This window comes from Hordeum vulgare, chromosome 4H (genome assembly GCF_904849725.1).
Source record: "Hordeum vulgare subsp. vulgare chromosome 4H, MorexV3_pseudomolecules_assembly, whole genome shotgun sequence".
NCBI classification, from domain to species: Eukaryota; Viridiplantae; Streptophyta; class Magnoliopsida; order Poales; family Poaceae; genus Hordeum; species Hordeum vulgare.
In genome coordinates, this window is record NC_058521.1 from 596,020,378 (window position 1) to 596,092,309 (window position 71,932).

At 44.6% G+C, this 71,932-nt stretch overlaps 3 protein-coding genes across 6 annotated transcripts; 1 reads left to right on the top strand and 2 right to left on the bottom strand.

Annotated features, from left to right (window-relative positions):
• Positions 1-19,468: 19,468 nt before the first annotated feature.
• Positions 19,469-22,746, top strand: LOC123449898 (ALA-interacting subunit 1-like). 3 transcript variants are annotated; one of them, XM_045127259.1, is made up of 9 exons: positions 19,469-19,595; positions 20,242-20,299; positions 20,437-20,495; positions 20,610-20,684; positions 20,779-20,886; positions 21,033-21,103; positions 21,421-21,721; positions 21,879-22,168; positions 22,419-22,746. In XM_045127259.1, exons 2-9 carry the CDS (start codon positions 20,242-20,244, stop codon positions 22,456-22,458), a joined length of 1,002 nt encoding a protein of 333 aa, XP_044983194.1. In that variant the 5' UTR covers positions 19,469-19,595; the 3' UTR covers positions 22,459-22,746. The 3 variants fall into 3 exon arrangements, with proteins under 3 accessions (XP_044983194.1, XP_044983197.1, XP_044983195.1); XM_045127260.1 differs by lacking the exon at positions 19,469-19,595 and adding an exon at positions 20,054-20,078; XM_045127262.1 differs by lacking the exon at positions 20,610-20,684.
• On the bottom strand, positions 20,382-26,482 carry LOC123449897. 2 transcript variants are annotated; one of them, XM_045127258.1, is made up of 11 exons: positions 25,772-26,482; positions 25,593-25,695; positions 25,470-25,483; positions 25,024-25,239; positions 24,846-24,917; positions 24,584-24,673; positions 24,430-24,468; positions 24,236-24,340; positions 23,877-24,042; positions 23,593-23,702; positions 20,382-20,546 (listed from the first exon to the last, which is right to left on the bottom strand). In XM_045127258.1, exons 1-11 carry the CDS (start codon positions 25,967-25,969, stop codon positions 20,508-20,510), a joined length of 1,152 nt encoding a protein of 383 aa, XP_044983193.1. In that variant the 5' UTR covers positions 25,970-26,482; the 3' UTR covers positions 20,382-20,507. The 2 variants fall into 2 exon arrangements, with proteins under 2 accessions (XP_044983193.1, XP_044983192.1); XM_045127257.1 differs by lacking the exon at positions 20,382-20,546 and adding an exon at positions 23,168-23,492 and having other exon boundaries at positions 25,772-25,984.
• A 30,736-nt stretch (positions 26,483-57,218) lies between these two features.
• On the bottom strand, positions 57,219-61,851 carry LOC123447411. The gene is made up of 7 exons (XM_045124006.1): positions 61,793-61,851; positions 61,345-61,669; positions 59,576-59,853; positions 59,070-59,450; positions 58,443-58,919; positions 58,282-58,354; positions 57,219-58,163 (listed from the first exon to the last, which is right to left on the bottom strand). Exons 2-7 carry the CDS (start codon positions 61,499-61,501, stop codon positions 57,460-57,462), a joined length of 2,070 nt encoding a protein of 689 aa, XP_044979941.1. The 5' UTR covers positions 61,502-61,669; positions 61,793-61,851; the 3' UTR covers positions 57,219-57,459.
• Between the last annotated feature and the right edge of the window lie 10,081 nt (positions 61,852-71,932).

Here is a 71,932-nt window from a genome sequence, read left to right on the forward strand (position 1 = left end):
CCTGCTTAGTATAGGTGGAGCAGTCATCCCCTCTGACCCCGTAGTTCAGTTGCCCCGCTTGCTTTTCAATCTCGATCTCCGATCGACGAGCCAGACCCGACACAGCACGTTCACCCCCTTCGTTGTACGACGCTACAGGGATACTGTCGGGTACCGAGGGTGACACCTCGCTAAGTACTCCTGATGATATCTCTGTAGTATAGCTAGTCGGTCGTGGTTATCGAGGGTGATTCCTCTTTCACCATTCCCGATGACGTCTCTGTCGTGCCACCCCGCGAGTGTGGGACCTCCGAGGGTGATTCCTCTAAGCCCACCTTGACGGGTACATCGTTCGGAATCCAACGAGGGTGATACCTCGGATTCCCCCGATGATACAACCACACAGTTACTCGACCATGTTACTGGGATCTTCGGTGTTTAGTTGTAAGACGGGTGGATTTCCCGCGAGACTGTGTTGCTGGCCTAATTAAGATGCTAATGGATTTGGGTATTTGATCTGGGTTGGTCGGAGACCTTTTCGCACTAACCGGCTACGCGGGAAGAATTATGGGTACTCGGCGTCGCGGTATCAGCCGAAGCTTTTCAGATGCCAGCAGTGTAGCGGCGCGCGCCCGAGTGGTCCCGAGATGCATCGCGCTTGTGATTAAGGGATGCTAGGACTGACGTCGGCCGCCCACGCCACGTGCAGGAGCGTGAAGGGGAACTGGGCCCATGAACCCTTTGTGCTTAGGATTTAGACCGGCGGGCTGGCCTCTCTGATTAGTCTTAGGTGGGGCTGCGACGTGTCGATATTCCGAGGCCGGGCAGGACCCAGAAAAGTATGTCCGGCCAGAGTGTTATCGAGCGTGACGGGACATGTGGTGCACCCCTGCAGGGATGAAAATTAACTATTCGGATAGCCGTGTCCACGGTTACAGGACGACTTGGAGTTGTGCCCCGATCTTATACAACTACAATTGTTACTTAACTGGAATTAGTTTGCCTCGGGAATTGCTTCCTCGCAGGGAGTCGAGGGAGGATCTTCAGGCGTGACCTCACTTTAATATTGCTGCAACAATATGACTATTAATGTGTTACCCCCCTGTTCTACTCTCGTCTATTGCTGCAAGACCCTGAAGATGCTAGTCTTCGATAGGACTAGGCATTCTCTCTCTTTTCTCGCATTGCTGCAGTCAGTCCACATATAACCCCCTTCTTTGATACTGATGCATTATTAGAATAGTTCTGATGTAAGACTTGCGAGTACTTTGGATGAGTACTCACCGCTGCTTTGCTCCCCCCTTGTTCCCTTGGTCCGTTTGCTGCGACCAGATGATGAAGCCCAGGAGATGGAGGTCCCCGTCGCCGACGACTGCTACCCCGACGGTGCCTACTACTACGTGGAGGCCGCTGATGATCAGGAGTAGTTAGGAGGTTCCCAGGCAGGAGGCCTCGCCTCGTTCGATCGTTGTATCTTTTGTGCTAGCCTTCTCTAAGGCACCCCATGTTTTATGTCTGTACTCAGATATTTGTTGCTTCCACTGACTCGTGTGTTTATCGAGCTTTCGTATTCTAGCCCTCGAGGCCCCTGGCTTGTAATATGAAGCTGATGTTATTTTATTTGTGTCTAGAGTTGTGTTGTGATATCTCCCCGTGAGTCCTTGGGTTTGATCGTACGCATTTGCGTGTATGATTAGCGTACGATTAAGCCGAGGGCGTCACACTTATACCCACGACAAATTGTCTAAATGTCATTTAAAACAATAAAAAATAAAAAATAAGATATTTATCAAACTAATTTGAAAATATAAAGATATTTTTTTGTTTCCTTTTTCTTTTTCCTGTTTCTTCTTTTATTTTTCTTTTTTGTTTCCCTTTTCTGTTTTCTTTTACATTTATTTACAAATTGTCTAAATGTCATTTTAACACTTAAAAAATAAAAATGATATTTATCAAAATGGTCAAATTTAGTGGAAACTGGTCAAATTTTTGATATTTATCAAAATGGTCAACACAATTACATAAAAGGTTTAATACATTATTACACATCACCAACAACACCCCCTATCTATTTTTCTTATTGCCTTTCTTCTGATTGCGCCGTAACCATGGAGTATCTTCATCATTTAACGAGATGCTTGGATCATCTTTGACTTTGAAGGGAGGAATTTCATCAAATTTATTGTAATCTTCTGACATGTCTGTCTTGTCCTCGACTCCCACGATGTTTCTCTATGTGGCGCCTTGGCTCATCGTCTGATGTATTCGCTTCCTTATCTTTTCTTTTTCTCGGTCTGCTAGACATGTCCTTCACATAGAAAACCTGAGCCACATCATTGGCTAGGACGAATTGATCATTGCCGTACCCAAGATTCTTCTGATCCACTGTTGTCATTCCGTACTTCGGGTCTACCTTCACGCCTGACAGGTTGAACCATTTGCACCAGAACAAAGGGACCTTAAAGGAAGGTCCGTAGTCAAGTTTCCATATCTGCTCTATGTAACCATAGTATGTGACCCTTTGCCCGTTGTCGTCTTTTGCATCAAACCGGACGCCACTGTTTTGGTTGGTGCTCTTTTTATCTTGGTCTGCCGTGTAAAATGTGTTACCATTTATCTCGTACCCTTTAAAGGTTAATACAGTCGAAGATGGTTGCTTGGCCAACAAGTATAGCTCATCTTCAACAATGTTGTCATTAATGAGACGTCTTTGCAACCAACCGCCGAAAGTCTTCGTGTGTTCTTTAGCAATGAAATCTTCAGGTTGCTCCGGGTATTCCGAGCGTAAAATATCCTTGTGTTCCTGGATATATGGAGCCGCCAAGCTGGAATTAACTAGAACTGTGTAGTGTGCTTGAGTGAAAGATTGCTCGTCCATACATGTTGTTGATTTCTTTCCTAGCGTGCCTTTTCCACGCAGTCTCCCCTCATAGCGCGACTGAGGAACACCGATCGGGTTCAGGTCAGGAATAAAGTCAACACAAAACTCAATGACCTCCTCTGTTCCATAGCCCTTGACTATGCTTCCTTCTGGCCTAGAACGGTTTTTAACATAATTCTTCAAGACTCCCGTGAACCTCTCAAAGGGGAACATATTGTGTAAGAATACAGGACCGAGAACGGAAATCTCTTGGACTAGGTGAACTATGAGGTGCGTCATAATATTGAAGAAGGTTGGTGGGAACACCAACTCGAAGCTGACAAGACATTGGACCACGTCCTTCTGTAAACTTGGTAGAGTTGCTGGATCGATTGCCTTCTGAGAAATTGCGTTGAGGAATGCACATAGCTTCACAATGGGTACTCGCACGTTTTCTGGCAGAAGCCCCCTCAATGCAATCGGAAGTAACTGGGTCATGATCACGTGGCAGTCATGAGACTTTAGGTTTTGGAACTTTTTCTCTTCCAGGTTTAGTATTCCTTTTATGTTCGACGAGTAGCCAGACGGGACCTTGATACTGCTCAGGACTTGGAAAAAGATCTCCTTCTCTTCCTTGGTAAGAGCGTAGCTGGCAGGACCTTTGAAATTCTCTGGATTCATCAGGTCGTCTCGTTCGTGCATACGTTGGTGGTGCAGCCGTGCTTTTGGTGTATCTCTCGACTTCTTCCCATGCACGCCCAATAAGTTTAGCAGGTTCACGCAAATATTTTTCGTCACGTGCATCACGTCGATTGCAGAGCGAACCTCTAGGAATTTCCAATAGGGTAGTTCCCAGAATATAGATTTCTTCTTCCACATGGCTACGTGGTTGTCGGCGTCATTCGGAACAGATTGTGCGCCAGGACCCTTACCAAAGATTACTTTTATATCTTTGACCATGTCATATATATCAGTACCTTTAGGGAGGGTTGTCTTCCTCCATGTATCTGCCTCGCCTTTGAAATGCTTTCCTTTCTTTCTTACGGGGTGCCTGTCTGGAAGAAATCGACGATGCCCCGGGTACACATTCTTGCCTATATGTATACTTTCAGTCTCGCCTAAACAGTGTGTGCATGCGCTGTATCCCTTGTTTGACTGTCCTGAGATGTTACTAAGAGCGGGCCAATCATTGATGGTTACAAACAGCAACCCTCGTAGGTCAAATTCCTCCTGTTTGTACTCGTCCCACACACGTACACCTTCATCAGCCCACAACTCTAAAAGTTCATCAACCGGTGGCCTCAGGTACACATAAATGTTGTTGCCGGGTTGCGACGGGCCTAGGATAAGCACTGGCATCATAATGAACTTACGCTTCATGCATAACCAAGGAGGAAGGTTATAGATACATAGAGTCACGGGCCAGGTGCTATGACTGCTACTCTGCTCCCCAAACGGATTCAGGCCATCTGTACTTAGACCAAACCTTAAGTTTCTTGGGTCACGTGCAAAGTCCTCGTACTTATCGTCGATGTTTCTCCACTGCGACCCATCAGCGGGTTGTCTCAGCATATCGTCTTCCTTACGGTCTTCTTTGTGCCATCGCAGCAACTTGGCATGCTCTTTGTTTCGGAACAAACGTTTCAACCGTGGTATTATAGGAGCATGCCACATCACCTTGGCAGGAACCCTCTTCCTGGGGCGATCATCGCCCTCAACATCACCAGGGTCATCTCGCCTGATCTTATACCGAAATGCACCGCATACCGGGCAGGCATTTAAATTCTCGTGCTGACCACGGTAGAGGATGCAGTCATTGATGCATGCATGTATCTTATGCACTTCCAATCCTAGAGGGCAGACAACCTTCTTTGCTTCGTACGTACTGCAGGGCAGCACGTTATCTCTTGGAAGCATCTTCTTCATTATTTTCAGCAGCTTTTCAAATCCCTTGTCAGATATTCCATTCTCTACCTTCCATTGCAGCAATTCCAGGGTGGTGCCCAGCTTTTTCTGGCCATCTTCGCAATTTGGGTACAACAATTTTTTGTGATCTTCTAACATGCGCTCCAACTTCAACCTCTCGTTTTCACTTCCGCAGTTTATCTGTTCTTCACGAATGACCTGACGAAGATCATCATCAGACACATCAACAATGTCCTCAAGTTCAGGCTCGTCTTCCCCCATTTCAGTATCACCGTGTTCACCGAACATAGGATAGTTATCATTATCCTCTTCTTCTTCATTGTCTTCCATTACAACCCCTCTTTCTCCGTGCTTGGTCCAACAAAAATAACTGGGCATGAAGCCTTCTTGCAACAGGTGGGTGTGTATGGTTCTTGAGTTAGGGAAATTCCTTTTATTCTGGCATTTTTTACATGGACAAAAAATAAATCCATTCTGCCTATTTTTCTCAGCCACATTGAGAAAACTATGCATGCCATTAAGGAATTCGGGACGACGTCGATCACTGTACATCCATTGCCGGTTCATCTGCATTATATAAATTTATCAAAAACCACTATGCTAAATCATCATGACTAAATTAATTAATTAATACAAAAAGTTCATCACACGTTAAAACCAAAGTAGCGTAGTGACCATACACATATAGTTCTCATAAAAATACACACTGAAACCAACCATAAAAACTCTCTCTAATTAATGCATTTAAAAACAACAACAAATGCGAATCGCAACAAAGGTAACAATTGACCCGACGGCATAATGATACCAAGCCTCTTTACTAATTGCATATTTTCTAATCTTTCTAATCTTCAGGCGCATTGCGTCCATCTCGCTTTTGTGACAATCGACGACACCGGCAAGAACCTTTTCCAAGGTCATCTTCTCTCTTTCAGTTTTTTCCAACCTTTTCCAAGGTCATCTTCTCTCTTTCAGTTTTTTCCAACCTTTCTTCAGTTTTTTTCAATCTTTCTTTCAGGCCAACATTTTCTTGTTCAACTAAGTGTAACTTCTCAACAATAGGGTCGATTGGCATTTCTGGTTCCACTACCTCCTAGATAAAAATATCTATGTCAAGTTGGTCGGCGTAATTAATTGTCATATAATCAGGAAATGAAAATATGTAGTTATAAAAGATAATATACCACATCCTAATCATAGACTGGACGAGGGCCAACGGGGACGGATATCAAAACCATGGCGCTATACATATAAAAAAAATCTTACACAATAAGAAAATTATATACAAGTAAATATGTAAATCATACAAATCAAAATTTGTTTTGGTAAATAAAAACAATAGGCTCACCAAGGTTGTGTCGGTGACGGGGCGATCGACGACGGTGAGGAAGGGGACAAGGCGCGCGACACTAAAAAAAAACCACAAATCATAATTAAATTTGAGCTCAAATTGCATATGTATACATAACAAATGATGAACTCTCTCTAGCTTAGGCATTTCATCAAACACCTAGGTAGCACAACAAAAATGAAATGAGCAAGAAAACGAGCAAAACTTGCAATGCCGGAAGAGGGAATGTTGATGCTAACCGTAGGACCGATGGGTGCCAACAATCTTGACAAATGGTGGAGAAAAATGGGGATGGATTAGAGCTCCCAAGAGGAAGGAGAGAGCAAAAATGGAGTTGAGCTCGAGCTGGAAAAAATGGAGCTGAGCTCGGAGTGGAATATAGGGGAGGGCTTTAGGACCGGTTTGTGTTAAAAAACGGTGCTAAAGGGTCTGACAGCGGGGCCCCGCAGTTGCTGCAAAAATGAGAAAAACTTTAGCACCGGTTTGTGATACAAACCGGTTCTAAAGGGTCGGTCCACTGGGCCCCCCTCCCTGCAGCAAACGGTCCAAAACCTTTTAGGACCGGTTTGTGTTACAAACCGGTCCTAAAGGCCTTGCGGCCATTTGCTGCAGGGAGGGGGCCCAGCGGACAGACTCTTTAGAACCGGTTTATATCCAATCTGGGTCCAATGTGGTTGGCTCAATGCCCTGTTTTCTACTAGTGAGTCCGGTCCATCAGGGAGCAGGGGTTGCGCCTTTGTGAATTTTTTCAAAAAAAAAAAAAGGAGTCCGGTACATCAGGGACTAGGGGGTTGTGCTCTTTGCGATTTTTCATAAACAAAAAGTAACTTAAACGGGCGGGCCTAGCGGGAAGCAGGTGTGCGGCCCTTGCGAAATGCCGCTAATCCCGGTTATCCCGACAATCCCTGTTTGGAAGATGATCTGAAGGTTTGATTTAGATCGGGATTGCATAGTTCAGGGTACAAACGACCGGGATTTCGATTTAAGGATTTATTTCGTCGAACCTCTACAATTTCAGGGTTTAGAATGGACTTTTTCCTTTAGATAAAAATTAGCAGCAAATTACTCTTGGCATATTCCCCACGGCTAGCTACAAGTGACAAGCAAACCTGGTGATCCCTAGCGAGCTACCCCGGGGATAAAACTCAAGGTGGATGGTGGCTTCTCTTTGAATGCCACAATCAGCCAGGGACCATGGATCCTGCAGACATTTGCCACCGTACACTAACACACAATCAGCCATTAGCTTCCCCTTCATCTGGATCTTACTCCTGACGGCACCGACCGTATCCGAGCTTGCCACGTCAAGGGTGATGGTCTCGCCTGTGAAGATCTTGACAAAGATCTGCATCTTCTCCGTCGATGGTGAACCTGTTCTTCTTTTTGGAGGTGGCAATTGTTGTGCTTCCTGCATAAACCTCCCCTTGAACGCATCCGTCAGCGCGGTCTCTGAATTGATCACCGCACGTAGTAGCGCAACCGCCTGCAAGAGTTTGATCCACACAAGAAACTTATAAAATCTAAATTTATCGGCTGCCATGATTCATTTCTAAGAAAACATGTATATGTATAATCTTGCCTCTTGTTTGTTGATTGCAATGTTCATCTCCACCACATTGTCCCGGTTTCTCTTGCACCAGTGCTTCAGCACCGACACCGCCGAAGCTTGATGTATACGCAGCTCGTCGTCAACCACATAGGTGTGATCGTTGAGACAAACCCCGGATTGCATAAATGGCATGGCCTTTTATCCTTTGCGCATGAGCAATGCCGCTTCCCGGTCCGGCAGAGATAAAACCGCTCCGCAATTGCCTGATCCGACCCATGGATGCCATGGGTCTTCAACGGAGCAAGGCTAGGATCCAGGAGAACCCTCTTGTCACCGAAGCAGGGTCCTGTCAGGAAGTCAGACGTGTTGAGACCGTCGGCACTGCTGTAAAGATTGTTGAAGCCGCGGAACCGGTGAGAGGTGCCGGCTAAGTTCTTGATGATGCATCCCATGGGGTAGGTCAGGAAACTGAGGAGCAGGTCCACGAAGTCGTGCTTGCACTCGGCATACATGACCTTTCTCTCCTCCCTGTCGAAGAAAAGCTTGATGCCCATCTGCGGACCGGGGTCTTCGTCAGCTTCTTGACGACGAGGCTTCTGAATTGCGAGCACCAATGTGTTCATCAAATAAGCATCGGTTCTTTTCGCGATCAGGAACACATCGGTGAATATGGTGGTGGACGAGGCACATGCCTTGAGCAAGCAAACCACCTGAAATTTACGCAAATTCAGTTTTGCAGATACAGTCTACAGATAGTATCATCACAGTATGATTCAGGCCAGGCCAAGGAAATGTAGTAGACATGTGGATGTGGTTCACCTGACCTGTGTCCATCCGACGTCCACCTCCACCTCGTAGGCGTCTCCGACGTAGAACCCCCGAAGAAAAGACAGCACGGTGCTCGTCGCCGCCGGCTTGATCACCAGATCGTCGCTGATGACGAACCTCTCTTTCCACTTGGAGAACACCTCTGTGCGCGGTGTTCGGTTGTAGACATGCACCAGCCTAGCCATGGCTACCTCCCAGCACCTGCAGCCACACTGCTGGAGTGGTTGTCCCTGTGGAATCAGATGCTCCTCCATGAACGGGGTGCACCGAGGGCATGACGAACGGCTGTACCTGCGCGCGCGAGCATGTAGAAATTCCTCATGCATACGGCCAACGCACTGACAACGACAAGATCTAGAGTCTAGAGGAATCCATGGGGTACGGACGGACCCGAATTCATGGGCGTGCGTAGGGCTGAGAAGCGTGCCATGGCAGGCCTCGCCCTTGAGCAGCTGGGCGCCGCGGAGGCCGACGACGCTGGCGCAGAGGCTTGTGAGGCAGCCGGGAGAGGACGCGCCCGCGGCGAGCTGGACGGCGGAGAGGGGCAGCGTGAGGAAGGCGAGGAGGACGTCGACGAAGTCGGAGCCGGCGTCGGCGAAGAGCACGCGGTTCCGCGGCCTGTCGACGACGAGCTTGATCTTGATTGCGGCGGCCATAGCCGACTGAGGTTTGGGTTGGGTAGGAGCGACCGAGCGAGCGACCGCAGCGCAGGCGCAGATTTATGTTGTCGAGGGAGGAAGGCAAGGAGATGGAGACGAACACGGGACGGTCTCGGTCTCGGTCTCGCTGCTGCACCCCGTTCAAATCCCCCCGCGATGCCGCAATTCCTGCCTTTTCTCTGGGGCGTCTAATTATGAGCTGACTGATTTGTTTTGGTATATTATAATGAGAACGGTCGTTTGGAGGCCGAGCTCTCCATGGAGCTCGGAATTTTTGAAAAATTTAAATTTTAAACTTTATGGTTTCAAGAAATCTGAAAAAAATATGCAAGTAAAGAAGGATGTTACGTGTATGTGTGTAAACTTTTTAGATTGAAAAACCTTGAAATACGATCTGTAAAATAAAAAATCATGGCCTGAAACGATGAATAGTATCTTGTGTTAAAAAGTTTCAGATTTGTTTTTTTTATACATGCCTTATTTCAACGTATTTTTTTCCTAAAAATTTACACACATGTATGTTATGCCTTCACATATCTCTGTATTTTTTTTATTTTTTTAAAACGTAAAAATATGAATTTTCATAAATTTTGGATTTTAAATATAAATGCCATCATGAAGGTCGAGCTTCAAAAGCTATTTCCGATATTATTATAGCATAACAAATTGTATAGGGTAGAGCTACAACGATTATAAAATAAAATCTAAAATAAACGAGTAAATCTTTGAGATCTTCAAACTCTTTCTTCTTTCATGTCGCATAGAAATCCTCAATCACGACACTCGCGATTTCATCGGATTCCTTAGTGAAAAACCTTAACTCTGAGATTACCCAGAGCATCACCGGAATCCCGATGCACAAGATATCTCGTCAAAGGTAAAACTAATCCAACAAGGTCACCCGGTGTGTCGACGAACCCGATAGTAGCCGTGTATCTCGTTCTCATGACACACCGTCTATGCATAGTGGACGGTAGCCAAACCTCGAGTTGCCCCGAGGTGGCACGGCCGACTGCTAGGTGAGTGGACCAACACTCATGCGGAGCACTGGCCCGGGGGTTGATTAAATTATCCTCGGGGTCCGGAAAGTCCCTATGCAATTTTATTAGGTTATTAGGCAAATGTAGTATCAAAGTTGGGCCTTGCCAGACTAGATTTAATCTAAAACGAATTATCAAGGAGGGTCCCCATAACAACCCCGATCGTGTTAGGAGCGCTCAATTATGGAACATAACACCGGTAGCCGAAACTAAGGGGGCAAAGGTGGAACAAAACACCAGACTAGAAAGGCCGAGCCTTTCATCTTTTACCAAGTATATAGGTGCATTAAATTAAATAGCATTTAATAGGATGATATGGCAAGGGACCCATGTTGTCACATGGAAGCAACTGCACCTGCAACTAGCAACGCTAACACAGGGTTAAGCAAGCGGTAACATAGCCAATCAGTGGTTTGCTAGGTTGTGAACAGGTTGAAGGTTTCATGACATTGTTGAAAGACTGGTATTTAACAAGTGGTAGGCAACGAGACATAATCGATAGCATCGAAATAACTAGCATGACAATGATAGTAATGGTATCTGGGGAAATTGTCATCTTGTCTGAGATCCCGCTTGGGAGAAGAATGACTCCGTGAAGCAGACGACCCGATGTAGTCGAACGAGTCCTCACTTTCCGACACGCTTGCGGAACTCTATCGAGACGAACCAAACCGGAAACAAGAATCAACACACGATATTCACCACACAATGCACAACACACATGATGCATGAGCAGTTGAATGCATGCAAGTCACGGCATGTCAATTCACGACAAACAAACACTACACATTAAGTGAAGTTCAATATGCAACGAGTTGCATATTGACGAAACTCCACATACGGATTATTTAGTTCTATCTCGATTAGGTACACGACAATATTAAACGTGGTTACACATGGCAAGAGGTGAAGCGTAATTAATCTACCTATCTAGGCATTTTAAATGAGGTCGGCAATGACATATAGCATCTCCGAAACGACCTCACATGTTAATTTATAATTCTGTTCAGATCTGAACTAACACATTTAATTAGTTGTTAAACAACAAAATAAATAGGTTCACGTGATTCTACCCGTCGTTACAAGCAATTTACACATAGAGAACATCTCCAACGCAGCTACGGATCAAAAGATACGGACACCGCAAGATATGATGGCATGAATGCAAAATGTGTGCAACGACAGACACGAGCATTTCAAAACATACAACCAGCAAGACAAAATGAAACTACACGAGATTCTAAGCAAGTTTCATGTAGGACACGATCAAAACGGAGCTACGGTTCAACAACTACGAGCAAAACAAGAAATCACTACATTCTGCCAAAATCAGCCACATAACATTTTCTACATCCCACAACTATGAGCTACACAATCCCAATATGCTCAACCAAGTTATGACACGATAGAGACCAAGAAGCACTACAACAAACAACTAACAACATCTAGCATGGGAGCATGGAACACTAGGAAAAGAAGTCTCAAAATGGCTTCTCACACACAGTTTCGAACTTAGTGAAAATAGCAGTTTATGAAGCTGCAGTTTTCGATCTGAGGGCATATTGACAACAGCAAAACCATAAGCTACATGACTCCAAATGGCATGAAAATTGACAACATGCTAGAGAATCCCAAAGTCTACAACTAACTCCATTGCACCAACCTCAAAAGAGCCACAGATCACAAGATAGAAGCAAGACAAGACAACGACAAAATATAACAGATTTCAGACTTAGAAATATTTCAGCATCTCTAGAACAACACTATTTCCTAGCAAGTAAAGAACAACCAAAGCACACCTAAACATGGAATTCTATTGCAACCAAAAATACCAGGGGCTAGACTAAATATCAAAGGGCAAATCTCTAGTTGACAACTCCTTCAAACGAAGCACGGAATAAATCCTACGAAATAGACAAGAGGGCAACATAGCAAAATATCGCGCGAACTAACTTGCTCAAAAGCTAAAACTAATTGCACAGATAAATCCTATGGATTTTTCTACCCCGAAAACATATAAAACATGTGGGATTGCAACACAAAAATATTGCCACACGTAAATGCGAGATTATGTCCTAAACACGAAAAATAAACCAGCGGCTAAACCTACATGCAAAAATACCAACGACCACTCTAAAATGCTTGGCAAAGGGGTTCCTAAAACATGAACATTTCTACTACGGCATTCGAGCAAACCGGACACGCACGAGAAATAAATACGGGACTAATCCTATTGAGATAGCACGTAAAACTATGCATTTGGCACGTTAAACTACATCAAACAATTATGCAAGTTGCAAAATCGTATTCCACGCGCAAAACTACAGAAAAACCATATGCTACACGTCGCGATCCGACTTACGGTTAAAAAAATGCGAACGTTTTAATATCGTCTATTTTTCTGGAATTTAATTAATTCCAAAAAATTCCTAAATAACTAACGGGCCGAAACCATGGGCGTAATATACTAAGAAGCGCCTAGGACGCGAGATAGAGAGGCTGGGGGGTCTCTCACCTGGGCCTAAAGGCTCTGTAGCTGGGCCTCGAGGCCGAAGCGGTGGTGCTGGGCCGAGGGGGAAGTCGCCAGCTGGGCCTGGAGGGGCGCCCTGGCCTGGGCCGAGGCGGCCTGCGCGGGAGGCCGGCCCACGCGGGCGCTGGCGAGCGCTGCGCCGTCCCGTGCTCGATCCCGAGCAGGACGAGCGAGCGGCGGACGGCGACAGGGCTTCCGGCGAGGGGGGGCGCCACGGGGGCGCAGCGAGGGGGGCTGGCCGGAGGGGACCGGATCCGGGGGTTGCCGACCCGGATCTGGCGACGGGAGCTGGCGGCAGCTGGGAACCGGCGAGGCAGGAAGACGGGGAGGCGCGGACACTCCGGCGGCCGACGGAACTCCGGCGGGCGGTGGGGAGCAGGGCGGCGCGTCGCAGGTGGCGGAGGGAGCTGCTCGGGGCAGGGAGGAGCTCGGGCTAGGACGCGCGGATCGACGGGGGCAGCCATGGGAGGCTCGGGCTGCTTACTTGGCCCTGTGGACGCCGGACGTGTCCGGTTGGAGGCGCGGACATGTCCGGTAGGTGGGAAACTGGGCGAACCTGAGCCCCAGATCTTAGATCCGACGGCTGAGGATGGCTATGGAGCTTAGGGCTGCGGGGTTTGAAGGGTGTGGGCTAGCAGGTGGAGTTTTTGAGGGGGGTGGCTGCAAAAATGACTAGGGGAAACCCTAGTGAAGTGAGAGGGGTCTCTCTTGTGGGTGTTACTTATATAGGGTTGGTCTCTGGAGGGGTGGACCTCATCCGTCCGATCGTGATCCGATGACCACAAATGGAGCAAGTGGCTAGGTGACACTAATGGGCTGTGTAGATGGGCTAAGTAGGGATGAGAGGGAAAAAGTGCGGCGCGGAAACACGATTTGAAACACCGATAACCGTCCGACGGTAGACCGAATACGGTGCCGCTATGGTCGACCGTTCGGGTACCAGACGGACTCCGATTGCGACGAAACTTGACAGGCGGCCTAGCTATATTATAATAAGACCGCACGTAAAATTCCAACTCAATCAGAGAAAGTTTTCAACACACTTTTAAAAACAAGATTCGAACGATGCCGCGGGCGCGGGCGTGTGTGGTCGGGCTCAGAACGGACACGACGAGAACCAGCAACTAACAATGGATGCAAGTTTTGAAAACTAGCGGCAACGGGGTGCCGATGCAATGTTGATGATGCGCATGATGCGATGATGATGCGACAAAAGAAAAATAGACACACGACGAAAACGGAATAGAAGGGGAATCTTCTGGAACGTCGGCATCGGACTGTCACACCTCTCCTACACTACAAGAGGATCTCGCCCCGAGATCCAAGAATGAAAGGGGGAGAGGATGAGAAAGAACAAGAGGTAAAAACTTAATCGCTGCTTTGACAAACGAGTGAAACCCACGATCCTTGAAGGTTGCAAAGAGATGAGGAATGATATGAGAAGCAAGCAAGAATTCATGGAAAATTTCGGCAACACTTCGGTAGGAAAATGGGACAATTTGTTTTGATAAGGTAGGAGAATTAGACAATATTCACAACAAACAACTAAATATAACAAAGGAACACCATGATCTTGATAGAACAAGATGGTAGACCGAAAAGAGCAACATCACAATGCCTTCGGAACAATAGAATAGGAACTAGCTCATACGGAAGAAGAGAATGAAGAAAAGAATGACAAATATATCGCAAATGAACTTGGCAAGCATCCTTGCAAGAAGAATTGAACGGAGTTTTTGGAAAAAACAATAACGAAAAGAACAAGATAGTAGTGGGCTTATGGAAACCTTTTCAGACTAATGAAGTGACAACCATCCACTAACAGAAACAAGGATTGATTGGGAGAAACAAGATATGAACAATTTCTTACACCAAGAGGATACATTGAGAACTTGGATTAATGACAAGCACCATGATAGCAACAATCCATAGGAAAAGCTTTAGGTGAAATCCAAACCAAGATAGCTCAATGAAGAAATCATGGCTTGAAAATATCTCATGATCATAGAATTGGTGGGTTTAATTATCTCATTCTTGAAAGGAAATCTTTTCGAGACTCCTACACTAACAAGAATGCTATAATACCACCTCAACGGATAAGGAAAAACAAATGCACTTGGAAATGCAAGAGAAGAAAAACTTGAAGTTCTCCAATAAGAATCTTGAAGAACACTTGAGAACGAACTGAAACCTAAATGAACCACCATGAAGGACCACCGTATACAAATGAATGATGCAAAGATATGAAGGTAGAAAGAATAAGATTATGACCTTACCAAGATTTAGATGAAGCCTCACAAAGAGATACTTACAAAGAACTTGGAACACCGGAAAAGAAAGATAAGCACACGGGGAAGAATTGATATCACGAGCCACTCTGGAAGAAGAATTGAAACCACTATGGAGAAGAGTAAGAATTATGTTATGCCTATCCTTCATCAAGTTAAATTGATGACAAGCAACGGATTTAGCATACAACTTATTATTCTAGAAATGATTGAGGAGATATATGAGCACAAACTAGAAGAAATCTTGAAGGAAACACTGGTGAGAATTGAAATGAATGAGGCAACCACGAATGAATGGAGATACATGAGAATGAAGAGATCAAGAGCCACCTGAGAGAAAACTAGAACAAGGCACGAGAATAATTGAGAGACGAACGAAGAGACAACAATGGAGAAGAATTTGAGAATGAAAGCTGCAAGCTGCGAACGAACAAAATCTTCTGGATGATGGCCTTCGGAGAATCGAGAATGAAAACAACTCAGAAATGCACCGGATAGCCAGAAAGGGATTACTCATGATTGACAAAATTCAAGATGATGCCACAAGGCTGGAATGATGAATAATGAAGAGAAAGGACCAAGATTTAAGAGAAACACTCCTTCGGTCTTCAGCGTTGAACGGGATGAAGAGAACACCACCAAAAACTACTGAGATACTCCGGAAGAACGAATAAAGAAAGTTTGAGCCAAAGACAAAAATAAATTTGAAGCGATCTTGAAGAAGGAATATGACTTGATAAAATTCATGCTTACGTCATAGTTGGAAAGAAATAGAGAACTCCGGAAAGATTAGAAGAGACAAATAAGATCCTGGGAAAAACTGTGGGTTATGGGCCCACTCGAAGAAACCACCGTTGAAACAATTACTAACAAAGAAAGATACTACACCGGTAGAAATGAAAACTTGATGAGGTTAGCATCCTGAAATAATTAAAGAATTGAAAACAAGAAACTACTGAGATAACTTCAACGCACCGGATAGAAAAGAGATGAAAAGAATAACAAGATAGGTTAATAAGAATTTCCAACACAGAAAAGAATTAAAAGGATGAATAGGATATAATGAAACGGACAACTAAATCGAATTCACCGGAAAAGATAACAAGATTGACTAAATGTGAACACGAAGCTCCTGAGAATCTTCACAATGAATCATCGGCTACAAAAGGAAGAAGAGATAGCGGAAGCATCACTGAATATAAGGCACTTGGATGATGACTGAAACATTGAAGAAAATGGTGGAAGGGCGGGGAAAACAAAGACAACTTGGGACAGATGAGATGAACTCCGGAATAAAATGAGAGATGATCTTGCACAATTGGAGATGATTGAATTCACTTGACGAGAAGCACACCGCTTGAAAAGACTTGACATAACAACTCTGGTTGACAAGAATTGATAAGCCAATTGATTTGAGCAAAATAATTAATTCGCATTCCCATAGAAATATGAGAACCGCTCTTGGAAAGATATGAAATCACCATTTGACATCGAAGCAACTCGAATTACCATATTCAACAACACAAAGGATGTGGCTTGCAATTAGCCAGAACAAACTCATGAGAAAGATTTCCGTTCGATATTTTCGTGGACAGGATCGCACGGGCTCGAACCTTACAGTAGCCATCCTGTGCAAGGCAGTGCACACGACATACGAAGCGTCCCCGAGTCGTAGCAAGCTACAAGGACTCTTTAAGACACAACGAGAACCGCTGTAAGTTGACCGTCAACAAACGAATCCACTAGATGTCGAACCCCAACCTAACATCATGCATTTGTTGGAAGATTGTTCTATAAGCAACTACTTGAATTCCCACCTAAGAATTCCCGAAATTTCTGGTCATGCAATCCGGTACACGGATACAAGGACTAATATCACACAACTCCTATACTAACCCGTCACCTGTATCTCCTATACTAACCCGTCCAATGTATCACATCCGTCAACACATAACCAGAATCTCGGACCTTCATCTACTACAGACCCTCGTGATCACAATGATACAAAGTGTGGCAGTACTCCCGAACAATCTGCACCAGTACTGGGGACATCGGGGTTATCTCGCCACTACTAGTATTGAAGCAATTACGAACATCCTTCGTCCTGAGATACTAAGAAATCTGAATGATAACGATGTGCTCAAGAATCCCCTAGAGCTCAACTCCCCGGAAGAAATCAAGTCAGACAGGAGGCATCAAGACAGAACTCCGTCACATCGGCATCATATAGATTCCAAAAATATCCGCGTTATCCTAAAAAAAATTTGAGTGAGAAGAGGAGTAGAATTAAAATCTTACGTCAAGATTCCTCACCAGAGCATAGAAGAGGAGAAAAAAGAATCCTACTCTCCGATATATAACTAGACTCAAAGTAGTTTTTCACCAGACTCGACTCAACCAAGTTCGATCAATCAAGGGGGCTCCTAGGTCGGTACGACTCTGATACCAACTTGGAAATGAGATTACTGAGTCCCCCGTGGCTCACAGATTACTACAACACCAGTTGCAGGTACATGTAAAGGTTACTTGACGCGAGCGCGTTGATTGTTTATTTGGAGTTGCTTCTTCTTCTTCTTCTTCTTCATCGATCTAGGATGGGTTACAGGGCGGCAGCCTGGGATAGCAAGGATGGACGTCGTTCTTATTTTCTCGTTTGTTTTCGTCCGTAGTCGGATCCTGCTCTTCTTCATGATGATTATGTATTGTACTGCTGTGACTCTGATGTAGCTTGTGGCGAGTGTAAGCCAATTATATATATATATATATATATATATATATATATATATATATATATATCTTCTTTTCAGTATATGTACTTGTAACGATATCCATTATTGCGACACGACGAGATGCGCTTCTATCCATGACGAGGCCATCGTGCCAAATTGAGGATATGGTCGCATCTTGGGCGTGACAATAGGGTAGAGCTACAACGATTACAAAATAAAATCTAGAATAAAAGAGTAAATCTTTGAGATCTTCAAACTCTTTCTTCTTTCATGGCGCAATCTTTTACTTCTTCCATTTCAAAGTAAGTGACTCAACTTTTTATTAAAGTTAGTACAAAATTAAGTCACTTATTTTGAAACAAAGGGAGTACTTTTTTAAAGGCAGACGTATGAACAAAACAATAATATCAAACCACAAATCTGTAAATACCGGGTTCTCCCATTGTATTAATTTGAGCCACAATGCCAAAGCTGCGATGCACAAGGCCGTCATTAAAGTATTCAACCAACATCGACAAGAGTACCAACACGAGTATTCCAGAGACAAAAACCCGAACAATCAGGTCGAGTATGAATCATCATTGTCGAGAAACGTAGCAACCGGGACAAGTATTGCAAGGACAATCCTCCTAACGGCGACCATGAGAAAAAAATATATCCAAAATCGATCTGGCGAAGCAAGATATGAAGGTCCATACCGAGACACATTTAATGTATATATATTTATTTATTTTCAAATGCTTAATTAACATTTTTCAAATACAACATTAATCTTTTTTTAAACATGGTTAATATTTTGTCTATGTTTAACACTATTATTCAAATGGTTGGTAAAAAACTCGGATATAAGTTTAACTTTTTTTGATACATGGCCAACAATTTTCTATACACATCTAACATTTCTCAAATGTTTGATTAGCATGTTTTGCATACTTGTTCAACTTTTTTCGAAATGCTTGATTAACATTATTTTCAAATATAAGATTACATTTTTTGATTGCATTCTATTTTTTTACATCGAGAGATCTTATTCTAATGCATCATCACCTCCCCTGTCTCTCCAATACCACCAAGGAAATAAACCAAAGAAAACAATACCCTACCTGGCCATACTACGAGCCTGGCCGGGCCTACCAAAGCCGCGGAAGAAAACCTAGGCTTGGGCCCGATAGTCAGCCCTGGATTTTAGGCCCAACTCTAGCCCGCCAAATAAAAAGCCCGTCGAGCCTTGGGCCGGGCCTCTTTCCTAAATCGTAGAAACGATAAGCTCGAGCTTGGCCTGGCCCGATCTGGCCATCGGGCTCAAAATCTAGGTCCAGGCCCGACCCATAGGCAAGGTCGGGTCAGACTTTTTCAGGTCGTGTCAGTCCGGGTTTTCCGTAGCCAGAACTAGTCCCCACTCTCCTGGCCGACGGACGAGGAAGAGGAGGGGAGCCATGATGGCTGTGTGGAGAAACTTTTTACGGCGGCCAGGAGTGGGTAAGGATAACTGAGGGTGACATTTGCAAAGCCCGGGTAACAAGTGATAATTGTGGGTGCGTGCGAGCTAGGCTGGCTCAGCGGTACCGCGCTGCTACCCATGGGCTGTAGTCAGTGGTACCGCGCTGCAGCCCAACAATCCGCACATACCAGAGAAAGCCCGTCGGAGTTCCGTCTCGGCCCGGCCCGCTGGAGCCCGCTGGTGGCGTGCCACCGCCGCCGAGCTCCTCCTCCCCCTGCTGCCGCTGTCACTCCAAAACCGTCGCAGTCCTTCCTTGCGGGGTTCTCTCACCGCCGTCACTCTCCACCTCCCTCCACCACCCAGACCCCACCCTCCGTCGCGCCGGCGATCCCGGCCTCCTCTCCCCGGCTCCGCGGTAAGCAATCCCCAGACCCTCCGATCCCCCTCGCCGCCCCCCGACCGATTCCCCCGGTCCCACGCTCCCCCCCGCGCGCGCCACCCGCCGGCCAGCCCGACTCGCGGTTCGCGCGGCCGCGCATGACTGCCCAGTCCCGGCCTCCTCCGTCAGCTGCGGTCTTCGCGCGCGCTTGCCTGCCCGCTGGAGACGAAATCCCGGTCTCCGACGGCGCTGGCACGCTACCTGCTAGGGCATCGGCATCATTGTCAGCTAGGTGATGGCCGCGGCGGCTTAGACAGGGACCTCGAGGAACCTCGGAGGAGACGGGGTCGTGGTGGTTGGACTCGGGTCATTAGGGTGATGATTAGTGCATATAGATTAGTTTAGATAAAGGACGGGTCTTTTTCTATCGTTTCCGGGGGGGTCCCGGCCACTCCAAATCCCCATAGGAGTTGATCTCGGTGGCTTTGACTCTTCTCCGTGTTCTTCTACTTCAGAAAAGTATATTCCGATTGTTTCTCGCTTCTGATCATACACCACGACAACAAAAATGTGTATTCCGATTATCCCCACAGCCACAGGAGTGCATGCTTATTCTCGGAGTAAATCTATTTTTTTTTTTTCAATTATTATCTGACTCCAATTTGGTTGCTCACGCATGCAGATGTATCCTCTGGAGATGGAAGGCAGCTCGAACCCAAAGGCGTCCAACAAGCCCAAGTGTATTCACCTCTTTCTTACCTTATATTTATTCTATCTCGACCCGGATGCATGCCGCACTATTTGTTAGGATCTTTTTTTGGATCCAGTCAGCGCCGTTTCAACAAATTCACAGTACTTTGGTTCTCTCTGTCTGCAGATTCCAAGTTTACACAGCAGGAGCTTCCAGCATGCAAGCCACTACTGACACCTGGAATTGTAAGTTTGTAACTATCCCAATCTCCAGTGCTTGTTTATCATCTTCTGTTCCTGTAATCACACATGAAATTTACGAGTTACTTTCAAGTGATGGCAATGTGTGGACTTGCATAGGTCATTGCTGCCTTTGCGCTCATCGGCGCCCTGTTTGTTCCCATCGGGCTTGCGTCTCTGCATGCGTCACGACAGGTCGAATGCAGATGTTTTTGATGATCGCATTAGTTCTCTCTGCTGTGATACTTTATGGTGCGTTTGCTTACCATGTACCTTTCCTGTGATGCAGGTTGTCGAACTGGTGCATAGATATGATGCTGGTTGTGTGCCCGTGGATGACAAGGTTGGGTTCATCCAGAACTCCAGGACTGACAAGACATGCACTATAACAATGAATGTGAGTTTCAAGTGAAAATGTTATCGCAACTATACATATTTACTTGTGATGGTTGTGCGTGGTACTACTGTTGTTGAGATAGTCTTTAAGCAGAAGCACATTATCTCCTATAAATATGAACGAACTGGTTATTGTACGCCCTCCAGGTGCCAAAATACATGAAGAGCCCAATCCACGTCTATTACCTGATTGACGGCTTCTATCAAAACCATCGAAGGTATATTTTCCTATTAAATATTTTACTTAAAAAAACTACTTCCTCCGATCCATGTTAATTGTCGCAGCTTTAGTACAACTTTAGTAGGAGTATATTGCTTCCCTGGTTGGTTCTCAATAAGTGCTTTGCAAGGAATTTGAAATTATTCATTTCCTACCTTCTGTTGCATTTTTATAGGACACCATAAAACTGGATCTCGTATATTTTTTTTATCTATACCGCATTAGCAGGCACACTATACTGTTGTATTGACTGATGTCCTGTCGGAACAAATTATGTCGAGATACTCAGACCAATTATTGCTCGTCTTTTCCTAGGTATGTGAGAAGTCGAAGTGACAAACAACTGCGGTATAAGAGCGCTGTACATTTGATATCGGATTGTGTGCCTGAAGGTAAGACCGCTGATGGTGCTCCAATTGTTCCATGTGGCCTTGTTGCTTGGAGTTTGTTCAACGACACATATACAGTTCGGGTCAATGGGGTGGTTGCTCAAGTGAACAAAAAGGACATAGCTTGGAAGAGTGACAAGAACAATAAATTCAGCAATAATATCTATCCCAGTAACTTCCAGAAGGGAAGTCTTATAGGTGGTGCTAAGCTTAATGAGAGCATACCGGTACGTGGATTTCTCCTCTATCACCCTGCATATGCATTACTTTTGGTATCAAGGGATCTGCGTGCTGGAATAGAGCAGACCTCTGTTACAATCGTTTTATGCACACTCTTTTAGATTTTGTACTCATTAATTTATTCTTCGTGTCACAATTGTTTAGTTAAGTGAGCAAGAAGATCTCATTGTTTGGATGAGAACCGCTGCGCTCCCAACTTTCAGGAAGCTGTATGGAAGAATTGAGAAAGATATCAATGCAAATGATAATGTAACAGTGGTTATACAGAACAACTATAACACATATAGTTTTGGAGGATCAAAAGCGTTGGTCCTTTCTACTGCATCTTGGATTGGAGGAAAAAACAATTTCATTGGTATTGCATATCTGACTATTGGTGGTCTGTGCCTTTCTCTTGCTATGGGCTTCTTAGTTCTCTACATGATTAAACAAAGGTATTCTTCAAAATTTGCTCACTACCATTTCATACTGGACCTGTCATTTCTCTTATCTCGAAACTTGTTTTTAAGCATTTATATCACACTTACTTTCATGAGCCCTTGTTATTAGTTTGTTACTACAATGTTGTTATTAGTAAAGTAAATTTGAGTGAAATTAGGAAAAAACTACAATGAGCCTATGAAGGATTAATTAGTGACTAGTTCTATTTGTTGCGCCAGGATAATCTAATTTGATTATTTTCAGGACCTTTGGAGATCCCACGAACCTGTCATGGAATAGATGAATAGAGTTAACTATTAGACTGGAGTATCCTTTCTGAGAATAAAAGGGCATTCAATGGGTAAATTCTTCCAATTGGATCTATGGGTGTTTGTTCTTATTGCCATTCAATGCGCTTGGCATGGCTCATAGGCATGACCATCTTGTTAACTTTGGAGCCGTAATAGCATCATACATACATGAACAGAATGTATTGTAATCGGTTGACTAAACCTTACCTGGCCTTAGCTGACCATACTGAGAGTCGTTTCTGAATTCCTATTATGAATTATAAACCAACTAATTGTGCTTATGGTAGCAGATACTTATACTTGTTCTTGCAGTTCATGTTTCATGTTTCCCTGTTTGATCATATAAAAGGTATCATCTGGTGCTAATCTTACGGCATGCTTGGTTTATTTACCAAAAATTGGCTACCCGATGTCTGGCAACTTTTTGAGAGGTTGGCAAGGCAAGTTGGTAGCCAACTTTCTAGCCTTGCCAAACATTGGCATGCCAAATTTTGGCCTCAAACCTAGCATGTCCCTAAGATCTGAAGGCTAATGTGCTGATTCTCCTTTTATTTCTTTTGTCCGCTTGTAAGTCAAATTAATAATATGACTAGTGACTGAGCTTACAAGCAGTTCATCTCAGTCTTCTAAAGAAATTATCATTCAAGGAAACAAAACTGCAAATATTTGTACCAAGAATAGTTTTGTCATTCTCAGGTGATATTCCTAAAATAAGTTTGTATTGATCTCTGACCACTTTATCAGATTGATCGACAGATAAAGATACAGTTGCTGCTTTTGGGAAAAAAGTCAATTGATGACTGAGTATAATGATGTAACATGCTTAACAAAACACTGCCGTTCAAGTCACATCGTCAGTAACCTAGAAATTAGAATAATTCCAACACTCCCACTATGCGAGCACAGTAGCTTGAATTGTCTTACTGTTCATCTAAGGTGGTCATTGGCAGGGCAGGATCATAGGCTCCATGGGCGTGGATATGCTCCTAGTGCACATTTCAGGGCCAATTTCTGTGACCCCTTCTTCCTGAGTAGTTTTAATGATTCGGATCAACATCCTTTTTGGGGGGCTACTAGTTTAATTCAATAGAAGGAAAAAGATAGCCCGAAGAAAATATAGCGCATACCTTTGTGAGGTTCCTGAAGTAAATTGTTGTGTAGTTCCCCGTTGGGAAGAAAACTTCTATCAGGTCAGCAAGAACCAACTGGGGCTGGGAGATAGCTCCATCTGACCAATCTTTTAAAAGCAGGAATTTTGTTAGACCGATACATATGTAAAACCATATGACACACTGGGCTTTGGGCATTGTTATCAACTCAGCACCCTGATTAAATGGAATAGGAAGAAAAGGAAAACCAGATCACTATGTTTTCTTAAGCACATAAAAACAGAAAAGATAACTGCCATTACCAAGTGTCTTGGAATTTCCTATTCTTTTATCAAATCTCCATATGCTTTGATTAGTTACGAAACTAAAACAAGAGTCACGGCCCACATCAATATTGTCCAAAAATGTGGATAGCTTGTACTCTGCAGGATCTGAGGCATATGTCTGATCTATGACCACATCCACCGTCTGAAATTTGTATGAATCGGGTTTTGAGTTAGACGGTAGTAAACTTTAAGGAGCATTCATTTAAAAAGTAAGGGCAGGTTCATTTTAGAACAATATTAAAATTCATATAAGCAGTCAAGTGGTAAGAAAAGGAGCTCTTCTTTTCATCATTTGGGAGGGTGTGACATTAGGTTTCATTATTATTGGCACTCACACAAAGAATGGCATGTAAGCTGTCCATGTCCTCTGGGTCGGAAACCTTGAATCTCTTATCGGTAATAGTTGCATCAACAATTTCTGCTCCTGCATCTTTGACATACTGCTCATGGAATAAATACAGACATGCTCATCAGTTCTCCACTTCTTACTTAACTTTTGTAACTGCTGCAATAATACAAGTGATGCTACCTGTAACTTGTAGCTTTCTCTGACGAATGTCCACGCTCCCTACAGCAGTAGATACAGTACAGTACATTGATGATCAGTAAGAATTGTATATTCCAAAATTTGCTTAGATGCATCAGAAATTCATGATTCTGTTGGTGTAAACAAAGTTGCATACCTCTGTGAATTCAACCCATGCTACTACAGGCTTGAATCTGGAGCTTAGGGCAGCAGCTGCTTTGCTTAGGCACAAATAGTTTGCCTTAATCTGCACTAGGAACAAACAGCCTGTCTTAAAATTTGCTAGAAAAATTAGATAAGCAGTCATTAGGCTGGCACTCTTATTAGTTGTATATACAACCAGTATCAGTGAGTGCATAAACACAATTTTATCGCTCAATCATGGCAACACAAATTCAGTCGTATTTACTGATCTTAACTGCATCATATACTGCATTGGCCCTGTCTTCGGAATTCATGAACGTTCCCAGGTATTTGATCCACTCAGCCCTCTGTACAGAACCATTTGAGACACAACATTAGTTTTGTCATCAGTTGAGATAACCGCTGAGATCATCGCAGCGGGAGCACAGATTACAGGGGTAGCGATGAGCGTACCTGCAACGGCGTGTCCTCTTCCGAGGGCACATAGGCTGCGAAGTTGCAACCCTTATCTTGATCCGTGCTCATAAAATGTGCACGAAACTGGGAGAGCTTGCCTGTGTCTGAGCTGTTGACAAGCTGCACATTCCCACTGGCGTATGCCTGGAGCACGCACTGGGAGGCCACCTGAGGTGATGTGATCCCTTTCAAGTTCTCCAGCACCCCAAGTAGCTGCAGGCATGCCAACAAATACCCCAGGCTTCATCATCAGATAGATAAAACATTACAAGCGCTGCAGAGGAGATCATATCCTTTTTCAAATTTGAGTTTGTGTTGTTGCCTTCTTTTACTTTGGGCTTCATATTGCACATGTAGAAAAGTAAAAAAAAAAAAAAAAGTTGCCGCGGATTCCTGAATGCGGGTTTATATGGTGATCTCGGTTTGGCGACTCCGTTGCTCACCTCGAAGAAGGACACTGCAAACAGAGGTGGTGGCAAGAATGGTGTTACTCTGGCAAGTTGTTGGCAGTGTTGTATTAACTGCGGCGAAGCTGAAGCATGGTCTGCTTCGTGCGTGCGTGCTACCTGGAGAAGCGGCGGCGTCGACGGAGTAGTTGGCGAGGGGGACGACGAAGGACTTGATCCTCCCGGTGCAGTACCTCGTCTTGCTCGCCATCTTGGACGTGCTCTGTAGGAAACGCCATTGCCGATCAATCTTGTGCAGGTCAAACCAATGGCAATGAGTGTGAATTTGTTGCACGTACCTGCATGAGGAGGTAGCTCTTGCCGTCCCAGGCGTTCTTGATGACCTTAAAGCCCTGCCCGTAGTATATGTGGAACAGCCTCGCGTCCTCCACCCGCGACACCGGCCCGGCCACCACCGCCGGCGGCTTGCTCGCCGCCGCGGCGGAGGCGGCCAGATGCAGAAACAGCAGCGCCGCCGCGCTCCGGCGGCACGCCATGGACTGCTGCTCTGCTCAGCTCAGCTCAGCTCCTCTTCTCCCAGCTAGCTCGTGAGCGGGCGGGCGTGTGTGTGTGCCCGTGACGGACAGGGGGTGTGCGCGCGTTGGAGCGGCGCCTTTTGTCACGGCGCAGAATCGGTGGGATTCTTGTGAGCGGATGGGTCAGTTCCACATGCGTTGGTGCGGTGGTGCACGTGGTGGCGCTCTTCCTGTTGCTGCGCGCCTTGGATGGTTCCTTCTTTTGGTTGCTAGCAGTTGACCGCCCGTGCCATTGGCCGCCTTGGTAGCTTTGTCGATCCGATGACGAGAGCATCTCCACCCGTTCGGCCTTCCACGGGCTTTAAATGGTGTCGTCGAGGGTGTGCCGACGAAAAAATCCACGTGTGGGAGGGCTCGGATTCCTAGCCGCCCTTCAAGATCGTTCCATTCCTTTCTTTTGAAATCAAACTCGGTCAAAAATCGGCCAAACACGACACGAATTCGGCCAAATTCAGCGTTTTCATTGATGTTTGCATAAACTAAACTAAAAACATTTAAAAACAGAAATTAAAAACTACTATGCCGTCAGTCGCCCTGAACCTTCTACATGCCGAGAAGTTTGTAGAAGTTGATGTAATCATTGTCGTCGTCCTGCACTCCACCGCCGTCCTTGCTACACCCCTGTGTTGGGACGTCGTGGGGACGGGGTTGGATGGCCTGGGTGCCTCCTCTTCGCTGTCGTCGAGGATGATGGCGCCGCCCTCCTTGCGGTCGCGGCATCGAGCGGTGATCTTCTTAAGGGCACGACGCTGGCACTCCATCTCCTCCCGGACGTAGTCGTCTCACGCCCATTTGAGCGCGGTCTCATCGACGGCAACCATGTCGAGGTGCTCCTGCTTGAGGGGGAGGAACGACGGCTCGGTCTTCGGCTTGACGAGGCGGGGGGGAGCAAGTCGGAGGAGAAGGGATGTCGCCATCGTTGATGATGAGTGCACCGCTGCGCATGCGTCGCCCTAGCGACGTCTCCCGCGGCTCCGGCTTGACGGGGAGTAGCGCCAGTGACCCGGAGGAGCGGGAGTGGGAGCCGGACGAGGAGGAAGACGCCTTCTCCTTGGGCCTCAGCGTCCAAGAACTGCCACATCGGTGGGAGAAGGAGGGGGCCGTCGAGTATTCCAATAACGGTGAGTTGCCGCCCTCGATGTGCTCGAGGATGGCCTCCAACGTGCGGCCGGGGACAACCCGCCATTGGCGTCACCCCTTGGAGTTGAAGTGGCTGCGGGGGTCAGCATCGTTGGTGGCGGCAAGCTGGTTGGCGTGACGGCGTTCGAAGTACGTTGTCCAAAGCATGGTGCTGCCGGGGGCGTACCTCGGCTGGTTCCGCGAGCTCTCCGGCAGGGACAACCGGATGCACGCGATCTCCGCGCATCGATCGGCTTCAGAAGGCGGCTCCGTCGGCGCTCACCGTCCACGAGCCTGACACCCGCATATCCGGTGGCGTCGGGTAGTCCGTCTCGTAGAGGAGGCGGGCCTCGGACTCGTGCAGGGCGGCGACCGAAGCCGTTGGCCGCCGCTCTGTCGCCGGCGTAGCGCTCGACCATTGGTGGTGGAGAGAGGGGCACTGATAGTGAAAGGGGGAGAGGGGCGCCGATGGCGAGAGAAGCCTTGCAAGAGGTGTGCGGCCACCGACGAGGGAGGGACGGTTTATATAGCCGCGGGCGGGCAACAAGCGGGCAGAAGTTGTGCGAACACGTGGCGAGAGTGGACGGGACACGCGTTGACGCACCTTCACTGCGCCACCCGTGAGGAATCAATGGAAGGCTGACCGACGGCGCAACCTTCGCATTGATTCCCACGGGAAACGAGGTGATGAGTACGACGACCGCCCCTAGTCGTTGGCTTGGCGGGTCCACAAACGTTTCACGCCAAAAACGTTTCCCCAGGCGCCCCTAGCATGTCGAGTTCCGCCTGGGACCACCGGGGACAAATTCGGCCCTAACCGGCGAAAAATAGGCTACTAGGGGTGTGACAGGACCATTTTTTCATGCCGGTGACAAAAAAAGGGCCTTGGGCGGGCTGTTGGGGGCACGGTTGGAGATGCTCTGTTGATCGTGGTTTTTCCTTGGGGCGGCACTATGCACTGGCCAGCCGGCCAAAAGCCCAGTCCGGTCCTGCGTGGGTCGTCCGATTAGACACTGTCTCGCCATTGGATCCAAATAAAGTCGTTTTGACACGTCGTCGCTCTTGCATCAGAGCAACTCCAACGGAGCAATCCAAAACATCTGTTTGGGTCAACACGGACAAAAGTGAAGGCCCAACGCGGCGACCCAAACCCAAAAAGAATCTGCATGGGCCCATTTTGGGCCCAAAATAACGCATGAAATGTGTCGGCGCGGACGCAAAGCGGACGCGACACACACCTTCTCATGTACGCGCCTGTCCACACGTGGCGCCCGATCAAAGCCGATGTCGTCTTTATTAACGACGACCATCCACCACGGGCCCACGCGTCAACGACCCATGGGTAATCCGAGCTTGGGGGGTGTAGGGGCGGGCCTCATCCTCTTCCAGAAGTCACCCCGCTCCCCATCTAGGCACCCCTTCTCCGCCGGCGGCAAACCCTAGCCACCACCATCATGGGGTTCTTCTCCGCGAAAGACAAGGGCAAGTCCCCCGCCTTCCCTGTCCGCGCGCACGCTCTCCAGTCGCCGACGTCTTCTTGTCCGTCTCGCTAGCGGGTTAGCGTACCATTGCACCATGCAAGGTGGCACTGGGAGTACCACATCCCACTAGTAGAAAAGAGAGCTTTCGTCCTACCCCTGATTGAGCAATAGTCCCGATCGACTTACGAACCAGGACTAATGCGTGCATTAGTCCCGGTTCGAGCGGTCAGGATGCCGGTCGGGCCTCGGCGGGCACCAGTCCCGGTTCGTCTGGGACCTTTAGTCCAGGTTCCTGCCACGAACCGGGACTAAAGGGCGTGGCTCCTGGCGCGTCCCTTTATTCCCGATTTGTGTTTGGAACCGGGACTAAATGTCAGTCTTCAGTCCCGGTTCTAGACACCAACCAGAACTAAAAGAATGCATATATGTATATCCTCACCCCTACACGCTCACTCCTGTGTCTTTTGGTCGGCCAACGTGTGGGAGCTGTGTGCTACTCTGTTCTCACCTCCTGTGCACATGAGGTGTTTGATGAAATGTCCGAGTCACACTTAAGCTTTCTCTCCTCTTCAAGCTTGACCTCCAAGCTCTATTTGCCCCAAGATTTGTCTAGGTTTGGCGGTGCAACAACTATCCAAGTGTTATAAAAAGGTTAGCAATTCATCCTCATCTCTCACTATTAGTTTTAGCTCATTTCAAATGCTCTAGAAGTAGTGTGGTTTGTGGGTTTTAGTGGAGGAGTGTATGTGTGAGTTTATTTGATTTAGATGCACAATTTGAACTCAAATTCACTTTTTAGTTTGCACATGTGTAGGGTGACATCCCGTCCCCGTGCCCGTCATCCTCAGCCCGTTGATCATCTGTGCCCATCTCGTTGTCTACACCATCGTGGTGAGCCTCTTGTTCTTAATTATCTTTTTTAGAGAAAACAAATTCTTGCTTGTATGATCTATATAGCTACTTGCATAATTTTGTTACTTTTATTATTGTTTGTTATTACATAGTGCCATAGTTTTGGTATCCCCCTCCGTCGGCTCTCATCTAGTCTATGATTCAGATGTGGTATATTATCTTTTATAACCATTTGTTTCATTTAGTGTTTATGACAATTAGGCTGACCAACTTGACATAAATGTCTTCATCTAGGAGGTATGTGAACAGAAAATTTCAACCAACCCTCTTTTCGAGAGGTTAAATGTAGTTGAAAAAGAAAACAATTATTTGAAAGAAAAATTGAAAAGAGTTGATGAAGAGAAGATGAAATTGGAGTTGCATGTTGCCGATCTCGTTGATCTACACAAGATCCAGATGAATGAATTGCGCTTGAAGATTAAAAAAATTAGAAAATATGTTATTGATAATGAGGCTTGGTATAATTATGCTGTTGGATCAATTGTTATCTTAGTTGCGATTCTGATCGTATTTGTTGTTGCATTTAAATGTTTTACATAGTTGAATGTTAGTTTCAATGTATGTTTTAATTAGATGCTTTAGAGATATGTATCTTTTTCTATGAGAACTATATGTATTTATTTTTTCAGTAATAACATTTGATGATGAACTTGTATTAATTTGATCATTTCTCTATTCATGATGTTTCGTAATGGTTTTTTATATACTTAATTAAATAAATAAGTTTTCATCTGAAACCCTGATATTTCGAAAGAGTTTTCGTCTCAAAACCTGATGCTTCGAAAGAGATTGTTCAGTTTGTACCTGAAGTGCATCCAATTTTTGCCATAACTCTCTCAACTTTTTAGCACATTCTATGTGGGTGAAATTATGATACCATGCCAAGTTTCAACCTTTTCAAAGTTCATTTCTATTATTTTTCAGTTTCAGGATCATTTCGCTCAAAAATTTGATTAAATGCATGAAAAATAGCAAATGAAGTCAAAAAAGAATTAAAATGATGATGTGGCTTTGAATGGTGCATATTAATGTCATAAAAACTGGAGTTAAAATATGTTAAAAAATAAAATTCCTTTGTAATAGATGAGTTTCGTGTGAAACTCTGATACTTCGAAAGAGATTGTCCAGTTTGTACACGAGGTGCATCCAATTTTTGCCATAACCCTCTCAACTTTTTGGCACATTCTATGTTGGTGAAATTATGATACCATGCCAAGTTTCAACTTTTTCAGAGTTCATTTGTAGTGCTTTTCAATTTCAGGATAACTTCGCAGAAAAAATGATTAAATACATAAAAAATAGCAAATGAAGTCACAAAAGGGTTGAAAATTGATGATGTGGCTTTGAATGGTGCATATTAACCTCACAAAAAGTCTGGAGTTAAAATATGGTAAAAACGAAATCCCTTTGTAATAGACGAGTTTTCGTTCAAAACTCTCATACTTTGAAAGAGATTGTTCAGTTTTTGCCATAATCTTCTCAACTTTTTAGCACATGCTATGTGGGTGACATTATGATACCATGCCAAGTTTTAACCTTTTCATAGTTCATTTGTAGTGTTTTTCAATTTCAGGGTCATTTAGCTAAAAAATGATTAAATGCATGAAAAAAGCAAATGAAGTGAGAAAGGGTTCAAAATTAATGATGTGGCTTTGAATGTGCATATTAATGTCACAAAAAGTCTGGAGTTAAATATGTTAAAAAAATAAAATCCTTTTGTAATAGACGAGTTTCCGTCTGAAACCATCATACTACGAAAGAGATTGTCTAGTTTGTTCACAAAGTGCATCCAGTTTTTTCTATAACCTTCTCAACTTTTTAGCACATGCTATGTGGGTGAAATTATGATACAATGTCAAGTTTCAACCTTTTCAGAGTTCATTTGTAGTGCTTTTAAATTTCAGGATCATTTACCTCAAAAAAAAAGATTAAATGCATGAAAAATAGCAAAAATGAAGTGAGAAAAGGGTTGAAAATTAATGATGTGGTTTTGAATGATGCATATTGACCTCACAAAAAGTATGTAGTTAAAATATGTTAAAAATGAAATCTATTTGTAATAGATGAGTTTTCGTTCGAAATCCTTATAATTTGAAAGATATTGTTCAGTTTGTACACGAAGTGCATCCGGTTTTCGTCATAACCCTCTCAAATTTTTAGCACATGATATGTAGGTGAAATTATGATACCATGCCAAGTTTCAACCTTTTGAGAGTTTATTTGTAGTGCTTTTTAATTTCATGGTAATTTAGCTCAAAAATGATTAAATGCATGAAAGATAGTGAATGAAGTGAGAAAAGGGTTAAAAATTAATGATGTGACTTTGAATGGTGCATATTCACTTCTCAAAAAATCTGGTGTTAAAATATGTTAAGAAAAGTGAAATCTCTTTGTAATAGATGAGTTTTGTCTGGAACCGTGATACTTCGAAAGAGATTGTCCAGTTTGTACACGAAGTGCATCCAGTTTTTTCAACCCTCTCAACTTTTTAACACATGCTATGTGGATGAATTATGATACCATGCGAAGTTTCAGCCTTTTCAGATTTCACTTGTAGTGTTTTTCAATTTTAGGGTCATTTAGCTCAAAAAATGATTAGATGCATGAAAATAAATTAGGTTAACAAAAAATATTAGATTAAACTTATTACTTAACAGAAAAAAAAAGATTATTAGGTTAACAAAAATTATTTCATAATATTTTTCACTTGTAGTGATTTTTAATTTCAAGGTCATTGAGGTCAAAAAACTCATCAAAATAATCAACAAAAAAGCTTTTATAAAACTCTAATAGAAAAATAATCAACTAAAAAGAATCAATTAAAATATTTGTAACGATCAACTACAACAAAACTATAATATTCTTCAATAGCAAAAAGAATCGACTAAAAAACTTTAATAGCAAAAAGAATTTTCATAAAGTATTTTTGTAAAAAAATATAATATCAAAAAAATAACAAACAAAAAATAAAAAAGCCCGCCTACTAGGCCACTATGGCCTGCATACGACTAGAAACCGAACCAAACATGGGCGAGGATGCAGGCCCGTAGGATAAGTAGGCCCAACAGGGGAAGACCCGCAGGACAAGTAGGCCCGTCATATTATGCTGTAGAGAGGATCTCGAATAAGTAGCCGCATCGAGGCTTATCAATCGTTGCGAACGGCTCTTGCTTGGCGAGATGGTACTAAAGTTTCACCGCCCCGACGCAGTGCGAGGAACAAGCATTTAGTCCCGATTGATGGCTCCAACCGGGACTAAAGGTCCCGGTTGATGGGGTCCCGGTTGGAACCACCAACTCGGACTAAAGGTGAATTTCACCAGCCCAAAGGGCAGCAAACCCAGGCCTTTAGTCTTGATTGGTGGCTCCAACCGGGACTACCCCTTTAGTCTCGGTTAGAGCCACCAAATGGGACTAAAGGCCTTTGTATAGAAGCCTCCAGGCCGTCGGCACCTCGATCCAGTTTCTCCTCCTCTTCCCCTCTCCCCCGATGAAGCTCACGACCACCTTGACGCCGCCACGCTGTTGTAAGCTATTGTGCCCCGTCCCTCTGCCCCGACACATGCCCTGCCCCGACGCCGCCGCTCCCCGCGCCCCTGCCTTACCCCGACGCTGTTGCGCCCCTGCCCCGACGTTGCCGCGCCCTTGCCCGACGCTGCCACTCCCCCGCGCCCTTGCCCTGCCCCGACGCTGTCGCGCCAGGTACTCCCTCCACCCCTGTTATTTGTTTTTCATTTCAGACATTTTTACCAAGTATGAGAAGAGCGCAAACCTATATAAGCCAAAGGGTAGATAAAACACATCATAAATAGGAAGTGAAGCGAGGAGACGGAGTGTCGATGACCTTTCGAATTGTGATGAAGATCACATGAGAAGGAAATATAGTTAGTCCAGATCAACTTGTTGTTATAGGATATGATATAGAGGTTTTGTTGTGTAATAAAAATTGAGATGTATGCATGTCTGAGTGCATTATTTATCACTACAAGAAATATGTCAACTAACGACCTTCAATATTGGTCACTGAATGGTCATTGATTTCCATTTGTGACCTTTTTATGACCAAAAACAAAAGGTCTAAAGCTGAGGGTCTTTAATAAACTATAACGACCTTTTTTCTGGATTGGTCGTAGGATTTTATGACCAAACAGAAGGTCGTAGGTTTAACGACCAAATGATTTGGTCACTAGCAATCTGCCCGCACCACGTCAGAGCCCTCGTGGCAGGCTGACGTGGCAGAATTATAACCAAATGAAAAGGTCGTAAATAAGATTCAACCCGGTCCATTCCGGTCGTCTACATGGGCCGGGCCCAATAATTTGGCCTTTTATTTTCTGGGATAGAATCTTTTACTGAGCAGGTTTTTTATTAGTCCACTTTTCTTTTGGGCCTTGGCCTACTCTTTTTAGTCCAGTTCTTGTTTGGGCATTGGCCTACTCTTCTTTTAGGCCCAAGCCTTTTTAGACAAATTCTAGTTTGGGCCTTGGCCTACTCTTTTTTTAGGCCCAAGCCTTCTTAGTCTATTTCTTGCTTGGGCCTCGGCCTTTTTGGTGTCCAAGCTAACTTTAGTGCCCAAACAAAATGGTCCAAACAAAACTTAAATAATTGACAACTTCACAAAATACTTCATCAGGTTCAAATAGAGCAAGACATTGTTTCATCACCAGAATGACCAATCACTTAAATAATTGACAACTTCACAGGTGCACAGCTTCACAAAAACTCATCACGCATTTCCACCGAGCTCTCAAAGTCCATGCCCAGCGGACTTTCCTGATGGTCCGTCGCAGACGCCATAGTTGCTTTCTGCCTTGTGACTCTATCAGGTTCATCAGGTTTCAGGATCCTCTTTGTTTGTCCTGGAGGTGGGGCCATCACCCTTCCTGGAGGCATTGCAGTAGATGCTTCTGAGCTCTTCGTCTTCTTGCTAGCTGTCTTCAGTGCCTTGTATAAATAACACATAAAAAACTAGATCACAAGATAAATATGTGACCACAAGGAAAAACAGAGCATACAAGAACCCGAACCCTCCAAGCAAGACAGAGTTTGCACCTTAATAGTCTTGTGCACTACAACTTCATCCTCCTTAGGATTGTACTCTCGGTCATCACTAATAACTCCACTACCTTCTTGAACCCCATTAGTTGTACCTTCTTGTACATCATTTGTTTTCCTAATCATTGACGCTATTGCATCAATGCCAAGGGACTGGAATATCTGATTGTTCCTCATCATATTTCTAGCCCTAACCTTCTCGTACTCGATGAGAGGATGCTCATCTTTGCAAGGCAAAGTAAACATAATTATTACGTTAATTGTTGGAATGCATGGACAGACAGCCAAACATATCTTATGATATTTTATTATCATTTAATCCTACTTATTTAGCTAAGGAAGAGTAACAGCACACAGGCACAGCTAAGCCAGCTAATTCAGATTACAGCAATACATTTGCATAATAAAATCTAACAGTATTTTACATCACCAGCCTCCAAGATATTTTACTTAGCATATTACATTTCACTTAGCATATTAAGACACATTTTATAAATCTGACAGTATAACCACAAGGAGCAACTTGCATACCACTTGTTGGCCTCAGGTTTGACCTTGTCATCCTTGACATGGATGATCTTGAGGTGGTGCTTGCAAAATAGAATAAACAACAATCAGATACAACAGGGATAAAGTAAAATGATGCACTTATATCAATAAAGGAAAGCATTTAGACGAGCATGCACATACATGTAATACATGTGAAGCTAGCAAACTTGTTGGATCAACAATATAGTGATGTAGTTAATGCATCAGTACTAATACATGTAAAACACTTGGACCAGCATGCACACACACGTGTAGCAATGCACATACAGTTAATGCATCAGTACTAAACTGACAGTTGAAGCAAGCAACTAAATTAAAGCACTTGGACTAGCATGCACATACAAGTGTAGTAATGCATCAATATTAAAACATGTGAAACAGGAGGTAGTAATGTACTAAACTGATAGTTGAAGAAAACTATATATGTGGAGCAATGCATTAATTATTTACAACAATTACTTTTATGTTTTAACTTGCAATTTTATCCATGTACCTGCAATCATCTATAGGCAAAGTAATTACTCAACTGTATGCCTAATGGAGGCAAACATATGCATTCATAGCAACTGGTTGCCCAACATTTGGTGAATAAAGAAGCAAGCAGTGTGCAAGCAAGCAAGCAAAGTGCATAAGTGCTACTAATACAAGCAAGCAAGCAAAGTGCATAAGTGCTACTAATACAAGCAAGCAAGCAAAGTGCATAAGTGCTACTAATACAAGCAAGCAAGCAAAAGAAGTGCTACTGATAGAAACAAGCATAGTGCTACTGATAGAAACAAGCAAGCAAGGAATACAATTGAAGAGGAGCAAGCAAGCAAGTACTGTTGATACCAACCCTAGTAGCTTCTTCTCCAAGTGCTACAGATACAAGAAAGTATTGCTGATGGAAACTCTAATTAACCAGAGGGGGATAGAACGGACCACTAGGAATAAATCCCATGAACATGAACAAGAACCTCCATGAGCTCCTAGATTGACTGAATCCTAATCCTAGATCGACCAGGTGGGGATGTACCCCCATTTGTTACCCATCACAAATGCAGGACCCCATGATCCAGCCCCATTGATCCAGCCCCATGACAACTACAACCCTAACCCCATGAATCTAACCCTAACACCATGAACCCTAACCCTAACCCCATGAATGTACCGAACCATCCCAATTGATCCAGCCCCATGAACCCTAGAAGAACACATGAGGGGGGGTCTATCAAACCCTAGAAGAACACATGAGGGGGATCTATCAACGGGAGACGGGTCGAGGGGAGAGGTACCTATCGTCGTCGACTGTTGATTATGTAGATGTACCAGCTGTCGTCGTCGATGTCGATGTAGATGTAGCCGTCGACGTCGTCGATGTAGATGTAGTCGTCGATGTCGTCGATGTAGTCGTCATCAAGGAGAGGGGAGAGGGGCGGCGGGGCGGCGCGGAGCAGGGGAGGGGAGTAGGAGAGGGAGTGGTGGGTCCCGCGTGGTAGTGGGAGAGGGAGTGGAGGGAAAATTTGGTGGGGTGGGAGGAAAAATTTTCACTAGTTTTTTAGGGTTTGGAGGCAGACTTTTTCTTTTTCTTTTTTATAAACATTGTAGAAATAATGGTTAAAATCATACCGAATAGTTCAAGAAGACATCGGTACTCAAATTTATATATCTTTTCTAGTTGGCAGGTCACATGTGATGATGCGACACGAAGGTTTCCCATTTTTTTGATTGTTTTTGAATTTTTCATGGCCGTTTCAAAATGCGGTCGAAACGGCGGGCATGACCGTTCCTACCTAGTGGTTGATCTTGGAAACCTAGTGGTAGTGTTGGGGAACGTCGCATGGGAAACAAAAATTTCCTACGCGCACGAAGACCTATCATGGTGATGTCCATCTACGAGAGGGGATTTCCGATCTACGTACCCTTGTAGATCGCACAGCAGAAGCGTTAAGAAACGCGGTTGATGTAGTGGAACGTCCTCACGTCCCTCGATCCGCCCCGCGAACCGTCCCGCGATCCGTCCCACGATCTAGTGCCGAACGGACGGCACCTCCGCGTTCAGCACACGTACAGCTCGACGATGATCTCGGCCTTCTTGATCCAGCAAGAGAGACGGAGAGGTAGATGAGTTCTCCGGCAGTGTGACGGCGCTCCGGAGGTTGGTGGTGATCTAATCTCAGCAGGGCTCCGCCCGAGCTCCGCAGAAACGCGATCTAGAGGTAAAACCGTGGAGATATGTGGTCGGGCTGCCGTGGCAAAAAGTTGTCTCAAATCAGCCCTAATACCTCAGTATATATAGGAGGGAGGGGGAGGGAAGAGGCAGCCTCAAACCCTCAAGGCTTGGCCGAAATTGGAGGTGGAGGAGTCCTACTCCAATTCCACTTGGAGTAGGATTCCACCTTCCCACTTGGAAACTCTTTCCACCTTGTGTTTTTTCCTTCTCAAACCTTATGGGCCTTAGTGGGAACTTATTCCAGCCCACTAGGGGCTGGTTTATCTCTTCCCATAGCCCATGAGACCCCTTGGGGCGTGACACCCCTCCCGATGGTCCCCGGCACCCCTCCCGGCACTCCCGGTACACTACCGATGAGCCCGAAACTTTTCCGGTGACCAAAACAGGACTTCCTATATATCAATCTTTACCTCCGGACCATTCCGGAGCTCCTCGTGACGTCCTGGATCTCATCCGGGACTCCGAACAACATTCGGTAACCAACCATATAACTCAAATACGCATAAAACAACGTCGAACCTTAAGTGTGCAGACCCTGCGGGTTCGAGAACTATGTAGACATGAACCGAGTGACTCCTCGGTCAATATCCAATAGCGGGACCTGGATGCCCATATTGGATCCTACATATTCTACGAAGATCTTATCGTTTGAACCTCAGTGCCAAGGATTCATATAATCCCGTATGTCATTCCCTTTGTCCTTCGGTATGTTACTTGCCCGAGATTCGATCGTCGGTATCCGCATACCTATTTCAATCTCGTTTACCGGCAAGTCTCTTTACTCGTTCCGTAATACAAGATCCCGCAACTTACACTAAGTCACTTTGCTTGCAAGGCTTGTGTGTGATGTTGTATTACCGAGTGGGCCCCGAGATACCTCTCCGTCACACGGAGTGACAAATCCCAGTCTTGATCCATACTAACTCAACGAACACCTTCGGAGATACCTGTAGAGCATCTTTATAGTCACCCAGTTACGTTGTGACGTTTGATACACACAAAGCATTCCTCCGGTGTCCGTGAGTTATATGATCTCATGGTCATAGGAACAAATACTTGACACGCAGAAAACAGTAGCAACAAAATGACACGATCAACATGCTACGTCTATTAGTTTGGGTCTAGTCCATCACATGATTCTCCTAATGATGTGATCCCGTTATCAAGTGACAACACTTGCCTATGGCCAGGAAACCTTGACCATCTTTGATCAACGAGCTAGTCAACTAGAGGCTTACTAGGGACAGTGTTTTGTCTATGTATCCACACAAGTATTGTGTTTCCAATCAATACAATTATAGCATGGATAATAAACGATTATCATGAACTAAGAAATATAATAATAACTAATTTATTATTGCCTCTAGGGCATATTTCCAACAGTCTCCCACTTGCACTAGAGTCAATAATCTAGTTCACATCACCATGTGATTCCAACGAATCCAACACCCATATAGTTATGGGGTCTGATCGTGTCTTGCTCGTGAGAGAGGTTTTAGTCAACGGTTCTGAAACTTTCAGATTCGTGCGTTCTTTACAAATCTTTATGTCATCTTATAGATGCTGCTACTACGTGCTATTCGGAAATGCTCCAAATATCTACTCTACTATACGAATCCGTTTCACTACTCATAGTTATCCGGATTAGTGTCAAAGCTTGCATTGACGTAACCCTTTACGACAAACTCTTTAACCACCTCCATAATCAAGAAAAATTCCTTAGTCCATTAGTTACTAAGGATAAATTTCGACCGCTGCTAGTGATTCAATCATGGATCACTCTCTGTACCTCTCAACATACTTTGAGTCAAGGCACACTTCAGGTGCGGTACACAGCATGGCATACTTTAGATTCTACGGCTAAGGCATAGAAGACGACCTTCGTCTATTCTCTTTATTCTGCCGTGGTCGGGTTTTGAGTCTTACTCAAATTCACACCTCACAACGCAACCAAGAACTCCTTCTTTGCTGGTCTATTTTGAACTCTTTCAAAACTTGTCAAGGCATGCATCTTGTTGAAACTTCTATTAAGCGCTTTCGATCTATCTCCATAGATCTTTGATGCTCAACGTTCAAGTAGCGTAATCCAGGTACTCCTTTGAAAACTTCTTTCAAACAACCTTGTATGCTTTACAGAAATTCTACATTACTTCTGATCCACAATATGTCAACCACATATACCTATCAGAAATTCTATAGTGCTCCCACTCACTTCTTTGGAAATACAAGTTTCTCATAAACCTTGTACAAACCCAAAATCTTTGATCATCTCATCAAAGTGTATATTCCAACTCCGAGATGCTTGCACCAGTCCATTGAAGGATCACTGGAGCTTGCATACTTGCTAGTATCTTTAGGATCGACAAAACCTTCTCGTTGTATCACATACAATGTTTGCTCAAGGAAACCGTCGAGAAAACAATGTTTTGACATCCTACGTGCAATATTTCATAAATAATGCATCAACAACTAACATAATTCTAACAGACTTTTAGCATCGCTACGAGTGAGAAAGTCTCATCATAGTCAACTGTTTGATCTTATCGAAAACATCTTTGCGACAAGTCGAGCTTTTCTTAATAGTGACTTATCACCATCATCGTCTGTCTTCTTTTAAAGATCCATCTTTACTCAATAGTCTTATGACCATCAAGTAGTTCTTTCAAAGTCTACACTTTGTTTTCATACATGGATCCTCTCTCGGATTTCATGGCTTCCAGCCATTTGTCGGAATCTGGGCCCACCATCGCTTTCTCCATAACTCGTAGGTTCACTGTTGCTCAACAACATGACCTCCAGGACAGGGTTACCGTACTACTCTGCAGCAGTACGCGACCTTGTCGACCTACGAGGCTTGTAGTAACTTGATCCGATGCTTGATGATCACCATCATCAGCTTCCACTTCAATTGGTGTAGGCGCCACAGGAACAACTTCCTGCGCCCTGCTACACACTGGTTGAAGTGATGGTTCAATAACCTCATCAAGTTCTACTACCCTCCCACTCAATTCTTTCGAGAGAAACCTTTCCTCGAGAAAGGATCCGTTTCTAGAAACAAACACTTTGCTTTCGGATCTGAGATAGGAGATTTACCCAACTGTTTCGGATATCCTATGAAGATGCATTTATCCGCTTTGGGTTCGAGCTTATCAGACTGAAACTTTTTCACATAAGTGTCGAAGCCCCAAACTTTCAAGAAACGACAGTTTAGATTTCTCTAAACCTCAGTCTATACTGTGTCATCTCAACGGAAATACGCGGTGCCCTATTTAAAGTGAATGTGGTTGTCTCTAATGCATAACCCATAACCGATAGTGGTAATTCGATAAGAGACATCACAGCATGCACCATACTAAATAGTGCGTGGCTATGACGTTCAGACACATCATCACACTATGATGTTCCAGGTGGCATGAACTGTGAAACAACTTCCACATTGTCTTAACTGTGTACCAAAAACTCGTAACTCAGATATTCATTTCTATGATCATATCGTAGACAGTTTATCCTCTTGTTACGATGAACTTCACTCCGAAACAGAATTGAACTTTTCAATATCTCAGACTTGTGATTCATTAAGTAAATACTCTAGTATCTACTCAAATCATCATTGAAGTAAGAACATAATGATATCCACTACTTGCCTCAGCACCCATTGGACTGCATACATCAAAATGTATCACTTCCAACAAGTTACTATCTTGTTTCATCTCAATGACAACAAGGCCTTGCTCATGTGGTATAATTTGCATGTCACTTGTGATTCGAAATCAGGTGAGTACAAAGATCCATTAGCATGGAGCCTCTTTATGCAATTTATACTAACATGACTCAAGCGGCAGTGCCACAAGTAAGTGGTACTATCATCATTAACTCGTATCTTTTGGCACCAATGTGTAACACTACAATCGAGATTCAATAAATCATTGAAGGTGTTTATTCAAACAAATAGAGTAACCATTATTCTCTTTGAATGAATAATCGTATTGCAATAAACACGATCCAATCATGTTCATGCCTTAACGCAAGCACCAAATAACAATTATTTAGGTTCAACACCAATCCCGATGGTAGAGGGAGCGTGCGACGTTTGATCATATCAACCTTGGAAACACTTCCAACACGTATCGTCACCTCGCCTTTAGCTAGTCTCCGTTTATGTCGTAGCTTTCATTTCGCGTTACTAATCACTTAGCAACCGAACCGGTATCCAATACCCTTGTGCTACTAGGAGTACTAGTAAAGTACACATCAACATTATGTATATCAAATATACTTCTCTTTACTTTTGCCAGCCTTCTTATCTACCAAGTATCTTGAGTTGCTCCGCCTCAGTGATTGTTCCCCTCATTACAGAAGCACTTAGTCTCGGGTTTGGGTTTAATCTTGGGTCTCTTCATTAGTGCAGCAACTGTTTTGCCGTTTCACGAAGTATCCCTTCTAGCCCTTGCCTTTCTTGAAACTTAGTGGTTTTACAAACCATCAACTATTGATGCTCCTTCTTGATTTCTACTTTCGCAGTGTCAAACATCGCGAATCGCTCAAGGATCATTGTATGTATCCTTGATATGTTATAGTTCATCACGAAGCTCTCACAGCTTGGTGGCAGTGACTTTGGAGAACTATCACTATCTCATCTGGAAGATTAACTCCCACTTGATTCAAGCGATTGTCGTACTCAGACAATCTGAGCACACGCTCAACGATTGAGCCTTTCTCCTTTACTTTGTGGACAAAGAATCTTGTCAGAGGTCTCGTACCTCTTAACAAGGGCACAAGCATGAAATCACAATTTCATCTCTTTAGAACATCACTTATGTTCCGTGACGTTTTACAACGTTTTCGGCGCCTTGCTTCTAAGCCATTAAGTATTTTGCACTGAACTATCATGTAGTCATCAGAAACGTGTATGTCGGATGTTCATAGCATCCACAGACGACGCTCGAGGTGCAGCACACTGAGTGGTGCATTAAGGACATAATCCTTCTGTGCAGCAACGAGGACAATCCTCGGTTTTACAGACCCAGTCTGCAAAGGTTGCTACTATCAATTTTCAACTAAATTTTCTCTAGGAACATATAAAAAACAGTAGAGCCATAGCGCAAGCTACATCGTAATTCGCAAAGACCATTAGACTATGTTCATGACAATTAGTTCAATTAATCATATTACTTAAGAACTCCCACTCAAAAAGTACATCTCTCTAGTCATTTGAGCGGTACATGATCCAAATCCACTATCTCAAGTCCGATCATCACGTGAGTCGAGAATAGTTTCAGTGGTAAGCATCTCTATGCTAATCATATCAACTATACGATTCATGTTCGACCTTTCGGTCTCATGTGTTCCGAGGCCATGTCTGCACATGCTAGGCTCGTCAAGCTTAACCCGAGTGTTCCGCGTGTGCAACTGTTTTGCACCCGTTGTATGTGAACGTTGAGTCTATCACACCCGATCATCACGTGGTGTCTCGAAACGAAGAACTGTCGCAACGGTGCACAGTCGGGGAGAACACAATTTCGTCTTGAAATTTTAGTGAGAGATCACCTCATAATGCTACCGTCGTTCTAAGCAAAATAAGGTGCATAAAAGGATTAACATCACATGCAATTCATAAGTGACATGATATGGCCATCATCACGTGCTTCTTGATCTCCATCACCAAAGCACCGGCACGATCTTCTTGTCACCGGCGCCACACCATGATCATCCATCAACGTGTTGCCATCGGGGTTGTCGTGCTACTTATGCTATTACTACTAAAGCTACATCCTAGCAAAATAGTAAACGCATCTGCAAGCACAAACGTTAGTATAAAGACAACCCTATGGCTCCTGCCGGTTGTCGTACCATCGACATGCAAGTCGATATTTCTATTACAACATGATCATCTCATACATCCAATATATCACATCACATCGTTGGCCATATCACATCACAATCATACCCTGCAAAAACAAGTTAGACGTCCTCTAATTTTGTTGTTGCATGTTTTACGTGGTGACCAAGGGTATCTAGTAGGATCGCATCTTACTTACGCAAACACCACAACGGAGATATATGAGTTGCTATTTAACCTCATCCAAGGACCTCCTCGGTCAAATCCGATTCAACTAAAGTTGGAGAAACCGTCACTTGCCAGTCATCTTTGAGCAAAGGGGGTTACTCGTAACGATGAAACCAGTCTCTCGTAAGCGTACGAGTAATGTCGGTCCAAGCCGCTTCAATCCAACAATACCGCGGAATCAAGAAAAGACTAAGGAGGGCAGCAAAACGCACATCACCGCCCACAAAACCTTTTGTGTTCTACTCGAGAAGACATCTACGCATGAACCTAGCTCATGATGCCACTGTTGGGGAACGTCGCATGGGAAACAAAAATTTCCTACGCGCACGAAGACCTATCATGGTGATGTCCATCTACGAGAGGGGATTTCCGATCTACGTACCCTTGTAGATCGCACAGCAGAAGCGTTAAGAAACGCGGTTGATGTAGTGGAACGTCCTCACGTCCCTCGATCCGCCCCGCGAACCGTCCCGCGATCCGTCCCATGATCTAGTGCCGAACGGACGGCACCTCCGCGTTCAGCACACGTACAGCTCGACGATGATCTCGGCCTTCTTGATCCAGCAAGAGAGACGGAGAGGTAGATGAGTTCTCCGGCAGTGTGACGGCGCTCCGGAGGTTGGTGGTGATCTAATCTCAGCAGGGCTCCGCCCGAGCTCCGCAGAAACGCGATCTAGAGGTAAAACCGTGGAGATATGTGGTCGGGCTGCCGTGGCAAAAAGTTGTCTCAAATCAGCCCTAATACCTCAGTATATATAGGAGGGAGGGGGAGGGAAGAGGCAGCCTCAAACCCTCAAGGCTTGGCCGAAATTGGAGGTGGAGGAGTCCTACTCCAATTCCACTTGGAGTAGGATTCCACCTTCCCACTTGGAAACTCTTTCCACCTTGTGTTTTTTCCTTCTCAAACCTTATGGGCCTTAGTGGGAACTTATTCCAGCCCACTAGGGGCTGGTTTATCTCTTCCCATAGCCCATGAGACCCCTTGGGGCGTGACACCCCTCCCGATGGTCCCCGGCACCCCTCCCGGCACTCCCGGTACACTACCGATGAGCCCGAAACTTTTCCGGTGACCAAAACAGGACTTCCTATATATCAATCTTTACCTCCGGACCATTTCAGAGCTCCTCGTGACGTCCTGGATCTCATCCGGGACTCCGAACAACATTCGGTAACCAACCATATAACTCAAATACGCATAAAACAACGTCGAACCTTAAGTGTGCAGACCCTGCGGGTTCGAGAACTATGTAGACATGAACCGAGTGACTCCTCGGTCAATATCCAATAGCGGGACCTGGATGCCCATATTGGATCCTACATATTCTACGAAGATCTTATCGTTTGAACCTCAGTGCCAAGGATTCATATAATCCCGTATGTCATTCCCTTTGTCCTTCGGTATGTTACTTGCCCGAGATTCGATCGTCGGTATCCGCATACCTATTTCAATCTCGTTTACCGGCAAGTCTCTTTACTCGTTCCGTAATACAAGATCCCGCAACTTACACTAAGTCACTTTGCTTGCAAGGCTTGTGTGTGATGTTGTATTACCGAGTGGGCCCCGAGATACCTCTCCGTCACACGGAGTGACAAATCCCAGTCTTGATCCATACTAACTCAACGAACACCTTCGGAGATACCTGTAGAGCATCTTTATAGTCACCCAGTTACGTTGCGACGTTTGATACACACAAAGCATTCCTCCGGTGTCCGTGAGTTATATGATCTCATGGTCATAGGAACAAATACTTGACACGCAGAAAACAGTAGCAACAAAATGACACGATCAACATGCTACGTCTATTAGTTTGGGTCTAGTCCATCACATGATTCTCCTAATGATGTGATCCCGTTATCAAGTGACAACACTTGCCTATGGCCAGGAAACCTTGACCATCTTTGATCAACGAGCTAGTCAACTAGAGGCTTACTAGGGACAGTGTTTTGTCTATGTATCCACACAAGTATTGTGTTTCCAATCAATACAATTATAGCATGGATAATAAACGATTATCATGAACTAAGAAATATAATAATAACTAATTTATTATTGCCTCTAGGGCATATTTCCAACAGGTAGGTCCTTCACAAAAAAACTCATTTCGGGCACTTGAAAAATGAAAAATGAATTTTTCATACAAGGAAGATGAAAACTTCCTTAATCAACATTGTTTGTCACTCTAACATGCACCATTATACAAAATATGAGACCATTTCAACAAACTATGCCATGAATATGGCCATGAGATTGATCATGTGGCTTGAAAGCCATGAATCTTCACACATGATAGCTCATTTGTGTGAACACTTTTTAAAAATAATTGTCGTATTACAAGTTTATTATTTTACATGGTAACTTTATCACATATGATGGCATAATGCAAAGGTTTCCCATTTGTTTGATTTTTTTGAATTTTTCATGGCCGTTTCAAAATACGGTCGAAACGGCGTGCATGACCGTTCCTAGCTAGTGGTTGAATCTTGGAAACATTTTGGTGTTTATATGATTAAATAGATATTGTGTACCTAGAAATGATTTTTGAAAGAAATAAAGAGCAAACTATAAGGCAGCCGCAGTTCAAATTTGACCCGTTTCGAGCTGATTCGACATAGATTTGTCTTTTTCACGAGAGATGGATAAAAGCTTTTGACACCCAACCATTTTGTCAATTGTACATTAAATATGGCCTAGTATGTTAGAAAAATGATTTGGACCAATTTTGAAACAAATATATGGTAGGTCCTTCACAAAAAAACTCATTTCAGGCACTTGAAAAATAAAAAATGAATTTTTCATACAAGGAAGATGAAAACTTCCTTAATCAACATTGTTTGTCACTCCAACATGCACCATTATGCAAAATATGAGACCATTTCAACAAACTATGCAATGAATATGGCCATGAGATTGATCATGTGGCTTGAAAGCCATGAATCTTCACACATGATAACTCATTTGTGTGAACACTTTTTAAAAACAATTGTCGTATTACAAGTTTATTATTTTACATGGTAACTTTATCACATATGATGACATAATGCAAAGGTTTCCCATTTTTTTTCATGGCCGTTTCCAAATGCGGTCGAAACGGCGGGCATGATCGTTCATACCTAGTGGTTGAATCTTGGAAACCTTTTGGTGTTTCTATGATTAAATAGATACTTCAGCTCATACATAATTAAGAGATTCTTCTCATCTTTTAAGATATAACAAGTAAGATACAACAAGTAATATCAACCAATCTATCAACATACTTGGGTTGAACAAAGATAAAGTCACTTAATCATACATAATTAAGAGATTCTTCTCATCTTGCATTACAACATTGCTACAAAAGAGCAACACACCAACAATAGCATAGTACAGTTACAAACATAGCATAGTGGAGTCACTTAATCAAACATAATATAGAGATTCTGATCATCTTGCATTACAACATTGGTACAAAAGAGCAACACAGCAACACAACAACACATCAACCATAGCATAGTGGACTTCATCTTCATCTGATCAGCTCATCCATTCAAAATGTCCCTGATCATCTTCAACTTCTCTTGGTTCTTCTCCAATGCCTTCAACTGATCAACAATCTGGATCTTCAGCTCATCCCTGCGTTTAATCAGATTCTCAATTCCTTTCTTCAGACCATCAATGTGAAGGTTGAGCACCAAAATTTCATCATTAAGTTTGTCCTTCTCCTTCAAATGATTTGCCTTCTGGGTCCTAATGACCCCGCCTTCAGCTTCTGCAAGGTTGAGCAGTTGATTCACATCTTCTACTAGTTTGTCATAGTTTGCATCAAGATTTCTTTTCTCCTCTGTGAGGTGGTGAATTTTCAGTGAAATCTCCAAATTATCATCCCTCCTAGCACTCTTGCTGTCTTCCAACATTTCCCACAGTTTTAACAATGCATTTTGCATTGTGGGAGGCCACTCTTGGTCTACCCAACCAACAAAACCACAATTTTGAGGTGGCTGCGATACAAAATAACAAGTACTTCAGCAGTACAAAATAACCAGAAAATAACAAGCCAGAATTCTGTAATAAACATCAATGACAGTGTTGTAATAAACAAGCAATGACAGTGCTGTAACAAGCCAGAATCTTTTAGCTAAACTAGCAATGACAGTGCTGTAATAAACAATGACAGTCTGAATATTTGAGCTAAACAAACAATGACAGTGATGCAGTAAACACTGACAGTCTGAATATTTGAGCTAAACAAACAATGACAGTGATGTAGTAAACACTGACAGTCTGAATCATTTGAGCCAGATAGAAAAAACAGAAGCAACTTCATGCATGTCTAACACTAAAGAAGATAGAACTAACCGGCTGAGCACACACTAAAAATCTTCTCCCTGTCTCAAATCCTTCGAATGCTACGCGACGCTCAGGCGGCAGCCCACGCTCCAAGCAAACATCCAGGGCAGAATTCTCGATGCCCATGTAGTCTTTGTCGTCGATGCTAGCAGGGATCTAAAGAAGAACCAAGAAACAGAGATAAATCCCCAATGTGAAGAAACCGAAACCCTAAATCTAACCCTAGCTCTACAAATTACCTGATACATCATGCTGTCCGAGGAAGAGCTGATGTCCAGGCTCGATAGGTTGTTGCTACTCTCATCCTCGTAAACCATGGCGTGGCGGAGGTGGTGGCGGCCGACGAGCTTCGGCGACGAGGGGGGCAGAGCGCGAGCAGAGTAGACTGGCTCGGTCGACCAGGTTCGAGCGAGACACAAAGACCGACCGAACCGGTTTGTGCCGACCAGGTTCAAGCGGGCCATTTGTTTTTTTGAAGGTGTCTATGCCATTTGTTTTTTTGTAAGATGTCCCGGACGACACGTGGCGGACGGGACGTTGCAGGAATTGTCACATCGTATAAAGAGGGAACTGCCACTTCGTCTCCGTCGTCTCCCTCATCTCCCACTTCGTCGCCTTGTCTCCCACTTCGTCTCCCTCGTTGCACCGTCTCCCTCGTCGCCTCGTCTCCCAATGGAGGGCGCTCGTCGCCTCGTCGCCGTTGCGGATCTGCTTGAGGTGCTGAAGCAGCAGGAGGTCGACACGACCGCAACCGCTGTCTTCGCCGCTGCGGAAGAGAAGGAGGTGCCTGTGCCGAAGCAGGAGGACACGACCGCAACCGTTGTCGCCGCTGCGGAGGTGCCGAAGCAGGAGGACACGACCTCGAGCGGTGCTGCCAACGATGAGGTGGGTTTTTTAGATAGGGTTTTCTGGGTTTTTTATAGTTGATTCGCTTGAATGCTACATATATTTATATATTGAGACTTGGATTTCTTTAATTTCAATCTTGATTTGTGCATGTGGATGTGGTAATGCTTCCCGTTTCCCTGCTTTCATAGTTATCGTTGATAAGCAGGAGATTATTTAGATAGTGTTTTCTGCTTTCATATATTCAGAGAGCAGAACACACTCTGCTTTTGCATGTGTTGGCGAACTTTTGCATTTTGTTGGCTTGAATCAACGGAATATTTCTCTTATTAATAAAGATTTCACCTAAGTCAAGTATTTATATATACGAACACCCATTCCTAAATTTCGCCTAGGTCTTCCCCCTCTCTTGCATTTTATTGGGATTATTAGTAAGGATTTAATAAGAGTTAGGTTTTGAATTGGGATCTTGATTGCTGCATGTGCTTAGATTTTACTATGTGCCGGATATGTTGATAGATTTGTTGTGGTTATCCCCTCACCGGGGAACAGCAGGGGCTGAGCAGCCCAATAGTGCAATGTTCTGCTATATAAAATGCAGAACAGAGAGAATCGTCTTATGCAAACAGATAAGAAAAGATAATGAAGTGATACTTACAAATTGCTTGCAGACATCACATTTTGGATGAAAGCGCTCCTTGTAACAAGTTTTATGGTATGTTCCTGACATGGAGAATTGCATGTTTTTGTTGGTAAAGTCAATACCAATGCAACTGCTTAATTAGTACATAAAACAACAAAGAGCTACCTCATAGTCATATATTGGCTGATTACAAGCATATAGTTACAGTATAGTCATATATTGGCTGATTACGTCCATGGCCAATTTCATTGTGACATCCAGCACATGTCCTGACAAAAGAAGTGTATACATAACATATAGTTACATAGTATAGTTTGATTTTTTGAAAGGACATTTAAATCTTTGTATGAAGGATCGAAAGATTGTATAAGTGAAATGCACAAAGGACAGACCCAGTGCAGAGAATAGGGTGGCTGATGCAACAGCACTATGAATGTAATTAGAAGCACATTGTTGAATGCTTGATCTTTTGAATACTGTGTTACATAGTTTGTACTAATCGAATTACTTATATTGTAGGAAAAGGAAGCTGCAGACATGAACAGGAAGCTCGCGAAGACTGGGTTCAAGAGCCCGTATGACTCTGACTACGACGACGGCGAACCGTATGAGGTAATCCCAACTATTTTAGTTCAGCGTAAGCACCATATGAATGCATGTTGGTGGGCTTTTTAATGAAATTGATATAGAGAGTGTTTTAATGTTGTTTGTTTAATTAGATTACTGTACATGACTTTTTTCTTTGTTTGTTCATTAAAATTTGGTAAATGGGAATTATCTGATGTTTGTTCATTGCATCATTCTGAATCAGAAGTGTGTGTTCTGGCTCCATAATGCCTATATGAATGCATAATGTCTGCGTAATTAATTTGTGTGTGCAGTATAACTATGGAGATGACGTGGAGGACGGCAACAAAGAGTCCTTCATTGAGAAGGAAGCCCAGAAGATCAGGGAGAAGGGGAAGGCGGCCTACTTCAGGAGGGGAATGTTCAGATGCCCATACTGCACCACAAAGCCAAAGCCCAGGGATGGGATTTATGAACACCTGATGTCGTATGCACGCGGTTTATCGCGGAGTGCTGATGACATCAAGACCAGGGCAGAGCATGCAGCCCTCCTGAAGGCTCTAGGTCCCATTTAGTCGTCACCCTCCATGATCCTCGGTTTATCGTCGTCGTTGTGAACTGTTGTACTTTTGCGCACTATGTTATCGGCCTGTTGTTGTGAACTGTGTTGGAATGTGTTATACTTTTGATGTTAATTATGGCAGGATCTTATGGCTGCTTCTATTTTGCTGCTTCTATTTTGCTTCATTGATGTTATGGCAGGATGTTATGGTCGACTGGTTAGCAACAGACAACATCTCAATTCAGCTCTCTGATGTAGATAGCAACAACAACAGCAACAACTGCCGATGGGTGAGGTGGTCGTGGCATCAACACCACCACCGCTGGTCACCAGCCTAGTAACGACCATTCATATTGGTCATTATCACCTAGAAATAAGGCAGTGCCAGGTGCTGTCCGCTTTATGACCTTTTCCAGTAAGCAAGTGATGACCTTTCTGATGAAAATGGTCGTTGGTTTTTGGGGCTAGGACCCCTCCAAACAGCTTACGACCAAATGATGTCAAATGGTCATAGATTTATGACCATTCCTTTCCAGCGTCACTGACAAAAGGTTGTTAGTTGACATATTTCTTGTAGTGTATCTCCAAAAATATGACATGTACAATGAAAGATAGTTGTAGGTTTTTATGAACATAATCGAGAGGTAAGAACAATTTCACTTTGCAAGAACATAATCGACAATTGCTCATTTTATTTTGGTGTAAAAAATAGCTGTAGTCTATGACCCCCAAAAAAATAAAAAAACACTGGGCACATCACTAAAAAATGAACATTACAAAGGGTACAACTGAAGATAGTTTATCCATAGGGTAAGAACAGTCGCACCATGTCTTTTCTTTTTCCTGGGCCTTTCTTAATTATCCCGCTATAAAAAAGATTGAAGCACAACATATGATTCTAACTGAAAAGAAAACACACCGAGCACATGAGTAAAGAATTGAAACTACCAATGGCAACCAAAGTGAGTTGATATCTGCATACATATGGCATAGATGTTAGAGCTTTTTAGATGTAATGAAATGATCTACTCAGGTTTGCAGGCATGAGGAGATCATTGGTTAATGTAAGAGGCCGTGAGAGATTGTAGAGTATCACCGTTTGAGAATAAAACTATGCATATCACCATCGGACTTAGAACAAATGGTCATAATCAGAGAAGGAAAAGAAACTAAACAACGTGACCTTTAGGGCATCATATAGAATATATGCAAATATCATTTACAATACAAATTGTTTGTCCGGCGTTGAATAATAAACACCTAACTATAATATTTCTCAGGTACATAACCTATTCAACCTACATAGCATCCAAATTACAAAACAATCTTGGCAATAGTTTGTAAGAGGTTCAACTCAAACTGATGCTTGCTGGATCAAGACAGAGGAAAAGAAGAGAGAATAGATTTTCTTCTTGAATGTCTGCTTGATGTCGTGCATCTAGGAGTAATTTAAGGGGTTGATGAAGAAAAGTAGGCACTGGAAACGTGCAAAGGAATCACTGGATATAAGATCAGAACATGTATGCTCTTTTAGTGGTTCTTTTACCCCGTACAACATGTGGATGTGTCGCAGTTGTGTGAAGACCTTTTTTTAGAAAAGGAGGCATCGCCCCGGCCTCTGCATCGAGTGATGCATGCAACCTTTTATTAACCATGAAACCAGTCTGAAACAAGTACAAAGTAGTCTTAAAACAGGAAAAAAGAGATACAAGGCGACCATCACACCAGTACCGATGATATCAATAGGCCTAGATGACTATCCACCTATCCTATTAATATGACGTCATCCAAATCGGTTGAAGATACCCTGAGTTGCCATCTCCCAACGGACACACCCAGTAACCAAAGGCTCCATGGCTTCCACAGGAGTGAGTAAGGACCACGTGCGGATCAAGACGGTAGCCCTGAAGATGACCTGCAAAAAGTGAATATACCGTTGTTTGTTAAAAACTAGATCATTTCTGCAATTCCATATAGCCCACAAAAGTGCACATGTTCCAATCCGAATAAGTTTAGCATAATCAACATTAACCCCCTCCAGCCACGTCCCGAATAACATGTTAATGCTAGTAGGAGGAGAAATGTTAAAAGTAATATGTATCGAGCGCCATACAAGTTTAGCCATAGGACAATCTAGAAAGAGGTGCTTAATATTTTTCTTTATTCTGACAAAAGCTGCATCTTTGATTTCCTTTCCAATTTCGCTTGGCCAAGTTATCCTTAGTTAAAACAACTCCTTTGTGAACAAACCACATGAAGATTTTTATTATAAGGGGAACCTTGACCTTCCATATATGGATGGACTTTGGAATAGGTGAAGAATCAATGAGGTGCGCATACGTAGATTTTACTGAAAATATACCATTAGTGGTCAGCCTCCATTGAATACTATTAGGGAAATCCGAGAGTCTAATATCCATCAGCCTTCTGATTAGATGCAGCCATCTAATCCATATATCACCAATCAAGGCTCTACGGAACTGAATCTTTAGAGGAATCTCACGCAACACTGTTGCAATGGACGTTTGTCTGCGTTGGGCAATATTATAAAGCTGCGGATACAGAAGGGCCAAGGGCTCCTCCCCTAACCATGTATCCTCCCAGAATCTAGTTGATTCACCATTACCTATGATAAACCTAGTTCTGTTAAAGAAAGCAATTTTTGTCCTCATCGGACCCTTCCAGAAAGGTGAGTCGCCCGGTCTCGCGGTGACGTGAGCTATGGTCTTTTGTTGTAGGTACTTGTTAGATGTGTGAAGACCTGCTCCTATACGGGATGAAAATCCAACAAATGAGGATAGAAATTGAGATCAAGATCAAGAGAGAGCCTGCGGATAGGGGAAAGCGGCCTCGTCCATCCATCATCATGCTCGAGGGTGTCATCAGAAAGCCTTAGCGGTGGAAGAACACCTCGTTGTGGCCGAGGTAGACAACGAGTTGTGTGGCCCCATGGTGGGGAAGGGAAACGACGGCTTCCCAAGGAAGGACGTGCCCCTCGTTTAAAATCTATTGCAGTTCATCATGGCTGAAACAAAAAACATGGGAACGTGATTGTCACGAGAATATTAAACGTTGGTGTTGTTGGCCACTGCCATCGGGATGTCATGCCCCCTACCCATCCATCTAATTTGCAATCTTACATTGTATTCACTCCGTCCCACAATATAAGATGATTTTGCAAGCTAGAGTTAGCTTGCTAAAGCATCTTGCAAGAAGTGAGATCAGAAGTGAAGTTGAAGTACTAGGTTTACTAGGTTTTTTTGCCATGCAAGCGCTACTATACTTGGGTTTTGCCTAATTTTTTTCAATCGGTGGAATTACAAGTTGTGGTGTTGCATCTCCGTCGAGTTGGTCCCTGATCCATCTCTCATGGTTGTATATTGCCATGTTGTAATATTTTCAAAAACTATGGACAAAGGCTTAGAAAAAGAAGAGTTGTTGGGGATATAATCCGCGACGGAGGTGATGATATCACCTTGTCGTATCTCAACAACACCGATCGAATGTAGGAGGGAGGAGAGACGGCTCCGGTGATCGAATGGAGGAATGAGGAGATGACAGCTCCGGTGATCGAATTGAGGAGGGAGGGGATGAGGCTCCGCGGGTGTTGGAGCCTTAACTCTTGCAAAGTCCGACGAGGTGTATATATATATATATATTAGTTAAGTGTGTCTGCCTAGATGTATTAACTATTTTGTATGTGTATATATTAACGTTTCTTTCTTCTTTTAGCCCTTCGGATCGAGCCAAATTTCTATAAGGAGACGATGCCCGAAGAAAAGGTTGGGCTAGGATGAACGGTTCACGATCGAAGAAGTCACTCCAAATGACCAACCGATTGGTCCCAAGCAGAGCAAAGGCAAATTTATATATCAGTGTGAAGTTATTGTTAGGGACACTGTCCCAATCAACATCCAAGAATATAATAAGAAGAAGGACGGTGAAGTTTCTTATGTCGACGATAGACAGAAAGATGATGGACACAACAAGAAAAGGTGGAAACACAATATGAAACCCCTAAAGCCTCCAAAATCCCAAAACTCGTCTTAAAAAAACAGCGCCTGGCTGCTGCTAACGCGTGGCCGTCTTTTAGTCCCGGTCGGTGTTACCAACCGGGACTAAAGGTCCTCCTGCCCTCGCGCCCCCATAACGGCAACATGGAGCACCTTTAGGCCCACTTCGCAACACAATTGGGACTAAAAGTTTGCGCCTTTAGTCCCGGTTGCAGAACCGGGACTAATGGCTCATTTTCCACTAGTGTCCCCTCCCTTACCCCGATGTTACGCTACCGTACGACTGACATTTGGATACAGAGAGGATCCCGGTGCTAGGGTTGCCGCGGTCGGCACGGGCGCATGCGAAGGAGGTGAGGCATCGACGAGAGCAGTTGACGCCAAAGCAGCAGCGCAACCCCGCCTACGCTATAGATTCCCTGGACTGGGAGTCCCAGTTCGCGTTGGAGCACGAGGAGCATCGCGGGCGTGTCGTCCGCAAAGTGGTGGCTAGACCGCCACTGCCGCTCGTCGTGCGCGAAGAAGACCAGGACGCGTTGGCGGCGTACCAGGACGCGTTGGCGGCCATCCTGCGTGCGAGCAAGGAGGAGGCGCGCATGAAGGAGGAGGAGGAGGATGCCTACAAGAAGCAGCTGGCGGAGGCCATTGCGCTCTCCGCTGCCGACGACTATGTCGTGCCCCCGCTAGCCCCACCGCCCCTTGCCGAGCCAGGATCGCTAGTCCTCAGGCTCGAGTTGTACGTCTGGGACGGGGTCGTGCGCGAGTGGGTCAGCGCTTCAACCGTATGGCTAGGTGCGACGCTGGAGGAGGAGGCGGCCTACCTGGAGCACTGGCGGCAGTGACGGGTGAGGGAGGAGGACACACAGGCCCAACGAATCAAGCTGATGGAGCGCGAGGCTGAAGCTGAGGTGGAGGACCGACGTGCTGTCCAGCGAACGCGGGTGCAACCACCTACGGACGACGTCGCAGCCGCCTAGGAGACGGCCTTTCCCTGGGCTGGCCCGATGCCGACGCTCGTCGACCTCACCGGCCTGACGACGAGGAGGAGGAGGACGCGTAGGGCAGCGCGCCTCCTCGTTTTTAGTTTATTTAATTTTATATTTAATGTAATGTGGACTATCATCGGTCTTTCAGACCGGCATTAATATTTAATTAATTGTTTTCATATTTTTCAAAATGTTTAATTGGGGTCGCCTAAAAATGGATCGCTGGCCGTATGTGTTGGATGCAAGCGCCAATCCAATTGCAAAAGCGGACACGGATGCCGTCGGGCCGACCCAAACAGACAAAAACGTCGTCCGTTTGGGTCGATGTGTTGGAGTTTTTTCTTTGGTTTGAGTTTCATAGAAAAAACAAAAGAAATTTTACAATCAAGTCAGACATCTTTATTACATTCCTATTATAACCTAATATCACCTTTGCACGTGTTTTAATCTTAATTTGACTACATCTTTTAGGATTCCTCTTCCCGCGTATCAAACACACAACTTCGCAAATTCCTGTTTTCCCATTTGTCTATTTTTCATATGGAATCATATTTTATTACTGTCTTTTCTCAATTCTCATGTTTTTAAAACCATGTGAATCAAAAATACCCTATCTCTCCCTAATAATAAAGCACGCAGTGCTTCTTCCGTCCGTTGTCGTCATTTTTGCAAAAAACACCCTGGATTTTCCCAAATCAATCCGCAGTCCGGATTTAAGTGACAAACGAATCGTTTTTCCCGTTTTTACAGAAACCCCCTGTTCTTTTGCGAAATCAACCCGCGGTACATAATACAGTGAGAGACCGAATCGTTTTTTGGATTTTTTGTAGAAACCTCCTTCAGTTTTCATAAAATAAACCCGCAGTACATACTTGAGTAAAAAAACCAATCATTTTCCGTATGTTTTCAAAAACACCCCTACAGATTTAAATTAATTAATATGTAGTTCAATTATAAATGCAAAATACTTTAAAAAATTATATCTTTTAAACGGTAACTCCAATTTTACATTATTATATATGAAATTTTATTAGAAAAATATGTAAAATCTGAATATAATGTTAGTTTATCTATTTAATTTTTCAAAATTCTGTTTATAATGTAATTTTAATCAATAATGATGCGCACAAGCTAAATATAATGTTATTTTATTTATTTAATAATTTCTAAATAATATTTATGCTGTAATTTTAATCAATAGCGTACAATCCATTTTTCATAACGAGGCCGATCCGTGTTGTTAATTAATCCGCGGTCCAATTATAATTAACAAATACTTGAAAAATATATATCTTTTAAACTGTAACTTTAATTTTAAATTATTACATATGAACTTTCATTCAAAAAATGTGTTGAATCAAAATCTAATGTATCTTACCTATTTAATTTTTTAAATTTCTATTTATAATGTAATTTGAATCTATAGTGATGCGTATAATCTAAATATGATGTTATTTTACTTATTTAACAATTTTTAAATTCTGTTTATGCAGTAAGTTTAAATAAATATCTCAAGTCCTGATTATTAGGTTAAAACGTGTTGTATGGTTTGCTTCCGTTGCAACGCATGGGCTCTTTTGCTTGTAAATCTATAATAGAAGTTGTTTGGCCGCACCACAAAAAATGCAGAAACCTTATATAAGACTAGGTGCATGGCATAGTTGTCATGAAGACACAAGAAAAAAAAAAGACGAGGTTGGTCTGAATGGAAATTTTCCCTTGGAACTGCTAGCAACATAGACCAGCTCTGTTATAAGGAAAACAATGCCAAGGAACAGAATCGGAATTCGCGTGAAGCAAACACTGAAGCACACAGTTCAAAACTTCCAGGAAGAAATACGATGGCTGAATACAATTTGTATGTATATCCATATGTGTATATATATATCTGCACTTACAATTCATATATATAGTATAAACAATATGTTTTGATACAAGTTAATGCGCGTACGTACAAATCGTGACGACGCCCTCCAGTTTCACACCCGGTTATTATAATCAACAGACGCAAGCGCCGCTACGTACTGAGGTTTACCGTAGAACAAACGAACAAATAGTGTTTACAATAAGTAGCCATGATCAGAGACAGCCGAAGAATCGAACGACGTACGACCTTTCAGAGGTGATTGCACGGGACGGCCGCCAATGCAGAGGTTAGAAACGCCCATTTCCCACTCAAAAACATGCTGGAAATGCCCTTGCTCCCCTTGCCGGGGAGCCCAACAAGCTGCCACGAGCTGCCGCACCCGCCGTCGCAGCCCCATCGTCCCGGCTTCGCCTTCTTCCTCGCCGTCTCTTCTCGCTCGGTTACGTCTCCCTTGGGTGCCAGGAGGAGCGACACGATCTGCAGCAGCTCACTCACTGTCGTCTCCGACCTCCGGTGCCGCGGCAATGACGATGATGATGGCGGCCTCCTCATCGTCGGGAATTTGCCCCTGATGAGCGCCTTCACCTTGCCAAACACGGAGACCCTACTGCTACTACCACTAGCACTAACTTTGGACGTGACGGGCAGATAATGGAACTTCTCGATCGCCTTGCTGACCTCGCTCGCTGCTGGATTCAGGTGGAAGCTGACCTTGTTCGGCGGCTCGACGCGGTGGAAGAATGTCTTCGCCGCGCCGACCCGCGACACGAAGAGCCCGCGCTGCACGTCGACCTTCCCGTACAGATCAAAGGACGCGTCGGGGTTGGCGTCGTCGTCGTTGCCGAAACCAATAGCAAGAGCGAAGTCGTCAGGCTGAGATTGCGAGAAGATGGGGGCCGTGTCGATGCCGCCTTGGTCAGTGGTATGATCGGTCATGTGGTGACCGGCTTCTCCTGCAGTCTAACACCCAGTTAGTGCATGCGTGAAGGCTAGCTACTACCTCTGAACAAGAGCTAGTTAAGCCAACTGATCGCGTATATGTTACAGGTACAGCCAAAAAATTTGAAGTACCTGAATTCTCTGCGGTATCTTGTATGGGATAGTGCGCGATGCCGCCTTCTGCTTCATCTCCTTCCACCACGATCTGCTTCAGGAGAATTGATAGCTTGTGATCAGCAACCAAATACATATCTTAAACACGTACGAAATTATTGTGGAGGCAAGTTAATTACCTCTCCAAGATCATTGTTGAGCAGCTTGACACCTCTGAGGTTCTCAACCCGCTTCTTCCCTTCCTTGAACTCCTGCATGTCACTGATCTCAACCAGCCTTCCCGGTTCGTCATCACGCCTCATCATCGACGCGCCAATGCCGCACATATGGTAGAAATTGTCGACCTCCTCCTTGGCCTTGGCCGCGCCGAGATCAACGAGAGAGGACAGCTCGTTCATGTAGTGGCCGCCGCCACTGCTGGTGCCGGCACCTAGCCACATATCAGGATAGCTGCTGCTGCTGCCGGAGCCGTTGATCAGCTCCTGAGACGCCGAGGCCACGGACAGGAACTCCTGGAGGATGTCGACCTCGTTGGTGTTGCTCTGGAGTATGCCGGTCTTGGTGTCGAGGCTGACGTCGTGCGGGAAGTCCTCAACCTCTAATGGCGGCAGGGCCAGCCTGTGCTGCAGCCTTGCACACTCCAGTGCAACATCCACCTGCATGCATCAACACGTATATGCATTAAGCACTCAAAATTTTACCGCATCTGAGCTGAACAAATCACTAGTTCAATTCTGAAACAGTGGCGTCATTTCTGTCTATATATATATATATATATATATATATATATATATATATATATGTACCTTGGATGGAAGGCATGAGAAGTTGGAGGCAGAAGCTGGGTTCATGAAGTAGGGGTTGGTGGCGTTGAAGGCGTCTTCACTCAAGAACTGCATCCACCTGCCGTCCTCGTGAGGGTGAGGCATGCCGCCCATCATCTGCATCCCGAACCCGCCGCCGCCGTGCATGGATCCCGACGTCATCGGGGCCTCCGTCGGGAACGAGAAGCTGCTGCTCTCGAAGTCATCGCCACCGCCCCTTCCATCACACGGCGTCGGGGAGCGCTCGACGCTGCTCGGCGTCCACTGCGGCTGCTCCCCGTGGTACTGCGCCGCGCCGTAGTGCTCCATGATCTTCGGCCCGGGCGCCGTCTTCTTGAAAATCCGACACAATGCGTACGCATCCTGTATACAAATTACAAAACCATGAAGAGATCAAGACTCTCTGGGCAATACGTGATTACTTCATGATTCCCCCCCCCCCCCCCCCCCCCAGTGTACAAGTGTAGTGGGGAGTAATGTGGTGGTACCTGTAAGCCGTTGTCGATCTCGCATTCCCTCTCGTCGAGGCGGTACTCGTGCATGACCCAGTCGGTGCGAGACCCATGGGGGGCTCGGCCACGGTAGTAAACAAGGGTCTTCTTCATGCCAACCGCACGCTTCTGCGAATTCACTTTGCGGTCTTTGCCCGTTGCCTTCCAGTACCCGGCTTTGGTCGCGCGGTTCGTCCTCGACCCGTTCGGGTACTTGCGGTCTCGCGGGCTGAAGAAGTACCATTCCAGGTCTTTGCTCGGAAGGAATGACTTTTCTGAAAATTAAAGGTAAGGGAGAAGTCATGCATACAGTACAGTACAGTGCACATATATATTAAGACGAGATAAGCCGTCTTTTATGAGTAGCTACGTGTACCTTAACCGTGATTAGAGCTAGCTAATTGTAGAAACCAAATGTGTGTCTACCGACCATTATATATATAGCTAGCCTACCGTCGTACAAAAGAAAAACTAGACGACACTTTATATGCATTATCTCGTCTTGGAAACTGTGCAACCTTTGTTCATCTTCTTGACTCATGCAACTTTTTATTCATCTTCTTGACTTGACTTAGCTCATCTTTCAGCTTGCTTTCTTAATTTCTTGTTTGGTGTTGTCACTCACCAACGAAGAACAAACGAATCATCTTTACTTAATTTGAAGTTTTTTTTTTTACGGTACCAGTTTCACGCAATGCATTCAGCAGGGTGGTTTTTAGCAGACGATCAAGCTCGAAAGCAAATTGCAAGTGGATAAAGAGAATATATCTTTTCTTCAAATCTCTGCGTGACTGTGACATGATCCAAAATATATAGGCTTTAGCTTTGGTGTCACTGTGATAAAGGATTTCTTTCCCTTTCAGGTAGCTCAATGCAGGGACAGAGACATTACGTGATGGCCTTTACACTTGGGAGAATTTTGACATTGGTATTGCAAGATTAGTTTCTTTCAACAAAGAGGAGCAAGATCTATCAATATCACACCTTTCGGTGTGCATAAAATGCTTGAAAGTAGGTGCAAGTTCCACAGTATAGTTAGTAACTTATTTTGTTTTTAGACACAGAGCGCTAGGATGCACGGGGATGGTACACTGAACTATATATATACATATTTCTTTCATGAAAGCATTTTATGGGTGGAAACCCATTAAATATTCTACAAATGCATGCATTGATGCAAATATTAAGTTAGAGTGGCATTGAACAAGGGCCTGTTAATATTAGAATATAATGGGACGATGAAGTGCTCATCAAGAAGGGAACTTCTGATTATTCTTTCCTCGAGGATTGGCACTGGGATTTCTTGGATGGGATAGCAAGTAGTACAAGAATTGAATAAGATTGCTTAATATCTTCACGACAGGGCATCCAAAACAAATATCAGAGTGGTGTGCGTAGGTGCTTTCCTTGAAGAACAAGGTCTGTGCAGTGCAAAATCCCATAATTAATCCACGGAGGACTTGTAACAGTGTAATTCAAACAGCTATTAATCTAAAAGAGCAATTTCGCTACTCCTAACTAACTTGCTGGTTGGCTATTTCGGAATGCTTGTATCTCCTTTTCCCCAAATTAACTACGAAGCTGATCATCAAGTTAATTAGCGACGTGAACCTACTAGATGGCCAACCAAGGATGTGAATTAACTGCTGGTCCTTGCATGCATGGACATAGGGTTTTGGATTGAGATACTCTGATCAGGAGGTAGCTAGTATGAAGTATGAACACAAGCATTTGTCTTAGGAAGGAGGAAATTAAGCAGGACGCACCTGGCAGATCCCACGGCTCGCACTTGTAAAGATCAACCTCCGGGATGATCTCGAGCTCTATCTGCCTCCCGTTGATCTTGCTCTTAAGGTAGTAGATGATGAGCTCCTCGTCGGTTGGGTGGAATCTGAAACCCGGAGGCAGACTCACCGGCGCCATCAATCTGCTTAACTCCTTCCTCCCCCAAAAGCTCCCACAGCAAAAGGATCGACGCTTGGAGCGGAGCTAGGCAGGCACGGGCTCTCCAAAGCTAAAATGCGGACAGCCACACCAGCCCTCCTCGAACAGCTAGCAATGAATCGTTCGTCAGCTACAAATGTACAAGACCTGCAAGAAAGACGCAATGGCAGACACACACACATGAGTCATCATATAATTCATAGAAACGGACCAATTCAGAGGAGCGGTGCATGCAGATCGTCGCATGAGGAGGAGGGAGAGGAGGCGGACCTTGGGGTGCTGATGGCTAATGGCGCTCGAGGAGAAGGAGATAGGAGGAAGAAGAGAGAGGAGGGAGGGAGGGAAAGGGGGAGAGGGGCGGGCGTGCTTTATAGCAAAGATGGCGGGATTATTTTGCTTGCAAACAAATGGTGGGATTCTTCTCGTCTTTCACAAGCTCTGCCTCTCCCTCCGTTCCTCGGTTGGGTCCTTTGCTTTTGCTTTGTGTTGTGTCCTGCATGCGTCAGATGGCTTTTGTACATGGGATAGAAATATCCCAATCTTCTGCCCTTGTCTTTGGCTGGCCAACGGAGCCAACAAAGCTGCCTGCCTGCCATCTATGGAGATTGGAGGAGGTGCATGCCATTGGCTGGCTGGCGTGTGGCCCCGGCTGGGAGAGAAGGAGGCTAGCCTAGTCAGCTCATGGTGGAAAGAGGGAGGGCCCCAAGGTTGGTACTCGATTCCTTCCCGCGCTTTCCCATGCCCCTTCTTGGCTTTGACGGTTTACGTCACGTTCATACACGCGGCCCCATGTAGATCTTGCCGGCCGGGGGCATGCATGCATGCATGCCTCGGCCGGCGTGCCCGTCACAAGAGATGATGTACTGTGATTAGCAGCCAATGCATGTACCGGATCGATCCTTGGTGGTGGTGGTGGTGGCTATGCTTTTTGCCAGCACCGATTAACTGTCCCTCACCTGAGTTGCACACACTGGCGCCAATGCATGCACCATGCAGATGCATGGACCCGTGGTAGTAGTAACATGTTAAAGTTACTTGCTGCGTTGTTCTGGTTGCTCCGCCGTCTATCTGGGCTCTGGGGTGGACGCCGCCAATGCCACAGTCACAAGTCACGGCGCTCTCTGTGATTGCTGCAACAAGCATGCAAGTATATATGTCGGCATTGCCACCCTGGATACACTATCAAAAGAAGATGGAAATCAGCATTGCTGCATCGCATATGAGTGTTCTGAGTGAATAGATGTCACTAACAGTCTAACTGAAAAGCTACCAGTGCAGGGAGCCGGCCGGCCGGCTGGTTCACATCTGACATCATTACTCATTAGCGGATGCGGATATTATAAATTCCATGTGTTCCAAACAAACGCTAGATATTCTAAAGCGCGATGGAGTTGGACACGCTGGTGCTGGTGCTGATGCTGATGCTTGTTTACAACAGAGACATGCTAATGCTAATAACGATAATTAGCGGATAATGTTGGTGTCGATGATAAAGATTGTGCCGCCAGCTGCAGCGGAAACCCAGGAGCCCGATCGATAAAGAGGAGCGTGCTCACACTGTCCACACTGGCAGGACCCGGAAAAGGCCCCCGTTGGAGCCAGCCGGCCGGTGACGAGGAAAACAGTCATCCGAATCCGAAGGCCCCACTAATAGACGCCCAAAAGATGTGGTTCGTTCACACATCTGACTGATTGCTCGCTCGCTCATTGTTGTTTTTTTGTGGTACGTAAAAATTAACCAGCAACTTGAAAACGGCCACCGTCCTTTTACCAAAGTCGGCGGGATCAAATCAAACCGAGTTTTTCATGGTGAAGTAAAACGACGTGCGCACGTAAAGGAAGCAGGGTCAAGAGTCAGGAGCGTTAACATATATATAGTACTCCCTCCGTTCCTAAATGCTCCTATATGTTTTTTAAGATATTTCACTAGGTATCTACATACGAAGCAAAATGAATGAATCTATACTTTAAATATGTCTATATACATCCGTATGTAGTTCATTAGTTAAACCTACTTAGATTTAGAAACGGAGGGAGTATATATAAGATTGGATGGGTCTCTTGTGTATGTCTGACAGTAACCCGTTCTCCGTCCGTCTAACGACAACTCAGCTGCTGATTAACTAAAACTGAAATCAAGCCGTGCGTGCTCCTCCAATCGGCTCTCGGCAGCGTGCGAGGAGCTCATGATGGCGACCATCTCTCTCCCATTCTCTAGCTAGCGCTGAGCACCGAGCAGCAGCTAGCAAAATTACAAAAAGAGAGAGGGTGATTGATTTGGGTAGCTAAAGGGCGACGGAGGGATGACATGATCCGGCAACTGTTTGTGCTGTGATGGCGCAGGCTTTCGACACGTTCGGGACCCATCCGCTGCTATGTTTTGCTACGATGGACGGATGGATCGATGGGTGGGTCCCCGGCGCTTTCCAACTTGCGGCTAGCTGCTGAAATCTGAATGGTGATGCATCGCTTGTGGGCCACTTTTCCTTTTTATCTCCCCGCCCCGGCACAGCTTTAGGTTCCTTTCTCCTTTCCGGCCGGGTTTATGCTTCTCCCCAAACCAACCGCCCCGCCGGCCCCCAACCCAACCCTCACACCACACCGCCCCGCCACGGCCTGGTAATCTCCTACGCCCTAAACCACCCCTTCCACCTCCGCCTATTCTACTACTCATAAATACTCCTTCAATTCGGAATTACTTGTCGCTACAAATGAATGTATCTAGACGTTTTTTAGATTTAGGTACATCTATTTTCTCCATTTTAGCAACAAATAATTTTGATGGAGGGAGTATAAGTCTTTCTATAGGTTTCATTAAAGAATGTATATAGACATGTTTTAAAGTATACATTGACTTACTTTGCTCCGTATGTAGTTCGTACTGAAATCTTTAGAAAGACTTATATTTAGGAACGGAGGGAATACGTACCTAGCGTCATTCGTATCATCTACACATATCACATATACGTACGCAATATAATGCTAGCTGTGTTAGTTTAGCCCTTCCCATCCAGGGGCTTCTCCAGCGCGGGATGGAGGGGCGATGCACTTAGGCTTTGGCGGTCCTGCGTGGGCGGGGGAAGACTCTGGGCGATGGCGACGCCGTTGGCGACGGGGTGAGGCGACGGCGCGGGCTGGCGGTGCCCGCCAGGCCCAGATCTAGACCCTTTGGCCCATCTAGGTCTTGGCAGGCTGGCGACATGACGTGGGTCGGCGTGGCTCTCGGAAGGTGGTGGCGGTGCGTCCGGCTCGTGGTGGGTGGCGGCTCGGTTGCCGGCGTGCAGCGGGCGGGGTGATCGGGGCTTTGCGGGCCCGATATGGGCTCGGTCGGGCCCGGGTGGCCTGGTTTGCCTCAGGTGTCAGCGTCCGGACGGCAATCCATGTCGGTGCTGGAGGCATGGGCCTCCGGCGCGACGGCGATGGAGGTGGCTCCCTCCCTTGAGGCTCCCATGCTCCCGCTCTCGCCTCTGGACGCTTCTCGACTCTACTTTCTTGACCTCGTGGTGGTGTTTGCAGCGAGGCGGCGTGGATGGCTCGAAGATCGTGGTGGCGCGTGCTTGCGGGTGCAAGATGATTGAATGGCTTCGGTTCGGGTGGCATGCATGGGGTGCGGGAGAAATCTCAGCCGGTTCATCCGACTTCGACGTGGTGATGCCTGAGGGTGCCGCCATGTTGGGAACGTCGCATGGGAAACAAAAATTTTCCTACGCGCACGAAGACCTATGATGGTGACGTCCATCTATGAGAGGGGATGTGTGATCTACGTACCCTTGTAGACCGTACAGCAGAAGCGTTAGTGAACGCGGTTGATGTAGTGGAACGTCCTCACGTCCCTCGATCCGCCCCGCTAACCGTCCCGCGATCAGTCCCACGATCTAGTGCCGAACGGACGGCACCTCCGCGTTCAGCACACGTACAGCTCGGCGATGATCTCGGCCTTCTTGATCCAGCAAGAGAGACGGAGAGGTAGAAGAGTTCTCCGGCAGCGTGACGGCGCTCCGGAGGTTGGTGGTGATCTTATCTCAGCAGGGCTCCGCCCGAGCTCCGCAGAAATGCGATCTAGAGGAAAAACCGTGGAGGTATGTGGTCGGGCTGCCATGAAAAAGTCGTCTCAAATCAGCCCTAAAACCTCCGTATATATAGGGGGAAGAGGGGGAGCCTTGCCTTGGGGCTCAAGGAGCCCCAAGGGGGTCGGCCGAGCCAAGGGGCGAAGGTCTCCCCCCCCCCCCCCCCCCCAAACCGAGTCCAACTTGGTTTGGTGGGTGGAGTCCTTCTTCCCTTTCCCACCTCCTCCTTTTTTTTCTCTTTGATTTTCTTTCTATGGCGCATAGGGCCTTCTTGGGCTGTCCCACCAGCCCACTAAGGGCTGGTGTGCCACCCCCAAGGCCTATGGGCTTCCCCGAGGTGGGTTGCCCCCCCGGTGAACACCCGGAACCTATTCGTCATTCCCGGTACATTCCCGGTAACTCCGAAAACCTTCCGGTAATCAAATGAGGTCATCCTATATATCAATCTTTGTTTCCGAACCATTCCGGAAACCCTCGTGACGTCCGTGATCTCATCCGGGACTCCGAACAATATTCGGTAACCAACCATATAACTCAAATACGCATAAAACAACGTCGAACCTTAAGTGTGCAGACCCTGCGGGTTCGAGAACTATGTAGACATGACCCGAGAGACTCCTCGGTCAATATCCAATAGCGGGACCTGGATGCCCATATTGGATCCTACATATTCTACGAAGATCTTATCGTTTGAACCTCAGTGCCAAGGATTCATATAATCCCGTATGTCATTCCCTTTGTCCTTCGGTATGTTACTTGCCCGAGATTCGATCGTCAGTATCCGTATACCTATTTCAATCTCGTTTACCGGCAAGTCTCTTTACTCGTTCCGTAATACAAGATCCCTCAGCTTACACTAAGTCACATTGCTTGTAAGGCTTGTGTGTGATGTTGTATTACCGAGTGGGCCCCGAGATACCTCTCCGTCACACGGAGTGACAAATCCCAGTCTCGATCCATACTAACTCAACTAACACCTTCGGAGATACCTGTAGAGCATCTTTATAGTCACCCAGTTACGTTGCGACGTTTGATACACACAAAGCATTCCTCCGGTGTCAGTGAGTTATATGATCTCATGGTCATAGGAACAAATACTTGACACGCAGAAAACAGTAGCAACAAAATGACACGATCAACATGCTACGTCTATTAGTTTGGGTCTAGTCCATCACATGATTCTCCTAATGATGTGATCCCGTTATCAAGTAACAACACTTGCCTATGGCCAGGAAACCTTGGCCATCTTTGATCAACGAGCTAGTCAACTAGAGGCTTACTAGGGACAGTGTTTTGTCTATGTATCCACACAAGTATTGTGTTTCCAATCAATACAATTATAGCATGGATAATAAACGATTATCATGAACAAAGAAATATAATAATAACTAATTTATTATTGCCTCTAGGGCATATTTCAACACGCCATTCCTTCCTGAAGGGTGTCGGTGCTACCCATCCTTCGCTCCACGTCGCGTGTCGGAGGAAACCCTAAGACATGTCCCGGCAGCAACGTCGTTGGCGTCACATTCCTTCTTGGAGGTGTTGCTTAGGTACGCGAAGGTCCAGTGCCATGGCGCTTGGTGGGACAAAGACGGAGGGCGCTGGAGTGGAGGTTCATATGTGCTTGCCGAGCCGCCATTGTTGGCATTTATTTCTTCTTCTTCTTCTTTCCATTTGGGCTTGATGTGTTGTTCACCCCAGCAGTTACCTTGTGTTCGGTGTTCGATGTTTTATACTTCCTCCGTTCCTAAATGTAAGTCTTTTTAGAGATTTCACTACGAAAGTACATACGAATGTATATAGACATACTTTAGAGTATAGATTCACTCATTTTGCTCCGTATGTAGTCTTCTAATGAAATGTCTAAAATGACTTATATTTTGCTCCGGAGTAATATAAAGCGGGGGAAACCCTATTTCAAAAGTTTAACTACCTGATGAATGGAATTTAATTACCATCACTAGATTACGACAAAATTATACTCCCTCCGTCCTAAAATAAATATCGTTGTTTTAGTATTATATATATTTATACTAACTTAGTATTAAATTAACGTCACTTATTTTTGAGACGGAGGAAGCACTAGCTAGATAGAACCATCCCATCCATCCAAAGATTATTGTTCTTGCTGTTGCCTAGAGCAATGCGACGTGTGTTGGTTTGACATTCAGGGAACAGTTAAGCAAACCAAAGACTAACTGATTAACCTGCCACTGGGTTAGGTCAATTATTACCATCATCAGATTTAGTATTTGGCACTGGTCGATGCAAAAGGTTGAACAAGGGAGTGCAGTAACTAGTGTGGCATGGTGACGTCATGGGCCGGCGGTGAAACCAGTCGGTAGATCCGACAGCTTAGAGTAAACAGGAATGAAGCACGCACATGATCGCAATTTGTTAAAAATTTGAAAGCTGTGCTGGCGTCCCTAATCTAATGAGAAACGCTAAAGCACGCGTGATCGGCCAGCCCGATTACCAAAGGAGGCCCACATCTTCACATGGCTTTAATTTAAGGAATATGAGCAGGGGAGAAAAGGGGGAATTTAACCCACCCTGGACCCTGCAGATCGATCGACTGGATCGTGCGTAATCTTTGATCGTAATGATGCCAGAGACAAAACCCGCCTACTCATCAAACCAATGATTATGGTCTAAATTACATGTGTTCTATTAGTTCCAACATAGTATTCAACTGAAACTGTTGGTCGCATTTCCAGGCTTTTCCCAAGAATAACTAGTCCTCTCCTTTGCTTTTATTAGAGTATGCATGTCTTAAATCAAGAAATAGAGCCCCCGTAATTCGATAAACGGACCCGGGATGCCCTCTCCTAAAAGCTTTGTTTAGCTCGAATTTGCTGGAGGCCTTTGTAATTAGTTAATTAATTGATTGGAGTTTCAGGCTTGAAACAGACAGCTATGCATGTGACACTGCTGCTGGCTAGCTGGGATAAAAGATAAAATGAACGATGATGATCAGGAATAGACTAACCGAGGTAGGAATAATCCTTACAACTTTGGAGGTGGTATTGGGATCGGATCAGACCTTGAGTGCCCACATTGCCATACATCCGTGGGCGGAGAGATGGGCGGCCTCCGCGAGCCGCAAGCAAAGCACCACTTCAACCTGGGTACAGAGAAAAAAAAAACAACTGCGTGCGATTAAGATATGCCGATCGAGACATATTCCGTTTCGAAAGCTAGCACCCCCAACGAAAAGTTGTTTAATCACAAAGTGTTGCAGAGCTGAATGCATTGCAGTGTCGGTTCTCTGATTAGCGGGGAAGATGGAGGAATCACAGCAAGAAGAAGGAGAAGAAAAGAGAAGGCCTCAACAGCAGCGTGTGGCCGAAAGGGTAGGCCACCCCCCAACTTTCCAAGCCGAAAAAGGAGGCTGTTGTGTGCAAGTATCTCGACCGGGGCCGGCTTGCTCGAGAATCCGCCGGTGCCCAAACAGGGAAGGATATCTGAATACCAGACGGCGAAGCAATACGATGCGAATAGTGTTAGATGACAGGGAAATATATGGGCGCTTTATCTGTTTGCAAATGTGGACGGAGAAAGCTGATCGGCTTATGGGAAATGAAGTTTATCTGTGCGCAAATGTTCCTCCTGTGGCAGTCCGAAAACCCCGTATTCGGTTCCCACCGGTGTCATTTGCTTGACTGTCATGATTAAAATCCATAGGGGTATAGATAGGACCATAATAAGTACCCCGTAAAGTAAAGCAGTCTAGGGCTTTAGGCAACTCGCAAACATTTTGCTTATGTCAGGTTCAGTCACTATCTGAGGCTTTTACGGGTTTACTACTCTCTGATTCCGGCCCTAGGCAAGTCTAGATGTAAATTCTTTTTAGCATGAAAAATGCTACTATTCCAGAACAGTAATAATTAGTTAGAGCACTTTCTTGAATACCGGGTACTAACGGTAAGAATCAAAGCTCCAAAGTTGAGGTTCACTCGTTATAATAAATATACTCTATAAACTAGCATTGCAGACACTGTTGCTTACAGGTAGACATAATACATATTCTTCAAAGAGATTTTAGAGAAAAACAGAAAAAGACAAGGATTCATGGTCTATAGTCATCAGATTTGAATTACCTGGACATTGACACCGAGTCCTGACAAAGTACTGAACTCGACACCTGATGACCGATACTTCATACTCTACTCATAAGGCTCGCTCGAGCCAATCAACTGCAGGATTGTGTTTGCTGGGAAAACGATAGCAACAAAGTGTGTGCTGGTGAGATAAGAATTCAGAGACTACGTTGGTTCTTTACCATCGTGAGCGGGTAGTATAATGACCCGTACTACCATGCTACCGTCTTCAACAACTTCATATAGCACTATAGCAGCGGCATGCATAGATCGTTAGTTGTAACCTAAACTTAGAATTAGCTTTTAGATCTGCTACTGCTTACTGGGGAACACATGTTTTGATGATAACAGCACATGTGACTACCTTATGCTCTTTGGATTTTAAGCCTAGATCCTAAAAATCATATATTTCGTCGCTTGAGGCAGTAACCGTAACAACGAGACTGTCATTTATAAGTTATAACAGAGAAACTGTCAATTTAGGGAACAGAGAACACAATGAAACCAATCCAAGCAAACATAAGTAGTAGAGCACACACAAGGGGAGAAAACAAACGTGCTTCCTTGGTATTCTCATTAGTATATCTTGTTTAACACAGATCAGAGAAGAATAACTTGGATGAGCAAATAAGTTCACAAAAAGATGCATGCCTACTGCCTAGGGAGCTTGAAGCAGAACAAGCAAAAGCATAAACGTGGGGAAAACATGACAAAAATGCAGTCTTGATCACAGGAAAAGGAATTATGAAACTGATGTCAACATCGAATAGAAAGTTGGGCTATTCCCTTTAATCATTGGATACTTCAAACGAATTTGAAAAGACATAATGAGGGAACCTGCATGCACATGTTTAACATGCTTGTTTATCTCATGATGAAATTGAGAAAGCAAGAAATCTTGCTAGGTCCTTTTTTGAGGATCATATCTTGTTGGCTTCAAAATTTCTCCAACCTGACATCGTAAAAATTTAGCACTTACACTCTGATACAGTTCAATGTGAAATTACGAACATGCTGTGCAACCGCTGTCTTGGTTTTACTTTGGGTGGAAAAAATTATCTTTTATGAAACAACTGCGCTAAAAAGCTAAAGTATGTTTGCAGATAACCGTTTCTAATAAGAAAACATCAGCTGCTTAAGTGGTCGGTTCCTCTTGAAAGAAGTAACGTCATGATACCAGCACCGGAGTATCCAGCACCATGAAAGGGGAAAAGGATGATAGGGATAAAAAGAAGCAATCGTTTTCAGTTCTGCTGCAAAAGAAATGGCACCATTGTAAGTAGGAGTCAAAAGAAGCTGCATGAACTCATTGTGAGGGTGGATGAAGTCAGATGCATATGGGCTTTCGACTCTATTTTTCGGTCATCTGTCCCCTTATTAGATGAACTGCTAAATTAAGTTCATAAAGAGTTGGCAGTCATAGTGCTAAAGAAGGTTCACACTGAAGCATTGTCCAGTTTCTACTTACCATGGGGACCCATTTCATTTACGCATTCACACTACTTGTTCCAAAATTACTAGTGCTAAAGCACTGTTAAGAATAGTATATCATTAAATAATTGGTTTAAGATCCAGTGAGTTGGAAAATAAATAGGACTTACTATCCAGTATTAGAATTCAGAAATTTCGTACTCTTATTGTTTGACAACGGTTTCCTGATCCCAAAAGATGATAACAGCACAAATGGAACTCCAATCAATGAACAGTGTGCTAACTGTTTTCTGGAGATTCTCTAAAACTCTGGAAGAAAATAAAGTAGGTGAGCAAACTCAAGTAGCTATATGGTTACAGGATTTGTGCCCAGTCTCTACTGCCAATGCCTCACAACACAACTCAAGCAAAAGAACTTGTATGCAGCTCCAAGTTCCTGAACAAAAGTTTAAAGTTAACAGCCGCTGCAATCACGACTTGCTACTACAACTACAATGAGACTCCACACTCCACAGCAAGTTCATAACTACCATGTTAGCATGCAGCTGTTTCCAAGAGCAGTCAGATTAGTTTCCGTCATTCTTTCAAAAAAGAAAAGAAAAAACTAAGTGATTTTACCCGACTGGACAAGTTATGTCTGGAGGCCTATGTTCTGAAAGCCAGGTTATGCACCAAACAGATATTTGCACGCTCACACATGTTATTTTCATTTCATTACATGAGTTACTTCCAGATTTTTCAGTACAATTGGAGAGAGCAGTTCCACCCTCTTAACTAGTTACACGCCGCAAAAATTAGCTTGTAATGCC

What these genes read in the sequence shown, in the direction of transcription:
- LOC123449898 (XM_045127259.1), top strand. Translation starts at nt 20,242, where the DNA reads ATGTATCCTCTGGAGATGGAAGGCAGCTCGAACCCAAAGGCGTCCAAC. An exon ending in AGCTTAATGAGAGCATACCG is followed by an intron (nt 21,722 to 21,878) that starts GTACGTGGATTT and finishes ACAATTGTTTAG; the next exon opens with TTAAGTGAGCAAGAAGATCT. An exon ending in CTCTACATGATTAAACAAAG is followed by an intron (nt 22,169 to 22,418) that starts GTATTCTTCAAA and finishes GATTATTTTCAG; the next exon opens with GACCTTTGGAGATCCCACGA.
- LOC123449897 (XM_045127257.1), bottom strand. Translation starts at nt 25,969, where the DNA reads ATGGCGTGCCGCCGGAGCGCGGCGGCGCTGCTGTTTCTGCATCTGGCC. An exon ending in GAGAAAGCTACAAGTTACAG is followed by an intron (nt 24,341 to 24,429) that starts GTAGCATCACTT and finishes TTCCATGAGCAG; the next exon opens with TATGTCAAAGATGCAGGAGC. An exon ending in AGGAAATTCCAAGACACTTG is followed by an intron (nt 23,703 to 23,876) that starts GTAATGGCAGTT and finishes TGCTTTTAAAAG; the next exon opens with ATTGGTCAGATGGAGCTATC.
- LOC123447411 (XM_045124006.1), bottom strand. Translation starts at nt 61,501, where the DNA reads ATGGCGCCGGTGAGTCTGCCTCCGGGTTTCAGATTCCACCCAACCGAC. An exon ending in TCTCATGCCTTCCATCCAAG is followed by an intron (nt 58,920 to 59,069) that starts GTACATATATAT and finishes TGATGCATGCAG; the next exon opens with GTGGATGTTGCACTGGAGTG. An exon ending in TCAACAATGATCTTGGAGAG is followed by an intron (nt 58,355 to 58,442) that starts GTAATTAACTTG and finishes CTCCTGAAGCAG; the next exon opens with ATCGTGGTGGAAGGAGATGA.